The following is a 72089-nucleotide window of genomic DNA, read 5'->3' as shown; positions in this document are numbered from 1 at the left end:
TTTTAAGGGTCATGGTTAGTTGGATATACTAATGTTTTTTAAGACTTAGTTGTTGTCAAGATTTTAATTAAAAAGTAGTAACTAACGTGAACTACCGTATTTTTCGGAGTATAAGTCGCACCGGAGTATAAGTCGCACCTGCCGAAAATGCATAATAAAAAAGAAAAAAAACATATATAAGTCGCACTGGAGCCCGGCCAAACTATGAAAAAAAATGCGACTTATAGTCCGAAAAATGCGGTAAATGAATTATTAATTGCAATAGCAAAATAACCTGCCAACAAGAGCTGACATTTTAGATTATTTCAAGAAGTATATCTCAGATTTTAGTACATAATATTTATGTTAAGCTATAAAGAATAAATATACATATAAACGTGTGTGTGTGTGTGTGTGTGTGTGTGTGTGTGTGTGTGTGTGTGTGTGTGTGTGTGTGTATTCATTGATGTGTGTGTATATATATACAGTATATGATGTGTGTGTATATATATATATATATATATATTTTTTTTTTTCATTGCATATAAATATATACTAAAATATATATATATATATATATTGATATTTACTTTGCAGTTGTGTCGACTTTACAGGTCAAACATAATAAAAAAGATGGATTTGCACCTAAATTCAAATGGTATTTTATTCCATATCATTCCTCCACTTTTTTACCTGCAGACTAATAATAATAAAAAAAAGTGGTTAATTGTTAAATCAATGAACTACTACATTCAAACATATGCATTGACTCTGGCAGTGAATATCTCTCACTTTGGTGTGATGGTATTTATACTGTATATATATATATACGTATATATATATATATATATATACACAGTATATATATATATATATATATATATATATATATATATATATATATATATACATATTTATATATATATATATATATATATATATATACACAGTATATATATATACGTATATATGGCTTTTTATTGTGGTTTTAACTCAGGGTCAACATACTCAGGATTGAAGCTAAGTTATATCAGCTGTTTTGGAACCCAGCACTCAGTTTTCCATCTTTGGGTAAATCAACTCAAACTTCAGGTATAAACTCAGTTTGTTGAACCTCCTACCTGGAATACGCCTTGGATTGTAGATGATAGTACCGCAGTCTTTCTGTCCAGATACTATGTACTTAGACAGCAAATCTGCGCCAGCGTTAAAGTTGACTGAGTAGTAAATAATACACTGTATAAACTGTGCATGTGGAAAATCTGAATACATGTTGTTCAAGACCTCAAATAAATCACCATAAAATGTTGACCATATACATCTGCTTGTCTGTGAGTATTCTCATTCATTCATGTGTGTGTGTGTGTGTGTGTTTTTATATACATCATTTTTTTTATATAGATATACGGTATATATTTTTAATATGTAATATATGTTTGTATGTACCGGTATATACATTATGTGTATATATGATATACATAATTTAATATATAATGTATGTATATATACACGTGTGTGTGTGTGTGTGTGTGTGTGTGTGTGTGTGTGTATGTATGTATGTATGTATGTATGTGTTTCTGTGTATTTATGTTTATATATATCTATACATATGTATAGACATGTGTTTGTGTGTATTTATATGTTTATATGTATATAGATATATACATAGCTTCTATCACTAAGAAGGCTCAGCAGCAGCAAAAGTCCTCGAGAAGTACAACCTGGACTCCAACCTGCTGCTGACCTTCTACCGCTCATCCATTGAGAGCCTGCTGACATACCGCATCACAGCGTGGTACGGCAGCTGCACCGCTGCAGACAGGGAGAGGCTCCAGAGAGTGGTAAAGGCAGCACAGCGGATCATCGGCTGCCCTCTCCCCTCCCTGACAGACATTTACACCTCCTGCTGCCTCAGCAGAGCTACCAACATCATCAAGGACAGCTCCCACCCTGGCTTTGACCTGTTTGACCTGCTGCCCTCAGGAAGGCGCTACAGGGTCATCAGGTCTAAGACAAACAGACTCAAGAACAGTTTTTTCCCTAAACCATAACCACGGTGAACTCTCATAGGCATTGATTTTATAGTTTAGCACCTCTCTGTGTGCATTTTTTACTTTCCACCCACAATCTGAATGCTTCCGTATACAGTATAATATTCATTTCCTGTAAACAACACATTGAACATAAATCGTTCTCAGGACTGGACTGCACCTTACCTCCTTTTGCATTAGTTTTCTTTTTCTTTTCTTCCTATGTTTTGCATATTTTGTAGACTGTCGCACTAATACTAGAGTTGCTTTATTCTCATTGTACCTGTGTATAGTGACAATAAAAGGCATTCTATTCTATTCTATATTTATACATATATGAATGAAGGTGTGTATATATACATATTTGTGAATATGTATACATATACACACACATATATATATATATATATACATCCTATATGTATGTATATATATGATTTATGTTTTAGTATTGTGAAATGAAATATATACAGGAAACAGACTAAATGACTTGCATGTATAATTTAAATTAAATTAACTTTAAAAAAGACCCACATATTTGGATACAAATGCAATTTTGTTGTCATGTCATCCCTGAACATTTTGTAAATATTTTACTTGAATGCACGTCAATTATTTGCTCAAAACTTAGTCACAGTTTTATAAAAGGTCCCATCAGGGTGTCTTTTGAAATTTGCCAGCGGGCCCAATAGTCTGTCTCCTCACTCATCTTTGCATTGCTGTATGCATTGACCTGATCACTGGCCGTATAACAATCTCCGACGTCTTTCCGCGGTTAATCAGAATGTGAGGTCAAAATAAATTGTGTGATTAATCTGTCGATTTACATGATTTATGCAATATTTTTTGTGAATAATCACATGAGTCAACTTGATATTTTTGACAATCCTATATATGTGTGTGTATATATATATATATATATGCATATATATATATCTAAATTAGCCCTAGTGTGTGAATGTGAGTGTTGGCCCTGCGATGAGGTGGTGACTTGTCCAGGGTGTACACCGCCTTCCGCCCGAATGCAGCTGAGATAGGCTCCAGCACCCCCCGCGACCCCGAAAGGGACAAGCGGTAGAAAATGGATGGATGGATGGATGGATGGATATATATATGTATATATGTGCATATATATATATATACAGTATAAATATATGCATATATATATATATATATATATGCAGATATATATATACCCATATGAATATATACACATATATATAAAGAAAAATAACCACCTTTGCCAGAAATACTATTATGTTTATTTATATATTGATATATATACTTATATAATATATAAATATATGTAAAGTTAAAGTACCACTGATAGTCACACACACACTAGGTGTGGTGAAATTACCCTCTGCATTTGACCCATCCCCGTGTTCCACCCCCTGGGAGGTGAGGGGAGCAGTGAGCAGCAGCGGTGGCCACGCTTGGGAATCATTTTGGTGAATTAACCCCCAATTCCAACCCTTGATGCTGAGTGCATCAATACCTCCAAGCAGGGAGGTAATGGGTCCCATTTTTTTATAGTCTTTGGTATGACTCGGGGTTTGAGCTCACGACTTACCGATCTCAGGGCGGACACTCTAACCACAAGGCCACTGAGCAGGTTCTCTGTACACATATAATATAAATATATACATATATGTATACACATACAGTATATATGTGTATATATATATATATATATATATATATATATGTGCATAATTATATGCATATATATGTATGTATTAATCACAAGAAAGGTTGATGATGAGCCAAAACAAGGAAGCAAGTGTTGTTTTGGCGGGCTCTTCATAAGCCAGTGTTTATTACAGGGGCTATTGACGCAAGAGTGAGAGTTAGGTGGCCGACGTGAAAACTCTCACTGTGTCATTGCTTGATCTATTGCATAATTCACCTCAAGCAACAAGTCAAAGTGTGTCACATAAAAAAGCAGGTTAACTGTCTTTTTAAGGAGGGGGTAACCAACTTTGTGCTCGTGACAGCCATCCTGCTCTCGTTCATGCCTTGTTATTGAGACTGGGACCATCTGCGACCTTTGTAACGTGACCCTGGCCAAGAGCATCTGAATGCAGGCACATGACCACAAACGGGAGCGGGGTTGCCTGGCGAAAGGGGTCATCACACACCAGTATGATGCCTCCACCTCGACATGCCACTATAAATATTTAACTGTTTTTTGCTTAAGTGGCCATGTTTACCTGCAGGGTTTTAAGACTGCTGTTTCTTTTACTGGAGTAGAAAGCGAAGATGTCTAATGGCAGCAGATTTATGATAGCAGAAGGCAAAAGTCAAGCGCAGGAATGCATCGCATCGCAGGCCTGCTCATCTCCACTTTGCACCAAATAAAAAGTTCATGCATGAACAATTTACAATTGACTCACTGATGTTTAAAATAGGTTGAAAAACATCGATGGTAATAATTGTAGTATGCTTGAAATCTATATCGCTCACTTATCATAAAATATTTTGCATTCTCTTCTGTACACTTTGCAGTCAAATATTTCCACCCAGCAGGTTCAGTGTGTACTTTTTTTTAATTCTCTCTCTTCCTTAAAATGGCTTGTTATGATTTTATGAGCAGGTCTACCTAAAATAGGTCAGTGTGTGAGCTTGTATAACCAGCAAGCAGTGGCCTTACATACTGTAAATCATGCTGACACGGCTATTTCAGAAGAATTCACAAGCACTGCAAAGACAGCGATACTCAGATATTAGAGCTACTGCACGTGAACTTTTTTTCTAGTTGTTTGCAGGCGATTGTGGGAATAAATCACATCAGTTGATGGGGGTCTTAAAGTCCTGGCAGAGAACAACTGTCGCACCTGCCAAATGTGCACGTGCAGGGATGGTAAGTCGAGATGTGTTGGCTCAGTGAAGATCTTCAAGGGGAAGAGGACAAGTATTTTACATTGATTGACTAGCTTATACAGTACTTACATTTTGTTATAACAAATAATAATAATAGTAAATGGACACACCTTCTCATTCAATGTGTTTTCTTTATTTTCATTGTAGATTGTCACTGAAGGCATCAAAACTATGAATGAACACGTGGAGTTATGTACATCACAAAAAAAAGGTGAAATAACTGAAAACATGTTTTATCTTCTAGTTTCTTCCAAATAGCCACCCTTTGCTCTGATTACTGCTTTGCACACTCCTGGCATTCTCTCGATGAGCTTCAAGCACACCTGTGAAGTGAACACCATTTCAGGTGACTACCTCTTGAAGCTCATCGAGAGAATGCCAAGAGTGTGCAAAGCCGTAATCAGAGCAAAAGGTGACTATTTAAAAACAAAACAAAATATAAAACATGTTTTCAGTTATTTCACCTTTTTTTGTTAAGTACATAACTCCACATGTGTTCATTCATAGTTTTGATGCCTTCAGTGACGATCTACAATGTAAATAGTCATGAAAATAAAGAAAATCCTTTGAATGATAAGGTGTGTCCAAACGTGTGCACCGTTATGTGTGTAAAAAAAAAATTTATATATATATATATATATATATATATATATATATGTATGTAGATATATATATATATATATACATATATATGTATGTATGTATATATATATATATATATATATATATATATATATATATATATATGCATATTTATATATACTTATATGTATGTATATATATATGCATATATATATATATATATATATATATATATATATATATACAAACCCCGTTTCCACATGAGTTGGGAAATTGTGTTAGATGTAAATATAAACGGAATACGCAAATCCTTTTCAACCCATATTCAGTTGAATATGCTACAAAGACAACATATTTGATGTTCAAACTGATAAACATTTTTTTTTTTGCAAAAAATCATTAACTTTAAAATTTGATGCCAGCAACACGTGACAAAGAAGTTGGGAAAGGTGGCAATAAATACTGATAAAGTTGAGGAATGCTCATCAAACACTTATTTGGAACATCCCACAGGTGAACAGGCAAATTGGGAACAGTTGGGTGCCATGATTGGGTATAAAAGTAGATTCCATGAAATGCTCAGTCATTCACAAACAAGGATGGGGCGAGGGTCACCACTTTGTCAACAAATGCGTGAGCAAATTGTTGAACAGTTTAAGAAAAACCTTTCTCAACCAGCTATTGCAAGGAATTTAGGGATTTCATCATCAAAGGGTTCAGAGAATCTGGAGAAATCACTGCACGTAAGCAGCTAAGCCCGTGACCTTCGATCCCTCAGGCTGTACTGCATCAACAAGCGACATCAGTGTGTAAAGGATATCACCACATGGGCTCAGGAACATTTCAGAAACCCACTGTCAGTAACTACAGTTGGTCGCTAAATATGTAAGTGCAAGTTAAAACTCTCCTATGCAAGGCGAAAACCATTTATCAACAACACCCAGAAACGCCGTCGGCTTCGCTGGGCCTGAGCTCGTCTAAGATGGACTGATACCAAGTGGAAAGGTGTTCTGTGGTCTGACGAGTCCACATTTCAAATAGTTTTTGGAAACTGTGGACGTCGTGTCCTCCGGACCAAAGAGAAAAAGAACCATCCGGATTGTTATCGGCGCAAAGTTGAAAAGCCAGCATCTGTGATGGTATGGGGGTGTATTAGTGCCCAAGACATGGGTAACTTACACATCTGGGAAGGTGCCATTAATTCTGAAAGGTTCATACAGGTTTTGGAGCAACATATGTTGCCATCCAAGCAACGTTACCAGAGACGCCCCTGCTTATTTCAGCAAAACAATGCCAAGCCACGTGTTACATCAACGTGGCTTCATAGTAAAAGAGTGCGGGTACTAGACTGGCCTGCCTGTAGTCCAGACCTGTCTCCCATTGCAAATGTATGGCGCATTATGAAGCCTAAAATACCAAAACAGAGACCCCCGGACTGTTGAACAACTTAAGCTGTACATCAAGCAAGAATGGGAAAGAATTCCACCTGAGAAGCTTAAAAAATGTGTCTCCTCAGTTATCAAATGTTTACTGAGTGTTGTTAAAAGGAAAGGCCATGTAACACAGTGGTGAACATGCCCTTTCCCAACTACTTTGTCACGTGTTGCAGCCATGAAATTATTTGCAAACATTTTTTTTTATGAGTTCGAACATCAAGTATCTTGTCTTTGTAGTGCATTCAATTGAATATGGGTTGAAAAGGACTGGCAAATCATTGTATTCCGTTTTTATTTACATCTAACACAATTTCCCAACTCATATGGAAACAGGGTTTGTACATACATATATATATACACACACACACATACACATACACATACAGATATACACACAGATATACATATATATACTATATATATATATATATATATATATATATATATATATATATATATATATATATATATATATATATATATATATATATATATATATATACTATATATATATATACTATATACATATATATACTACTAAACATAATAGTATTTCAGGTAAAGTTAGTTATTTTTGTTTATCAAGGTCGATAATCCAACTTGTTTAGTGACATATTGTGCCAAAGCAACCAAACTACATATTGGCCATTCAAAATCTTTATTGACCAGCCAACTAGGTAGGCCAATAGAGGCTCGCTCTGATTGGTCAGGAGCCTGTGTCAGCTGACCTGGCTGAAGGTATAAATAATCCCGGAGTGGCTGATTGTTGACAGTGTGCGTGTGGCGTTGAACTATTATGGAAGTGCTCACACGTTAAAGGCGAGTTTGCGACTTAACTTATAAAAAAAACAAGCTAAATTATTTTTTCGCACTAAATAATATATATATATATAAGGTGAGTCTTACTATTTTGGACGTTCCGAGGAGGTGTAAAGGTTAATTAGCCGATTGAGCTGACACCTGTGTGTGCTTTCAGCAGCAGTCCTCCGAAGTGAAGCCGACATGGTGGCTACGAGCACTCCGAAGCCCAAAGGCGGCGAGTGTGTCTCAGAGGGCGGAGAGCGGAGATACGACCAGGCGTGCCTCGAAAAGGGTGAGTTTTTTGGGGGTTTGTTTATGCTAAATGAGCTGCTACCTGCTGGAAGTTAGCATCACTGCAGTCAAATGTGGGCGGTATAGCTCGGTTGGTAGAGCGGCCGTGCCAACAACTTGAGGGTTGCAGGTTCGATCCCCGCTTCTGCCATCCTAGTCACTGCCGTTGTGTCCTTGGGCAAGACACTTTACCCACCTGCTCCCAGTGCCACCCACACTGGTTTAAATGTAACTTAGATATTGGGTTTCACTATGAAAAACGCTTTGAGTCATTAGAGAAAAAGCGCTATATAAATATAATTCACTTGACTTCACTTCAAATTGTGTTGAATTACTTTTCTAATATATTGGCTTATAATTTGCAGCGAACATTTCCCAAACTTTTTTTATTTATTTTTTTTATCAATTTTGAATTGCTTTTTTACTAGTGGTTAGAGCAGGCCTGGGCAATTATTTTGACTATTTAGAGAAAAAAATGTCTGGGGGCCGGTGTATTTATTTTTAAGAACACTAATACAAAACCTCACAATAATGTCTAATTGAATGCTAAAAACAGACTGCCTTAAAAAACGTAATGGAATTTTGCATTTTTCTATGAACGATAAAACACTGAATATGGACAAAATATGAATGTCACACCCCCTTTCGATCGACATATTTTACAATCAAGTGAAACACAACAAAAATGCAACAAACAGTGAAATATGAACGCAAAGGGTACTAAATAAGCCCACCTGCAATCTGATGTATGTGATATATCTCTAAGCATTAGAACTTTGTTGTCAAAATCTCCTACCACGTCTGTGGAAACGCTTCCCGCCCACACTGCTTGGTGCCTCGTCTGAGCTGCTGTGACGTAGATTACCATAGCAACTAATTAGATTACCATAGTAACTAATTAGGTTACCATAGTAACTGGTATATCATCCCAAAGCGCAGATTCTAACCATTGAAATACTTTGTATAGTTGAAGACTTACAGTCATTAGAAAACATGACTGCACATCATAATGGTAGCTACACTTTCCATTTTAACGAAATAAAACAATTATTTGGGAATGTCCGGCGGGCTAGATTGAAAAGCTTCACGGGCCGCGTGTGGCCCCCGGGCCTTAAATTTGCCCAGGTCTGGGTTAGAGTGTCCGCCCTGAGATCGGTAGGTTGTGACTGAGTTCGAACCCCGGCCGAATCATACCAAAGACTATAAAAATGGGACCCATTGCCTCCCTGCTTGGCACTCAGCATCAAGGGTTGGAATTGGGGGTTAAATCACCAAAAATGATTCCCGGGCGCAGCCACCACTGCTGCTCACTGCTCCCCTCACCTCCCAAGAGGTGAACAAGGGGATGGGTCAAATGCAGAGGACAAATTTCACCACACCTAGCGTGTGTGTGACAATCATTGGTACTTTACCTTTAACTTTAACTTAACTTAACAGGAAATGTAAGCCACGCGCGAAAGGGGGCCCTATTCTGCAAAACCAACTTTCCTTGACTATTTGGGATCTGCACAAATTCCGAAAATCATTCCGTCGATATTTATGAAACAATCTTGCCTTCCTTCCTCCAAACGAGCTGTTTGGAATTTGCACAATTAGTGACCTCACAATTGGGGAAACAGTCAGCAGATTGTCCATATATGGTGTAAATGTACCCAGAGTGCCTTGCGTGCATCCGCCATTGTAGTCTAGCGCTGTAGTCCATAAACTCATTATTTTTCGCAGACTGGCTAGTACATGCACATGCATCCTCCGCTGTTGCCATTTCTAATATAAAGTAGCGTATAGGTTTAACTTACCGTATATTTTGGACTATAATTTGCACTTAAATCTTTTTTTTTTGTGCGCCTTATAACCCGGCGCGCCTAATGTATGGAGTAATTCTGGTTTTGCTTACCGACCTCGAAGCAATTTTATTTGGTACATGGTGTAATAAGTGACCAGTAGATGGCAGTCAAACATAAGAGATATGTGTAGACTGCACTATGATGGCAATGTGACTCGCGTAAACGACACCAACATTTTATATGTTCCATTGAAAATATAGAACATTACACACGGCGCTCAAAAATCTATCAAAATGTTTTAGTACGACTTTGGCAAGCTATGAAGCCGCACTGCTTGAAGGATTGTCGGTGAATTAAACATACAAGTATTATGGTGTGTGTATAAGGTAAGACATATTATCTGGCTTGTTTCGCAATCTTATGCAAAAGCATATTTTTTTACCTTCTTGTACTTGCTGATCTGTATTTGGGATCTGCATAAATCCTGAAAAATTGCACGCATCCGCCTTTGTGGTCCTTAGTTGATAGGAGTCTTCTTTTTCTCTATCTTCTTATGTGACATTCATTTGCTGTTGCCATTTCTAATATAAAGTAGTGTAAAGTTCTTACTTATATCTGTCAGTAAACTCGCCATGAAAGCGCTAAAACATACCGGTGTGGTGAGTTTACGTTATTCACCCAAGGAACTTTAGTTATTAAAGTTCCGGTGGGACGGTTTGCTGCGGTACCCATTTCCAGCCTTGTTGTTTCCGGATGAGGAGATGCTGCTCCGTTATTGATTTAAGTAAAGTCTGAATGTCATTAAAACAGTTAGCGCCATCTTTTAACACTTCTTCCACTCCCGTCCTTGCACGCTACAACAAAGATGACGGGGAGAAGACTCTGTCGAAGGTAGATAAGACCGTCCGCAAAACGGCGCATCCGGAAGTGACTGTCAGAAAGCGACTTGAAGATGATCTGTAAAACATAATCTATGCAACAACGCCATTACATGTTATGTAGACCACAAGGAAGTGTTTTCAATTTAGAAAAAAATAATTACATATTTTAATGCGCCCTATAATCAAATATATATGGGAAAAAAATCAAATAGACCATTCATCGGCAGTGCACCTTATAATCCGATGCAATCTATGGTCTGGAAAATACGGTGTATTGCTCAGTAGACTCTCAATGGAAGCTCTAAGAAATACAACATGAATTAATGGGGGAAGACCCAGTTGAAGTGGAGGCACATAAATAAGACCGCCCACAAAATAGCGCATCCTGAAGAGATGCTCAGAAAGCATCTCAAACGGTATGCAAAATTTTAACCAAAGACGCCCCATTGCATGTGACGTAGACCACAAGTAAGTGTTTTAAGTGTAGAAACAAATCATTAAGGTCAAAGTGCAACATGGGCCTGCATAGAGCAAAGAGGCGCTTTAGATTTGTGCTTCATCCTCGAGCCCAAGATGTAATTCAGTTGTTGATTCTCCAAAACTAGATTTTTGGAACCACTGCTTGGCCGGACCCCCAAGGAATACTGAAGACAGAAGCTGCCTCCAGCTGGCAAAGATGTTTGAGAGCTGCCTGTCGAGAGCCAAGAGGTCAACGCTCCACTGCTCCGCCGTGCTGGTCCCAGAGAAGCTGACGCGGAGGATAGCGGGCGAAGTTCTGCGCCTGGCGTCCTGCGAGCCGTGCGGCCTGCGAGGCTGCGTCCTCTACGTGCTCCTGGAGCTGGACAAGGGCTGCCAGCAGCTGGAGCGCATCGTGTGTGACGCCAGCGTTGTGCCCACCTTTGAGCTGACTCTGGTGTTCAAGAAGGATGGCACAGCTTGGCCCAGCCTGCGGGACTTCCTTTTCATGGGCACCTGCTTCGCCCCCAACTTCAGACGCGCACTTAAACTGAGTCCAGGTTTCCGCCTGGTCAAAAAAAAACTGTACTCCTCCTCGGCTGGTACCGTGATCGAGGAGTGTTGAATTGTGAATGTTTATTTGGATAAATGCACTTTTACTATGACACAAATGACCTTGGACTCTCTGGTTTACACTGACTATGTACCAAACAGTTGGACATGTCAGCCAATTATCTGTCATTTTTGTAATGTTTTTTTAATTCTTTCCAGTGATGTTCTGTCCTGCTTCTTAAAGCTAGCATATGAATGCCTACTTTACACTGTAGCCACTTTAATGATGCTTTGAATGTGCCTGGCAACCATAAACATTTGAACTTGAGAGAGCACCTGTCGGTTTTAGCTTGTTCTTGACTGAATGTTTTTTAGTAATGCTGTCACATTGAGGGAACATGGGAGCCTTAAAGCAGGGGGCACAAAAGTGTGGCTTCCAAAATATTCATATCGACCTCTTTCAAGCTCATACAATCCATGTAGCCATCTATTTATTGAACATGACCTCCACTGCCGTATGGTGCTGCTGTATGCTTAAACTGGCTCTTTGGCCCTTGCAGGCAAAAAGTTAGGGCGCTCCTGCCTTAAAGCGTGCATCTCCATGTTGGTCTGTCCTGATGCAGATTCAAGTAACTATGAAATCTTGTTACTTGCAAGCTGCAACAGGAGGCACAAAGAAACCTGCTTTTTTTGTGACCCAGCTGTTTTTAAAGTGTCATTTGAACATGTGACTGAAAGAAGCTTTGACTTGCCTGTCGGACAATAAAATATTTCACCCTCACTTGGTAAAGTTTGAGTTGCGTACAAGCTTAGGGGTAAAATGAGTGTCATGTTTGGTTCCACATTTTTGCTGCAGTCTTATTCCAAAATGGAATGAATTATTTGTTCTCAAAATTCTACACTTAATACCCAATAATGAACTTTTTATTTTATTTTGTAAATTCCATCCATTTTTTACCGCTTGTCCCGTTCGGAGTCGCGGGGGTGCTGGAGCCTACCTCAGCTACAATCGGGTGGAAGGCGGGGTACACCCTAGACCAGGGGTCGGCAACCCGCGGCTCTAGAGCCGCATGCGGCTCTTTAACGCCGCCCTAGTGGCTCTCTGGAGCTTTTTAAAAAATGTATGAAAAATGGAAAAAGATGAGGGGAAAAAAAAATCTATTTTTTTGTTTTAATATGGTTTCTGTAGGAGGACAAACATGACACAAGCCTCCCTAATTGTTACAAAGCACACTGTTTATATTAAACATGCTTCACTGATTCGAGTTGTTGGCGAGCGCCATTTTGTCCTAATTTTGACGGTCCTTGAACTCACCGTAATTTGTTTACATGTATAACTTTCTCCGACTTTCTAGGACGTGTTTTATGCCACTTTTACTGTCTCATTTTGTCCACCAAACTTTTAACGTTGTGCATGAAAGGTGAGTTTTGTTGATGTTATTGACATGTGTGGAGTGCTAATCAGACATATTTGGTCACTGCATGACTGCAAGCTAATCGATGCTAACATGCTATTTAGGCTAGCTATATGTACATATTGCATCATTATGCCTCATTTGTAGGTATATTTGAGCTCACTTAGTTTCCTTTAAGTCCTCTTAATTCAATTTATATCTCATGACACACTATCTGTATGTAATATGGCTTTTAATTTTTTGCGGCTCCAGACAGGTTTGTTTTTGTATTTTTGGTCCAATATGGCTCAACATTTTGGGTTGCCGACCCCTGCCCTAGACAAGTCACCACCTCATCACAGAGCCAACACAGATAGACTGGCAACATTCACACTCACATTCACACACTAAATGTATTTAGAAATAAATCACATGTACTTAACTATTCACAGCCTTTACTCAATACTTTGATGCACCTTTTGGCAAAAATTACAGCCTCGGGTCTTTTTGAATATGCCACAAGCTTGGCACACCTATCTTTGGGCAGTTTTGTCCATTCCTCTTAGGTACACCTGCAGTCTGCAGGTGTACCTTATGTTGTGGCCCTGCAGTCATTCACAACTCCTCCAACACAAACATTGTTTTTGCACTTTTTGGCTTCTTATGAAATAACTTTTTTAAATAGATTCAATCTTGCACGTGGAGAGTTTAAGTGTGGGCTTTAGTTGATATAACACTCCCGTCAGGGGTTGCCGTGCATTCTACGGCGGGGGTGCAGGAGGCGGGATTACTGGAGCCTCAGCCAGTGCGTCTTTTGCAGCCGTTTTATGATCGCTCAGCACAAGAAATACGTTACACACATACAGTTGTTGACAAAATACACTGTACATTATATACCTCAGCTAACTAAACTATGGAAATGTATAACATAATTCATATAGCAATACGGTCTCACTGCACAGCAGGCCAGCAGTTAGCCGAGTCCGCAATCCATGGTGAGGCACAACTGAGTGACGTGCCTCAACTGGCTGCTGTTCACCGCACCGTCTCTTCTCAGTATTTGAACGGCAAATGTGAAAATTCAGCGATTTTAAATAAAAATAATCTAAAACGGGTGAAGTTAAATGGAAAATAACGTTATAGTATAATCACTGGATACATATAACAATTTAATAAAAAATGTTTCTTTTTACATTTTTTTTCTTTCCATGATGGCAGGTGAGGCCCAGCCTCACCTGCCTCTAGTGACTGCACGTCACTGATTGGTATGTCATACTTAGCCTTGTCTTGGTTTAACTCCTATCTTACTGACAGATGCAGTGCGTCTCCCATAACAATGTGACCTCGGAGTATGTTAAGGTAACGTGCGGCGTTGCACAGGGTTCGGTTCTTGGCCCTGCACTCTGCTAGGTGACATCATACGCAAATACAATGTTAGCTTTCACCTAACTCTACATGCCCCTAAAGCTGACCAACACGCCGGATTGTAGTCAACTGGAGGCGTGTCTTAATGAAATTAAACAATGGATGTCCGCTAACTTTTTGCAACTCAACGCTAAAAAAACGGAAGTGCTGATTATCGGTCCTGATAAACACCGACACCTATTTTATAATACCACCTTAACATTTGACAACCACACAATTACACAAAGCGACTCGGTAAAAAATCTGGGTATTAACTTCGACCCAACTCTCGTGTTTGAGTCACACATTAAGAGTGTTACTAAAACGGCCTTCTTTCATCCCCGTAATATCGCTAAAATTTGTTCCATTTTGTCCACTAGTGACGCTGAGATCATTATTCATGCGTTCGTGTCGTCTCGTCTCGATTACTGTAACAATATTTTCGGGTCTCCCTATGTCTAGCATTAAAAGATTACAGTTGGTACAAAATGCGGCTGCTATAATTTTGACAAGAAAGTTTGATCATATTACGCCTATACTGTATATACCTATATACATATATACCTACATATATACCTATACTGGCTCACCTGCACTGGCTTCCTGTGCACTTAAGATGCGACTTTAAGGTTTTACTACTTAGATATAAAATACTACACGTACCATATGTCCCGGCAAGAAATCTGCGTTCAAAGAACTCTGGCTTATTAGTGATTCCCAGAGCCCCAAAAAAGTCTGCGGGCTATAGAGCGTTTTCTATCTATACTATGGAATGCCCTCCCGGTAACAGTTAGAGATGCTACCTTGGTAGAAGCATTTAAGTCCCATCTTAAAACTCATTTGTATACTCTAGCCTTTAAATAGACCCCCCTTTTAGACCAGTTGATCTGCCATCTCTTTTCTGCACTTACAGATGTAGCTACGAACTGTATTTAGTGACAGTGGTTTTCTGAAGTGTTCCTGAGCCCATGTGGTGATATCCTTTAGAGATTGATGTTGGTTTTTGATACAGTGCCTTCTGAGGGATCGAAGGTCACGGTCATTCAATGTTGGTTTCCGGCCATGCCGCTTACGTGGAGTGATTTCTCCAGATTCTCTGAACCTTTTGATGATATTATGGACCGTAGATGTTGAAATCCCTAAATTTATTGCAATTGCACTTTGAGAAACGTTGTTCTTAAACTGTTTGACTATTTGCTCACGCAGTTGTGGACAAAGGGGTGTACCTCGCCCCATCCTTTCTTGTGAAAGACTGAGCATTTTTTGGGAAGCTGTTTTTATACCCAATCATGGCACCCACCTGTTCCCAATTAACCTGCACACCTGTGGGATGTTCCAAATAAGTGTTTGATGAGCATTCCTCAACTTTATCAGTATTTATTGCCACCTTTCCCAACTTCTTTGTCACGTGTTGCTGGCATCAAATTCTAAAGTTAATGATTATTTGCAAAAAAAAAAAATGTTTATCAGTTTGAACATCAAATATGTTGTCTTTGTAGCAGATTCAACTGAATAAGGGTTGAAAATGATTTGCAAATCATTGTATTCTGTTTATATTTACATCTAACACAATTTCTCAACTCATATGGAAACGGGGTTTGTATTCAAAAAGACTTGAGGCTGTAATTTCTGCCAAAGGTGCATCAACAAAGTATTGAACAAAGGCTGTGAATATTTATGTGCATGTGATTTTTTTTTTTTAAATACATTTGCAAAATTTAAAAAAATTAATCTTTCACATTGTCATTATTGGGTGCAAGTATAGAATTTTGAGAATGAATATTATTCATTAATTCATTATTCATTCCATTTTGGAATGTGGAAAAAAGTGAAGGGCTGTGAATGGAACTCACTGCAACCATGAAGTCAAGCTTTGTGGACCAGACGTGACACTCATTTTACCGCGAGCGGTCCACCCCGGGTCCCGACTCTGGACAGCCAGCACTTCATCCATGGCCACCAGGCAGAAAAAAAAGAAACGGCAGATCAACTGGTCTAAAAAGGGGGGTCTATTTAAAGGCTAGAGTATACAAATGAGTTTTAAGATGGGACTTAAAAGCTTCTACTGAGGTAGCATCTGTAACTGTTACCGAGAGGGCATTCCATAGTACTGGAGCCCGGAAAGAAAACGCTCTATAGCCCGCAGACTTTTTTTGGGCTCTGGGAATCACTAATAAGCCGGAGTTCTTTGAATTTTAATGACAAAAATAATTTGATTCCATTTTGTAACAAGGCTGTAACGTATAACATAAAAAAGTGAAGCGGAAAGTATGCTTTCCAGATGCACTGTAAGCAGCTAAAGCACACATGCAGATTTTCAAAATACTTTCTCGCATACAAAATGACAATAACAACCTTGTAAAAGTCACATGTCACAAGTTTTTTTCCTAGGATTGAATCTCTTGGTTGTACAGGCTCTTCAATCCATGCTGCAGAATGCGACTCGGAGGTGCATACCAAATGGATACATGATAGATTTTATCACCACCGTGAAACATTTCAGTACTTGGGCCCCGTTGGGGAATTGTATCTGTGTACGCGTGATGTGTCAGGCCAAAGTAGGTCACCGTTATGAGTGCACGCTCCACTTAAGTTTTTTTTCACGGAGTGACAGGTCAGTCGGGGTAATGACACTACTTTGTTTACTTCTTTACTTCTTGATGAAGGCACATGACCCATCTTCAGAAAGACATATTTTGAGATATATGACATATTTATTTATTCACAGATTAGTTTGAAGTGTATGTGCAGGTTCTTTCTTGCCTCCAGTGACCCCAATGTGATGTTGGCTCTGAAACTGTTTGGACCTGGCAGGTCCTCCGTGATCCTACCAGTGTCTTGTGGCAGCTGACAAGTTGGTGTTGTCTCACATTCACACGCTGGAAGTAGGTCATTCAAAACAGACGTAACTCAGGCATTTATTTGAAATGATTCCGCTTCATCGTGCTCTTATTCATCATAAACCTGACATTTGCTGCATGATTTTTTTTTGTTATTAGCTAAAAACATGAATGTTTTTGCCTTTCCAGTGTACACCAACACAATGGATTAGAAATCAATCAATAAATACATACATCAGCAGCATGTGATTAAAGTGTTAAATTTTAACTTGAATTTAAGAGCTGTGACAAAATATGGAATCTACCATTTAGGAATTACAACTGCTGGTACAGCATAGCATTTTAACACTTGGATAAATCATTTGCAGTAAGTGAAGCCCATGGATATAATTAAATCATGAGTCTAAAAAAAAAAGATAATATATATCCAAGTGTGTCAGTTGAACCACTGAAAATGAAATGGATATTACCTACTATGCATTATGTCTCAATAGTTGTAATTCCTAAATAGGAAAATAGCACATTTTTGTCACAGCTGTTAAAGTCAACACCTGAATGCTGATTTATTTATTGTATTTCAAATCTTTATTTAATTTTTTTTAAATAGATATTTTTTTTTTAGCAACGGACGTACAAATTGTGGTTTGTTCGGACACTGACCTGTAATGTGCTGTAAATAAACCTTAAAGGCCTACTGAAACCCACTACTACCGACCCTGCAGTCTGATAGTTTATATATCAATGATGAAATCTTAACATTGCAACACATGCCAATATGGCCGGGTTAACTTATAAAGTGCAATTTTAAATTTCCTGCGAAACTTCCGGTTGAAAACGTCTATGTATGATGACGTATGCGCGTGACGTCGATGGTTGAAACGGAAGTATTGGGACGCCATTGTATCCAATACAAAAAGCTCAGTTTTCATCGCAAAATTCCACAGTATTCTGGACATCTGTGTTGGTGAATCTTTTGCAATTTGTTTAATGAACAATGGAGACTGCAAAGAAGAAAGCTGTAGATGCGATCGGTGTATTAGCGTCTGGCTACAGCAACACAACCAGGAGGACTTTGACTTGGATAGCAGACGCGCTATCTGACGCTAGCCGCCGACCGCATCGATGATCGGGTGAAGTCCTTTGTCGCTCCGTCCATCGCTGGAACGCAGGTGAGCTTCGGTGTTGATGAGCAGATGAGGGTTGGCGTAGGTGGAGAGCTAATGTTTTTATCATAGCTCTGTCGAGGTCTGTAGCTAAGTTCGATTCAATGGCGTCGTTAGCAACAGCATTGTTAAGCTTCGCCAGGCTGGAAAGCATTAACCGTGTAGTTACAGGTCCATGGTTTAATAGTATTGTTGATTTTCTGTCTATCCTTCCAGTCAGGGGTTTATTTCTTTTGTTTCTATCTGCAGTTAAGCCCGATGCTATCACGTTAGCTCCGTAGCTAAAGTGCTTCACCGATGTATTGTCGTGGAGATAAAAGTCAGTGTGAATGTCCATTTCGCGTTCTCGACTCTCATTTTCAAGAGGATATAGTATCCGAGGTGGTTTAAAATACAAATCCGTGATCCACAATAGAAAAAGGAGAGAGTGTGGAATCCAATGAGCCCTTGTACCTAAGTTACGGTCAGAGCGAAAAAAGATGCGTCCTGCACTGCACTCTAGTCCTTCACTCTCACGTTCCTCATCCACGAATCTTTCATCCTCGCTCAAATTAATGGGGTAATCGTCGCTTTCTCGGTCCCAATCGCTCTCGCTGCTGGTGTAAACAATGGGGAAATGGGAGGAGACTTTCAACTTGTGACGTCACGCTACTTCCGGTACAGGCAAGGCTTTTTTTTATCAGCGACCAAAAGTTGCAAACTTTATCATCCTTGTTCTCTACTAAATCCTTTCAGCAAAAATATGGCAATATCGCGAAATGATCAAGTATGACGCATAGAATGGATCTGCTATCCCCGTTTAAATAAAAAAAATTCATTTCAGTAGGCCTTTAAAACATTTTAGTAATATTTATGTATTTATAACATGTAAGGCTCAAACATAAAAAATGATGTTCAATTATTGTTCAATTTTGTAGAAAAAACAGACATGACACAAAGCTGTAGTCATTTCAAATGGCAACTTTCGGATTATGGAAAACACTGAAAAATAACTTTATTAGAAAAAAATAAAAATAAATAAATAAATAAGAGACACCTAGGGCAGGGTCAGTTTGGAAAGGCTAATGTGAAGAGGTGAGTTTTTAGGGTGGCTTTGAAGGTAGGGAGGGAGGGGGCATCTCTGATGTGCCTGGGGAGAGCGTTCCAGAGAGAGGGGGCAGCCACGGAGAAGGCCCTGTCGCCCCAGGTTCGGCGCCTGGTCTTGGGGACCTCAAGGAGGTCACTAGACCTGAAGGAACGGGATGGGACGTGTGGCTGGAGGAGGTTAGAGAGGTAGGGTGGTGCCAGGTTATGGAGTGCCTTGTAGGTGGTGAGGAGTATTTTAAAGGTGATTCTGTATTTGACAGGCAGCCAGTGGAGGTCATGAAGGACAGGTGTGATGTGCTCTCTGGAGCGGGTTCCGGTGAGCAGGCGGGCAGCAGAGTTCTGGACGTATTGCAGTTTGTTGAGGGTTTTGGAGGTGATGCCGTAGAGGATGCTGTTGCAGTAGTCTAGCCGGGATGAGATGAAGGCGTGGATGAGGGTTTCGGCAGCAGAGGATGTGAGGGAGGGCCGGAAACGGGCAATGTTTCTGAGGTGGAAGAATGCAGTTTTGGTGATGTGGTTTACGTGGGGGAGGAGTGAAAGGGTAGGGTCGAAAATTACACCTAGATTGCGGATGTGGGTGGAAGTAGTGACAGTAGGTGGCAGCAGGAAGCTAATTGCTTTGTAGATGTCGGAAACAGCGGGAGGCAGCATGCAGGTAAAAAGGTGTCTAATGCTTAAACCAAAAATAAACAAAAGGTGAGTGCCCCTAAAAAATGCATTGAAGCTTAGGGAAGGCTATGCAGAACTAAACTAAAACTGAACTGGCTACAAAGTAAACAAAAACATAATGCTAGACGACAGCAAAGACTTACTGTGGAGCAAAGACGGCGTCCACAAAGTACATCCGAACATGACATGACAATCAACAATGTCCCCACAAAGGATAAAAACAACTAAAATCTTCTTGATTGCTAAAATAAAGTAGATGCGGGAAACTTCGCTCAAAGGAAGACATGAAACTGCTATAAGAAAATACCAAAAAAGAGAAAAAGCCATTAAAACAGGAGCGCAAAACAAGAACTAAAACACTATACACAGGAAAACAGCAAAAAACTCCAGATAAGTCACGGTGTGACGTGACAGGTGGTGACAGTACACCTACTTTGAGACAAGAGCTATATTGATGCATGCTTGGTTATGCTTTAAAGTCATACCCAACAATTGTGACATCGACTTTTTACTGTCAACTGAGTTTCGTTTTTTAATGATGTCTGCTGGTGGTGTGCCTCCGCATTTTTTCAACGCAAAAAATGTGCCTTGGCTCAAAAAAGGTTGAAAAACACTGTGTTATGGAACGTTTTCTCCAATTTCCAATACTTATTTTCAATTGGATTGCGATGCGGACTATTTGCAGGCCAAGACATTGACGGATAGGACAAATTTCTATGTAAACATGTTTACCAATAATAGTGCAAATAGCTTAAAATATAGGACAAAACATGGACAAGTAACATACATCTCTCGGAGCCAAGAAGACTGTGCCACATGTAACGCAGGTTGTTTTGCGGAGACTATTATGCTCTTGCTCTCTATTACACTTTATTGCATATTGTGAGTATGTTGATTTATATTGTACAATATTGAGGAAAAAATAGAACCTGTTCTGAATATTTATAGTGGATTTATAATGCAATTAGTTTGATTGATTTATTTTCTTTCTTTAGTTTATTTCGAACATGAACACACTTACAGCATAATACATCACACACTTTCATATCATTTCACTTTACATCATATCCGAAAAGGAGTAGGAAGAAGCAAAGCTTATTTAATCCTACCCCCTTCCCACTTCAGAGCGTTTAGAAATATATACATTCAATTACTGATAGTAAAATGACATCAGTGAATGAGTAATACAACAGTTTTGTAATATACAATTAAGTCAGTCATTGTTAACATACTGAGATGAAGAATATCTTATTTTCCATAAGGTTGAAAGTATTTCTCATAAATTGGTAGACCTGTCAGCGATCGTGTTCTGTCTCCCTGTAATGTTTGTCTGATCTTGAATGGGATTGTACTGAAAATGTTAATTTCCCCTCGGGGATTAATAAAGTATTTCTGATTCTGATTCTGATTGTACTTTGTAAGCACTATTAATTTGAACAACCTCTTAAACTGGATCATATCTGTACATTGTTTAACTTCTTTACTTAATCCATTCCATAATTTAATTCCACATACTGATACGCTAAAGGTTCTAAGTGTTGCACGTGCAAACAAATGTTTTAAAATAGATTTTCCTCTAAGGTTGTATTTCTCCTCTTTAGTTGAGAAGAATTGTTGTACATTCTTTGGTAGCAGGTTATAGTTTGCTTTGTACATCATTTTAGCTGTTTGCAATTTTACCAAATCATCGAACTTTAATATGTTTGACTCAATAAATAAAGGGTTTGTATGTTCTCTATATCCAACATTATGTGTCGGTCTAATTTATCTTTTTTGTAACACGGTTAACGAATGTAGCGCAAATTTGTAGTTATTTCCCCATATTTCTGCACAATAACTCAGATAGGATAACACTAGCGATCAGTAGAGAATATGAAGTGATTTTTGGCCCATGACCTATTTTGCTTTATTCATTGTTGAAATGTTTTTTGCCACCTTATGTTGTATATTTTGTAAATGAGATTTCCAGTTCATTATATCATGTATTAATATTCCCAAAAATCTGGTTTCTTTTACCCTTTCAATGTCTACTCCGTCTATTTGTATTCTTGTATGTATTTAATGAAGATATTTGATTTGTGTACACATTGATTTACAAGGATGGTCCTGGTTCTTACACAGGTCAGGCTTCTCTTTATGATGGCGAGTAGAGATGCGCGGATAGGCAATTATTTCATCCGCAACCGCGTCAGAAAGTCGTCAACCATCCGCCATCCACCCGATGTAACGTTTGATCAGAACTGCATCCGCCCACCATCCGCCCGTTGTTATATATCTAATATTAATAAAAAAATTAAAAAAAAGGGTGAAAACTACGCGAATTGCACCTTGTGCAGACAAGATTTTTCGATCGGACACAGAGGAATTAGCGATGTAAAAGACCACGTTGGGACAAAACAACACAAGTCTAATGCCGTTGCTAGCGATACAAGTGGAAAACTTTCAACGTTTTTCGTCGCCCAAACAGATTCTTTGGATGTGATAAATGCCGAAGTTTTATTTACGGAGGCAATAATTGAGCATGGACTTCCAATCGCACTGGCTGATCACATGGGACAGTTAATAATGTAATGCAACCTTTAAAAATCATTACGCGGTGATCGCGATCCCAAAAATAAACTTTTCTTGCATGATAATGTCCAGAAAAATTCGCTTTATATTACTATAGAGTCCTTTTAACGAATGAGTTTGATGGTTTATCACAAACCTTAAATGAAAGAAGTCCTTTGTTCTCCTGCACCATGCATGCGCAATCCTGTCGGCTGTATTTCACAGCACGACATACTGTAAAAAGTGTTTATACTGTTTATACTTTCAATTAACAAATTGAAGTCTTGTGAAAGGTTGACAGGATAACTGGCATTAACTGTCAAAATAATTTCAAACTATTGAAGTTAGCTTACAGAATAAACATGTCAATCAACCCATATGATTTTTGCTGTAATATTTTTGTTTTGAAAAGTCACTGTGACTGATAGAAAAGTGATGGTTTTAGCAACATTTTAACCTGTCTGAATGCTAATAGTCATTTTGCGTCGGGGGGCGAAGCCCTGAACCCTCCACCAGGACTTTGTCCTGGACCTACCGGGGCCTGCGGCCCTTGGACCCTGGCTACTAGGTTTTTCTGATTTAAAAGTTGGCAGGTATGGTGAGGTTATAAAGCTTTTGCCTGTTAAAGAAAGGAGACTGATCCAATGCACAGACATTCGCGTGCCACGCTGTCACGACCCAGACGCACACCAGTGCGCAATCATATGGGAGCCGCGCTGAGCGCACCTCCAAGCGCGTCTCGCTGCCGGCGACGGCCAGGTATATGGGCCCACGCTCCAGCGCCATCCATTTTCAGGGCTAGTTGATTCGGCAGGTGGGTTGTTACACACTCCTTAGCGGGTTCCAACTTCCATGGCCACCGTCCTGCTGTCTATATCAACCAGGGTGAGCCCCACCCCTTTCATGAGCGCACTACGCGCGGAGTGACCCCTGTTACGCGCCCCCTGTTACGCGCCCCCGGCAACAGGGGTGGCAAGCAGGTAAGCTGCGCGGGCGGAGCGCGCGGAGTGACCCCTGTTACGAGCCCCCGGCCACGGGGGTGGCGGGCAGGTAAGCTGCTTACCTGCTGCGCGTGACGCCGGCCGCGGCGAAAGCGGACGAGGCGGGGTGTCGGTGCGGTGGCCGCGGTAGTGACCCTGGACGTGCGTCGGGCCCTTCTCGCGGATCGCCTCAGCTACGGCTCCCGGTGGGGCCCTCTCGGGGGAAGGGGCCTCGGGTCCCGGACCCCGGCGAGGCGTCCCTTCTCCGCTCCGTAAAAGTGTCCATCTCTTCTTTTTTTTTCTTCTGTTGTGGCATATGCAGCAGGTGCCTGCTCGTTTTTCGTATGTGGGTAACAACATTTAACTATGTATATATATTTCCGAATTGGTTTAACTGCCACCCGCAAAAAAAAAAAAAAAAAAAAAAAAATTGATCCGCCCGACCCGACCCGCGAGCGGATAAAATCTTAGTTTTTTAATTTCATCCGCCCGATCCGCGGATAATCCGCGGACTCCGCGGTTGTGTCCGCAAACCGCGCATCTCTAATGGCGAGCTAAGGAAAAAAAGCATCTAGTGACTAGATGCTTTTTCTAGATTCTAGTCCAAAGACCGTTCTTGGGAGATTCCAGCCAGGAACCCCACCACCTGTTCCGTCTGGGCTGGTAGGAGGCTCTCGAGGCACCCTCTACACATTTTCACCCTTAACCGCAGCACATGGACTGTACTGCTACACTCTCTCCAAAACCTTTCTCCAAGAACTTTATTATCTGAGCTGAGGTTTAAACAAGATCCAGAGACGCTGAAGCATTGAATTGAAATTGTATATATGTATATAGTAACTGTTTTCCTTCAAATTGCTCTCACGTTGAATGGCCATTCAACTCATTGTTGTGTATACATCTGTTGTTGTCCATCACTAATTATTTTATACAAAGAGCCAACCAAACTCCAATTCAGGCTCTGCCTTCTCTCTCCGAGTCAAAACTGTAGTCTTCTGTTCCTAGCCCACAACACCCCATATAGTTTATATTGATTTATAGCACGTATAGGTTACACACACATATGGTCAAAAGTTAGGCACACATCAGTCAAGTCTGGCAACCACCTGTTCCCACAGTGACTGCAGTACAAGGTTTCCTAAAACAGACAGTAATGTATATCCTGCCTTGTCTGTCTTACCATGTCGTATTTGCAATGTATCTTTGTTCAATGACTCTGTGAAGGCAGGATTGATCCAAGCTCGATATAAATCATACGGTAACTCCCCCATATTGTAGTCTGCTTCCTTATTTGTGTCGTAGTATTATTACCCACTATCATTGACCTAATGTATCTTTCTTCAAGGAACGTTTTTACAGTGTTGCTCTATGGCAAGATGCGCTATCGTCTTGAAAAGTATGCAATCATCCTCAAAATATCTATTTCGATTGATGCACTAAGAAAGGTGTCCAAAATATCAATGAAAACTTGTGCATTTATTGAAGATGTAATCTCCCCAGTGTCATTACCTGACATGCAGCTCTTTATCATCAATGACTGTGGAAATGTTCATGTTTTCTTCAGGCAGTCGTCTTTATAAATCTCATTGAGTCTAAAAACAAAGATGGTGAACTATGCCTGGGCAGGGCGAAGCCTGAGGAAACTCTGGTGGACGTGCAAATCGGTCGTATGACCTGGGTATAGGGGCGAAAGACTAATCGAACCATCTAGCCTGAGGAAACTCTGGTGGACGTGCAAATCGGTCGTATGACCTGGGTATCGGAGCAAAAGACTAATCGAACCATCTAGTAGCCATCTGAAATCTTTTTTAACTGTGAACCAGCGTACATTGGCATGGCATTTTCCTTAATCATGACCTAAATGACAACTAAACCAATACTGGGTCTTCACGAATTACCCAGTTTGACCAGGTCTTTGCGCAAGCAGGCAAGTTTGAAGGTCTTTCCACGAAGACCTCAAAGCAGCCAAATCAATTGAACTATTGTCAGTGTCAGTCATTGAGTCTCATCGTTACCTGTAAAACGGTCCAACTTTGCATCGGTGTGTTGCACTGAAGTCGGAAGAAAAGTTTAACAACCAAAACATTTTCACTCACTTTCGGCCAAGGACAAGGCCAAACATGTTTTTCGGAGGAGTAATCACACTTTTGCAACTGACGACTCCTCGCACACGTGGAGTTACAAAGTCTTGTGTGCTTTCCAGACTATTTAATTTTTCATCCCATCCTCTTACAAGCCAGAGGCTGTTCACCTTGTAGACCTGCTGCGGATATGGGTACAAAAAGTTCCAGCATCATCACCTTGCCCTATAAAATTCACAATTGATCACTGAATATGACTTTCATCCAGTCATCCATAGTCCACCATTGCTTTTCCTGAATCCACCTTGTATCTTGTGACGGCTTTTCGTTTTCTTTTCTGTATTAAAATCCCATTTTCTTTATGCAGGTTCTTCCAGTTCGGTCACATTTGTTTTGTTGTGCATTTTCTGTTTTCAAGACAAATTGCTTTAAGTTTTCTGTCTTGACGCTTTGACGTTTCCCTCGGTCAACCAATATGTTTGCCTTTTACAACCTTCCCATGTTGTTTGTACACTGTAAAAAAAGAATTCTGTAAAAAAACGGTCATCTACTGGCAGCTATGGCTGCCAAACGAAAACCATAAAATTAAAGTAAAACATTGTAAACCAAATACTGATCAAAAACATTATATTTACAGACATTTTCATGAAACGCTTTGCGGAAAAATATCGTAATTTTACAGATTTTTACTAAATTAACCACCTTTAATAAAGTGACGATGCAAACAGTTCTGCAGAAAAATACCTTTATTCTACAGATTTTTTTCCAAATTATTACGATCAAATACCTTTAATAAAGTGATGATGCAAACAGTTCTGCAGAAAAATACCTTTATTCTAGTTAGATTGTTAGTATGGACATAGACTTTTATATAACAAGATACATATTTAATGAATGATAATTACTGTAATTTTACATAAATTTGAAAGTAATTTAAGAAAACAGAAAATGCTATGTCCTCACCTATGGTCATGAGCTTTGGGTTATGACCGAAAGGACAAGATCACGGGTACAAGCGGCCGAAATGAGTTTCCTCCGCCAGGTGGCGGGGCTCTCCCTTAGAGATAGGGTGAGAAGCTCTGTCATCCGGGGGGAGCTCAAAGTAAAGCCGCTGCTCCTCCGCATCGAGAGGAGCCAGATGAGGTGGTTCGGTCATCTGGTCAGGATGCCACCTGAGCGCCTCCCTAAGGAGGTGTTTAGGGCATGTCCGACCGGTAGGAGGCCACGAGGAAGACCCAGGACACGTTGGGAAGACTATGTCTCCCGGCTGGCCTGGGAACGCCTCGGGATCCCCCGGGAGGAGCTGGACGAAGTGGCTGGGGAGAGGGAAGTCTGGGCTTCCCTGCTTAGGCTGCTGCCCCCGCGACCCGACCTCGGATAAGCGGAAGAAGATGGATGGATGGATGGAAAATGCTATGTATAATTAATTTGGTATTTTTCTGTAAACAAAATAGAAATGTACACAGTTTGTCATTACTAGCATATTACTTAAAATAACAGGCAGATTGTTTATTTACAGATAATGTCTTCAATTCTACAGTTTTATAAACTATTTAAAAAAAATAGAAAAATTACAGTAGAAATTTAGAGTAAATTAACCATAAAAATAGGATTTTTTTTTACAGTGTACTTGGTCCAGATTTTAGACACAACTGACTGAACAATCAACATCTTTTGCAACACTGCGTGATGGTTTACCTTCTTGAAGAAGTTTGATAATCCTCTCATTTGTTTCAATTGACAACTCTCGTGTTGGAGCCACGATTCATGATAATCCACCTGGTGCAACAGCTCTCCAGGGTGTGAACACTCCTTTTTAACTGCAGACTAGTGACACGTTTAATCTGATGCAGGTCTTAGTTTTGGGAATTAAAATCTACAGGGTGATTCCCGTAATTTTATTCCAAAAAATTGAGTGTTTTAACATTTTTCACTCGCTTGATCTAAAAGCATACTTGCCAACCCTCCCGAATTTTCCGGGAGTCTCCCGAAATTCAGCGCCTCTCCCGAAAACCTCCCGGGACAAATATTCTCCCGAAAATCGCCCGATTTTCAGCCGGAGCTGGAGGCCACGCTCCATGTGGACCTGAGTGAGGACAGCCTTTTTTTACGTCCGCTTTCCCACGATATAAACAGCGTGCCTGCCCAATCACGTTATTCCATACGAGGCGTCCGGCATACCGCCGATGAGCATGGTGCAGATGGAGAAGATCTTCTCGGCGTCCGTGTTGGCGCACACGTTGCCAAAGCCGAAGCTGGTCAGGCTGCTGAGGGTGAAGTAGAGGGCGGCGATGTACAAGCTGTGCACCGACGGGCCGCCAACCGTGTTGTTGACGTCGTAGGGCATCTGCAGGCGTTTGCCCAGCTCATGGAGCCATCCTGGGGGAAGAGACGGGAGGACAACAGGGTGACAAGAACTAAATCATCCAGACTAGAGATAAATTGTATTATTATGTTTATCTTACCTAAAAATAAATATATTTATTAACTCCTCTCTGAGCTGCCACCTTAACGTGGTAGAGGAGTTTGCGTGTCCCAATGATCCTAGGAGCTATGTTGTCCGGGGGCTTCCATGCCCCCTGGTAGGGTCTCCCAAGACAAACAGGTCCTAGGTGAGGGATCAGACAAAGAGCAGCTCGAAGACTTCTATGGAAATGCAAGAACCGAGACTCAGATTTCCCTCGCCCGGACGCGGGTCACCGGGGCCCCCCTCCGGAGCCAGGCCCGGAGTTGGGGCACGATGGCGGGCACAGCCCGAAGAGGCAACGTGGGTCCCCCCTCCAATGGGCTCACCACCCATAGCAGGGGCCATAGAGGTCGGGTGCAATGTGAGCTGGGCGGTAGCCGAAGGCAGGGCTCTTGACGGTCCGATCCTCGGCTACAGAAGCTAGCTCTTGGGACGTGGAACGTCACCTCGCTGGGGGGGAAGGAGCCTGAGCTAGTGCGCGAGGTAGAGAAGTTCCGGTTGGATATAGTCGGACTCACCTCGACGCACAGCAAGGGCTCTGGAACCAGTTCTCTCGAGAGGGGCTGGACTCTCTTCCACTCTGGCGTTGCCAGCAGTGAGAGGCGACGGGCTGGGGTGGCAATTCTTGTTGCCCCCCGGCTCAGAGCCTGCATGTTGGAGTTCAACCCAGTGGACGAGAAGGTAGCTTCCCTCCGCCTTCGGGTGGGGGGACGGGTCCTGACTGTTGTTTGCGCTTACGCGCCAAACAGCAGCTCAGAGTACCCACCCTTTTTGGATTCACTCGAGGGAGTACTTGAGAGTGCTCCCCCGGGTGATTCCCTCATTCTACTGGGGGACTTCAACGCTCATATTGGCAACGACAGTGAAACCTGGAGAGGCGTGATTGGGAAGAATGGCCGCCCGGATCTGAACCCAAGTGGTGTTTTGTTATTGGACTTTTGTGCCCGTCACGGATTGTCCATAACGAACACCATGTTCAAGCATAAGGGTGTCCATATGTGCACTTGGCACCAGGACACCCTAGGCCGCAGTTCTATGATCGACTTTGTAGTTGTGTCATCGGATTTGCGGCCTCATGTTTTGGACACTCGGGTGAAGAGAGGGGCGGAGCTTTCTACCGATCACCACCTGGTGGTGAGTTGGCTGCGATGGTGGGGGAGGATGCCGGACAGACCTGGCAGGCCCAAACGCATTGTGAGGGTTTGCTGGGAACGTCTGGCAGAGTCTCCTGTCAGAGAGAGTTTCAATTCCCACCTCCGGAAGAACTTTGAACATGTCACGAGGGAGGTGCTGGACATTGAGTCCGAGTGGACCATGTTCCGCACCTCTATTGTCGAGGCGGCTGATTGGAGCTGTGGCCGCAGGGTAGTTGGTGCCTGTCGTGGCGGTAATCCTAGAACCCGTTGGTGGACACCGGCGGTGAGGGATGCCGTCAAGCTGAAGAAGGAGTCCTATCGGGTTCTTTTGGCTCATGGGACTCCTGAGGCAGCGGACAGGTACCGACAGGCCAAGCGGTGTGCGGCTTCAGCGGTCGCGGAGGCAAAAACTCGGACATGGGAGGAGTTCGGAGAAGCCATGGAAAACGACTTCCGGACGGCTTCGAAGCGATTCTGGACCACCATCCGCCGCCTCAGGAAGGGGAAGCAGTGCACTACCAACACCGTGTATGGTGCGGATGGTGTTCTGCTGACCTCGACTGCGGAAGTAGTGGATCGGTGGAGGGAATACTTCGAAGACCTCCTCAATCCCACCAACACGTCTTCCTATGAGGAAGCAGTGCCTGGGGAATCTGTGGTGGGCTCTCCTATTTCTGGGGCTGAGGTTGCTGAGGTAGTTAAAAAGCTCCTCGGTGGCAAGGCCCCGGGGGTGGATGAGATCCGCCCGGAGTTCCTTAGGGCTCTGGATGCTGTAGGGCTGTCTTGGTTGACAAGACTCTGCAGCATCGCGTGGACATCGGGGGCAGCACCTCTGGATTGGCAGACCGGGGTGGTGGTTCCTCTCTTTAAAAAGTGGAACCGGAGGGTGTGTTCTAACTATCGTGGGATCACACTCCTCAGCCTTCCCGGTAAGGTCTATTCAGGTGTACTGGAGAGGAGGCTACGCCGGATAGTCAAACCTCGGATTCAGGAGGAACAGTGTGGTTTTTGTCCTGGTCGTGGAACTGTGGACCAGCTCTATACTCTCGGCAGGGTCCTTGAGGGTGCATGGGAGTTTGCCCAACCAGTCTACATGTGCTTTGTGGACTTGGAGAAGGCATTCGACCGTGTCCCTCGGGAAGTCCTGTGGGGAGTGCTCAGAGAGTATGGGGTTTCGGACTGTCTGATTGTGGCGGTCCGCTTCCTGTATGATCAGTGTCAGAGCTTGGTTCGCATTGCCCGCAGTAAGTCGGACACGTTTCCGGTGAGGGTTGGACTCCGCCAAGGCTGCCCTTTGTCACCGATTCTGTTCATAACTTTTATGGACAGAATTTCTAAGCGCAGTCAAGGCGTTGAGGGGATCCGGTTTGGTGGCTGTAGGATTAGGTCTCTGCTTTTTGCAGATGATTTGGTCCTGATGGCTTCATCTGGCCAGGATCTTCAGCTCTCACTGGATCGGTTCGCAGCTGAGTGTGAAGCGACTGGGATGAGAATCAGCACCTCCAAGTCCGAATCCATGGTTCTCGCCCGGAAAAGGGTGGAGTGCCATCTCCGGGTTGGGGAGGAGATCTTGCCCCAAGTGGAGTAGTTCAAGTACCTCGGAGTCTTGTTCACGAGTGAGGGAAGAGTGGATCGTGAGATCGACAGGCGGATCGGTGCGGCGTCTTCAGTAATGCGGACGCTGTATCGATCCGTTGTGGTGAAGAAGGAGTTGAGCCGGAAAGCAAAGCTCTCAATTTACCGGTCGATCTACGTTCCCATCCTCACCTATGGTCATGAGCTTTGGGTTATGACATAAAGGACAAGATCACGGGTACAAGCGGCCGAAATGAGTGGCGGGGCTCTCCCTTAGAGATAGGGTGAGAAGCTCTGTCATCCGGGGGGAGCTCAAAGTAAAGCCGCTGCTCCTCCACATCGAGAGGAGCCAGATGAGGTGGTTCGGGCATCTGGTCAGGATGCCACCCGAGCGCCTCCCTAAGGAGGTGTTTAGGGCATGTCCGACCGGTAGGAGGCCACGAGGAAGACCCAGGACACGTTGGGAAGACTATGTCTCCCGGCTGGCCTGGGAACGCCTCGGGATCCCCCGGGAGGAGCTGGACGAAGTGGCTGGGGAGAGGGAAGTCTGGGCTTCCCTGCTTAGGCTGCTGCCCCCGCGACCCGACCTCGGATAAGCGGAAGAAGATGGATGGATGGATAATAAAAAAACTTAAATACATTTTTACTATATTTTGCTAAAAACATCCAAATTAATTGTATTTGTATTTGTATTTCTTCTGACTCCTTATTACATCCAGCCATAGAATTATACATTAAAATAAACATATTTGAAATAATTAATTTTAAATTATCATAATAATTCATTTAACATGACCATATTTAATTATTAAAATAATTGCTTGTTTATCAACAACTTTATAATTTTATTCATTACATTTTGAAGCTCTCAGAAGCCAAGTTATGTTATATTCCTTAAGATTTATTTATGCAAGTTTGAAGTATCAATTATCTAAACACAGTTTTGTTTGCATATTTTCAGGATATATATATATATATATATATATATATATATATATATATATATATATATATATATATATATATACATATATATATATATATATATATATATATATATGTATATATATATATATATATATATATATGAAATACTTGACTTGGTGAATTCTAGCTGTAAATATACTCCTCCCCTCTTAACCACGCCCCCAACCACGCCCCCGTCCCCAACCACGCCCTCCCCCACCTCCCGAAATCGGAGGTCTCAAGGTTGGCAAGTATGTCTAAAAGTGATACAGTTACAGTCACAATTTATATATTTTTTTCCTTTCAGTGTTTCTTAGAGCCAGAAAGTTGCCATTACCTTTTTTTCCTCTAAAATTAAACAACTTAATGAACATCCTCTGAGTCTGGTGATCACATTGTTTTCTTCAAGGGTTGTACGAGCCAAGGTTGCTACTGCCATCTAGTGGAATCCTGCAATAACTACAAAGCTCACCAACATGAAACGTCGTTTGCCATACACGTTAATGATATTTCAGTGTGTTAATAGTGCTGTTTTATTTAATGTGGAGAATATTAACAACTCTTATTGAGTAGTTTTTGTAGTAGTGTTGCTTTTACTATGAACGTCCCAGGAAGCGGAAGTAAAGCATTTTGACTTGACAATGGGCGACTTGACAATGGGCGACTTGACAATGGGCGACTTGACAGTTGTGGTCGCCATGGGCAACAAATGCGCGACGAACCTTGCCCATGTTGTTTTGCTCTTTTATTGAAGTTTACTTTGTTTAAATCGATAGCCTCTCTTAAGAAATGGCGCCAAAAAAAGCTAAAAAGGAAAAGGCGAAGAACCCTCCCGCCGCACAAGGTCCGGAAGCCAAGACTTGGGAGAGTGATCTTGCTAACGCACAGTTTGAAGAGGTGAGAATTAGCATCATTAATTAGCATCACGTATGCTAGCTTCGCTTTAATGGTCTGTTCAAAAGAATATTGATATTACTAACATTTGTGCTGATAGTATATGTCTCTGTCACATTGACTTTTATGCAGGGGCGCCGAAAAGGGGGGGGGGGGGGGGTAAAGGAGACGGATTCTAGGGGCCCATGATGGAGGGGGGCCCAGAGAGGCCCCTAATGATGATGAAATTATAATACAGAAAAAATAATGACACTGTGTTGGGGGCCCTGTAAAGATTCTTTTCATGGGGCCCAAAATCCCTAGCGGCGCCCCTGCTTTTATGTATTGTTTCCAAATTGATTTAAAGCACCAACTCTGGCAAATCATTATAAGTACTATTTTATCCATCCATCCATCCATCCGTCTTCTTCTGCTTATCCGAAGTCGGGTCGCGGGGGCGGCAGCCTAAGCAGGGAAGCCCAGACATTCCCAGACCAGCCGGGAGACAAAGTCTTCCCAACGTGTCCTGGGTCTTCCCTGTGGCCTCCTATCTTTCGGACGTGTCCTAAACACCTCCCTCGGGAGGCGTTCCGGTGGCATCCTGACCAGATGCCCGAACCACCTCATTTGGCTCCTCTCGATGTGGAGGAGCAGCGGCTTTAGTTTGAGCTCCTCCGGATGGCAGAGCTTCTCACCCTGTCTCTAAGGGAGAGCTTTGCCACCCGGTGGAGGAAACTACCAACCCCGTTTCCATATGAGTTGGGAAATTGTCCATCCATCCATCCATCTTCTTCCGCTTATCCGAGGTCGGGTCGCGGGGGCAGCAGCCTAAGCAGGGAAGCCCAGACTTCCCTCTCCCCAGCCACTTCGTCCAGCTCTTCCTGTGGGACCCCGAGGCGTTCCCAGGCCAGCCGGGATACATAGTCTTCCCAACGTGTCCTGGGTCTTCCCCGTGGCCTCCTACCGGTTGGACGTGCCCTAAACACCTCCCTAGGGAGGCGTTCGGGTGGCATCCTGACCAGATGCCCGAACCACCTCATCTGGCTCCTCTCGATGTGGAGGAGCAGCGGCTTTACTTTGAGCTCCTCCCGGACGGCAGAGCTTCTCACCCTATCTCTAAGGGAGAGCCCCGCCACCCGGCGGAGGAAACTCATTTCGGCCGCTTGTACCCGTGATCTTGTCCTTTCGGTCATAACCCAAAGCTCATGACCATAGGTGAGGATGGGAACGTAGATCGACCGGTAAATTGAGAGCTTTGCCTTCCGGCTCAGCTCCTTCTTCACCACAACGGATCGATACAGCGTCCGCATTACTGAAGACGCCGCACCGATCCGCCTGTCGATCTCACGATCCACTCTTCCTTCACTCGTGAACAAGACTCCGAGGTACTTGAACTCCTCCACTTGGGGAAAGATCTCCCCCCCAACCCGGAGATGGCACTCCACCCTTTTCCGGGCGAGAACCATGGACTCGGACTTGGAGGTGCTGATTCTCATCCCAGTCGCTTCACACTCAGCTGCGAACCGATCCAGTGAGAGCTGAAGATCCTGGCCAGATGAAGCCATCAGGACCACATCATCTGCAAAAAGCAGAGACCTGATCCTGCAGCCACCAAACCAGATCCCCTCAACGCCTTGACTGCGCCTAGAAATTCTGTCCATAAAAGTTATGAACAGAATGGGTGACAAAGGGCAGCCTTGGCGGAGTCCAACCCTCACTGGAAACGTGTCCGACTTACTGCCGGCAATGCGGACCAAGCTCTGGCACTGATCATCAGGGCCGGCCCGTGGCATAGGCCGTATAGGCAAATGCTAAGGGCGCCGTCCATCAGGGGGCGCCACGCCAGTGCCACAAATGTTGGAGGAAAAAAAAACAAAAAAAACGTTGGTACTATTATTTCTAAATACAAAAAATAATCCCACGTTAATTAAAATGCAAAGTAAAGCCTATTTAATAGAAATATTATTTGTTACAACATTACGGCCCCCCCCCCCTCCCGCGCACGGTGCGCCCCCTCCCTTCCCGTATCATGACTCTTTTTGGACGTCACCACATCAAAAAATCAACACAAGATGTCAAAACGGCCAAAACTGTCAGGTGCCCAAGGAAGAAAAAAAGAGAAAAGAAGAGGAGTAGAAACGAGAAAAGACAGAGGTAGCAGGTAGGTAACGTTAGCCTACATGAAATTATTTGTCTGTTACAGAATGTGATAGTAACCTGGCTTGTTAGCATTAAGCTAATGTTACATGATTCGGCAATTGCTAATCAATAAATAGCTACTTCTGTTTTAACGTCGGGTTAATATTGTGGAGGGGGCTAAATTGTTATGGAAAATAATAATGTAACGTTAGGTAATTACTGTACTCCCACCTTACATTCCTCAGGTATTAGATCTTTTAAGCAGGTGTTTTTTGTTTACATTGTTATTGCCTTCTGGTTAGCTAATGTTTGCCCTGCATGTAATAGTCACTTGTCCACCCCTTTATATATTAGGTATAGTTGTAAGTAAAAAAAAAAAGGTCAAAGATAAAGCTATTCGGTTTCTTGTGAGTATATACACTTCACTGCCGATGTGGGGGGGGGGGGGGGCGCCACCTAAAATCTTGCCTAGGGCGCCAGATTGGTTAGGGCCGGGCCTGCTGATCATACAGGGAAATTGTGTTAGATGTAAATATAAACGGAATACAATGATTTGCAAATCCTTTTCAACCCATATTCCATTGAATGCACTACAAAGACAAGATATTTGACGTTCAAACTCATAAACTTTTTTTTTTTTTTTGCAAATAATAATTAACTTAGAATTTCATGGCTGCAACACGTGCCAAAATAGTTGGGAAAGGGTATGTTCACCACTGTGTTACATGGCCTTTCCTTTTAACAACACTCAGTAAATGTTTGGTGTAACCCATATTTAAAATACCCATTGAAAACATGCATACAGTGCAAAGACTTTTATTGTGGAGGGTTACTTCCTGCCGCTCGCTTCCTTTTAAGGAAGTGCTGCTCACTTCACCACCCCCTCCCGTCTGCTGTGAGACGCGCTTGAGAAGAAACTCGCAAAATCTTCTCATTCTCACACTTTGCAAACTTCTTAAAGAGGTGAGTCTTTTGCCATGGCATAATCAACGGAATTCCAAACCCACAATTATGTGTCATGTCGCCAATATTATGTTAGCATTTGTTTTAGGATAAGCGCTAACCGCTGCCATTCTTCCATAGAGCCGGCATGTTCGATTAATTATCGGGGGCGTGCATGGTATGTTGTAGTGATGGGTTGATGAGGCGTCATGAAGCGTTTCGACACATTGCAAAACTGTATTGATACTGTGTCGATACTGTGTCACTAAATACTGACATCTGCTGGACATTCAAAATCCCTACAGGCAACCTATGGACCGACTCAACTGACACTGATTTTATGACGTAGTACAGTGGTTCTCAAATGGGGATACTTGAAGGTATGCCAAGGGGTATGTGAGATTTTTTTTAAACTATTCTAAAAATAGCAACAATTCAAAAATCCTTTATAAATATATTTATTGAATAATACTTCAACAAAATATAAATGTAAGTTCATAAACTGAACATCAAATCAAGTAGGCTATTCCATTCATTACAATGCAACAATGCAACAATGCAACATTCAGTGTTGACAGCGAGATTTTTTGTGGACATGTTCCATAAATATTGATGTTAAAGATTTCTTTTTTTGTGAAGAAATGTTTAGAATTAAGTTCATGAATCCCCAAAGAGGGCACTTTAAGTTGATGATTACTTCTATGTGTAGAAATATTTATTTATAATTGAATCACTTGTTTATTTTTCAACAAGTTTTTAATTATTTTTATATATATTTTTTCAAATAGTTCAAGAAAGACCACTACAAATGAGCAATATTTTGCACTGTTATACAATTTATTAAATCCGAAACTGATGACAAAGTGCTGTATTTTACTTCTTTATCTCTTTTTTTCAACCAAAAATGCTTTGCTCTGATTAGGGGGTACTTGAATTAAAAACATTTTCACAGGGGGTACATCACTGAAAAAAGGTTGAGAACCACTGACCTAGTATATACAATATTATAAACCAAGTCATTGTATTTCATTTAGGATTATTTCATATCTTCATTTAAATAAAAATATATGTTTATCTTTTTAGATACAGTCAATAAATAATGTGAACATGTATCATAACATGGAAATCTAAGAGAAAAGTGTTGTGAATGAGGATGCTTGTGGACTGGGATTTTTTTTTTTTTTTTTTTTTTTTTTTTTTACACATTTTTATTTAAAAAAAACAGTTTTTCCAACGTATTAAATTTTAGACGATTTCTCTTCTTAGTTATTATTTCTCCGGCTGTAGAAAAGACCCGCTCACAGGGCACAGAGGAGGCGTCAGTGCGACACAGTTCGCGTATCAGTCACGTGACCAAAACAGCTCATAATCGGTCACGTGACTTTCTAAAAGCGGTACGCGCACCGACACAGGGTTTTGCTCTATGAGCTCGACGCATGCGCTGATGCATCGGTGTTGCCGGACCCATCACTAGTATGTTGTTTTGCCCTCGATTACTCAGGTAATTATGTTTTATTTTCTTCTGATCATCCAGCCGATTTATAGGCAACAGTTTAGTCTAGCAAAGTGGCAAAGGGCTTTGCACTGCTCATATGCTTTTGCCACTTTGTGGATGCGAATCAGATGGAACGCAGGTGCGTGTATTTATGTTGTTGCGCAACACTTTAATTGAACTTTGATTGGTTATCAACTTTGAATGCTTGGACAAGTACTTGAATTTGAATTATGATACATTGAGTTTCTAATAATGAGTATTATTATGAAACTAGGTTATATAAGTGCACTTGTAAATGAATTTGTAATTAAATTTGTAATTGATCTATGATTGAGTTTTATCACTTTAGATAAGAAATCATGATCTGTATTATTATAAATGTATTATGAATGTTCATTTTAATTGGACTCATGATTGTATATTAATCAACATGGTTGGTTATGTTATATCAATTGGTTTATTAGTACAACAAATTAGTCATTCCGGACAATTGAATGCTTACATTATGCTTTCAAGTACATATATAATGTACTTTGCTAGTGAAGAGGTAACTAGGTTACTCACTTTGTTTTTTTTTGGACTTTTAGGTCAGGTTTTTTTTTTTACGGGAAGGAATACCCGTTGACCCAAACAACCTGAGCTCCCTATCCACCTTCAAACTCAACTCAACAAATGGCGAGCTAAACAACTACGCGGTAGGACAAGCATTTTTTTTCTCCTCCGCGACGAACCTTTTGGATTACTTTTGTTTTTGAACTGAACTTTTGGACTGACGCAAAAGCGTTTGCGTACCTTTTGAACTGAGCTGTGAACTGGTTCCGAGAAGGCAGAAGGACTGCATCTTGTATTTTTGTTTTGGGCATTATTTAAAAAAAAATTCTATTGTGTCATCTCTGTCATTTATATTCTTGTGTCAATACATTTAATGCAGTCGAAACCAAGATAACTAGTTGTCGTCATCTTTCATACTTCAGGCTCCTAGACGAACCATCTTCTGTTACACGGTTTATACTTTTAAACCGCCTAGCCCATGTAAGTGTTACATTGGGAACAGAGGAGACACATTTTTTAAGCTTCTCAGGTGGAATTCTTTCCCATTCTTGCTTAATGTACAGCTTAAGTTGTTCAACAGTCCGGGGGTCTCCGTTGTGGTATTTTAGGCTTCATAATGCGCCACACATTTTCAATGGGAGACAGGTCTGGACTACAGGCAGGCCAGTCTAGTACCCGCACTCTTTTACTATGAAGCCATGTTGATGTAACATGTGGCTTGGCATTGTCTTGCTGAAATAAGCAGGGGCATCCATGGTAACGTTGCTTGGATGGCAACATATGTTGCTCCAAAACCTGTATGTACCTTTCAGCATTAATGGCGCCTTCACAGATGTGTAGGTTACCCATGTCTTGGGCACTAATACACCCCCATACCATCACAGATGCTGGCTTTTCAACTTTGCGCCTATAACAATCCGGATGGTTTTCTTTTCCTCTTTGGTCCAGAGGACACGACGTTCACAGTTTCCAAAAACAATTTGAAATGTGGACTCGTCAGACCACAGAACACTTTTCCACTTTGTATCAGTCCATCTTAGATGGGCTCAGGCCCAGCGAAGCCGACGGCGTTTCTGGGTGTTGTTGATAAACTGTTTTCGCCTTGCATAGGAGAGTTTTAACTTGCACTTACAGATGTAGCGACCAACTGTAGTTACTGACAGTGGGTTTCTGAAGTGTTCCTGAGCCCATGTGGTGATATCCTTTACACACTGATGTTGCTTGTTGATGCAGTACAGCCTGAGGGATCGAAGGTCACAGGCTTAGCTGCTTACGTGCAGTGATTTCTCCAGATTCTCTGAACCCTTTGATGATATTACGGACCGTAGATGGTGAAATCCCTAAGTTTCTTGCAATAGCTGGTTGAGAAAGGTTTTTCTTAAACTGTTCAACAATTTGCTCACGCATTTGTTGACAAAGTGGTGACCCTCGCCCCATCCTTGTTTGTGAATGACTGAGCATTTCATGGAATCTACTTTTATACCCAAACATGGCACCCACCTGTTCCCAATTTGCCTGTTCACCTGTGGGATGTTCCAAATAAGTGTTCGATGAGCATTCCTCAACTTTATCAGTATTTATTGCCACCTTTCCCAACTTCTTTGTCACGTGTTGCTGGCATCAAACTCTAAAGTTAATGATTTTTTTCCAAAAAAAAAGTTTATCAGTTTGAACATCAAATATGTTGTCTTTGTAGCATATTCAACTGAATATGGGTTGAAAATGATTTGCAAATCATTGTATTCCGTTTATATTTACATCTAACACAATTTCCCAACTCATATGGAAACGGGGTTTGTATTTTACCTGATCCTAATTGTATTTTCCAGGAGAAATGGCGAGCCTGTGTGTGTTTCATGGTCGGAAGAAGTCCACATGACGAGGACCTAATTCCCACTTTGATTCGAGCTGTGCAGCCACCGCAACGCAAACTTTTTAGCGCACTGACATGGGAACACACAGCAGCAAAGGTGGTCCTGAATAATGTGGCCATTTTATGATGGACAGTTTATGATGGTGATGATTTTTTTCTGTTTTTTTTTTTAATACAGATTATAGAATATGGGAATCCCAAAGCTAAGAAACGTGAACATTTCCCTAAATTTTATGAGGTTAGTGTATAAAATTGATAAAAGCCAAGGGGTGTGTTCTAGCTTCAACGCTGTGTAACTTGTTCTGGCAGGTGACCGAGCGTGCAAAGGTGCTGCTCGACGCAAAAGAGGAGATTCCTATACAGCTGATGGCACAAATAGTCAAGTTTATGTTCCTGCAGATCAAAGATAATGACCATCAGAGGAGAAAAGCAAAACAAGTGAGTGGTAGGCTGCGATTGTGTTTGACCTTTTGTTGCTATTTGCTGACAATCAAGTGTGTTTCAATGTTGTATTTGTGCTTGAGGCGGACGAGACGGCTGTGAGCACCAAGGACAAAGCAGGCCCCAAAGGCAAAGGCAAAGGCAAAGACAAAAAGCCAAAGGAGGAGCCACCCCCCAAGGCCCAAACAAAGCTTAAACGGAGGGATGAAGTTGAGCCGCCTAAGTACATAGGTACACAGTATTAGGGCCTGAGCAATAGCACAGGTGTCAAACTCAAGACACGAGGGCCAGATCATGGTCCACCACATTCTTTTAAGTGGCCCACAAAAGCCTGGAAATAAAATGCGTCAGTGAAGTATTTTATCGTGCTGTAGTAAGTCAGACTCGTTTCCAGCGAGGGCTGGACTTCGCCAGGGCTGCCCTTTGTCACCCATTCTGTTCATAACTTTTATGGACGCAATTTGTAGGCGCAGTCAGGGCGTTGAGGGGATCCGGTAAGGTGGCTGCAGGATTAGGTCCCTGCTTTTTGTAGATGATGTGGTCCTGATGGCTTCATCTGGCCAGGATCTTCGGCTTTCAGGGGATCTGTTCGCAGCTGAGTGTGAAACGACTGAAATTAAAATAAGCACCTCCAAGTCCGAGTGCCATCTCCGGGTTGGGGACGAGATCTTTCCCCAAGTGGAAGAGTTTAAGGGCGTCACGGTGTAGTTCACGAGTGAGGGAAGAGTGGATTGTGTGATTGACAGGCGGATCGATGCGGCGTCTGCAGTGTATCGATCTGTTGTGGTGGAGAAAGAGCTGAGCCGTAAGGCAAAGCTCTCAATTTACCGGTCCATCTACATTCTCATCCTCACCTATGGTCATGAGCTTTGGGGTTGTGACCGAAAGGACAAGATCACGGGTACAAGCAGCCGAAATGAATTTCCTCCGCCTGGTGGCGGAGCTCTCCCTTAGAGACAGGGTGAGAAACTCCGTCATCCAGGAGCAGCTCAGAGTAAAGCCGCTGCCCCTCCACGTCGAGGGGAGCCAGATGATGTGGTTCAGGCATCTGGTCAGAACGCCTCCCTGGGGAGGTGTTTAGGGCATGTCTGACCGGTAGGAGGCCACGGGGCAGACCCAGGACATGTCTCACAGCTGGCATGGGAACGCCTCAGGATCGCTCAGGAGGAGCTGGAGGAAGCGGCTGGGGAGAGGAAAGTCTGGGCCTCTCTGCTTAGGCTGCTGCCCCCGCGACCCGTCTTTGGATAAGCGGAAGAAGATGGATGGATGGATTTTTCATACTAAATGTTTTTGTTCTTTCAATTTTGACAGAAAAAAATGCATGCACTACATGCAAATACATATTTCAAACTTTAATGTTACCTATTAATGCAAACACATATTTTATTAATCATATTTTTCAAAGGTTTTTGTTCAAATAGAAATAAAACTTACAATTTAAAAGCAAGTTATCCATCAAATTGTACATAAAGAAACATGTTAATCAAATACATAAGCTGTTGTGTAATAATATCATGAGGCAACTACACATTTATAGTCATATATATTCACAGTTACACGCAGCTCTGAGTGGGCAACCATTACTGTGAAGTGGCCCTCAATGAAAACGAGTTTGACAATCCTGCCCTTTTGTCTGAGCGAGGAAACAAATGAATTTAACAGTAAAAACTTCTCACACAATTCTTGACGTACTTTGGCGCATGTTTTTTATGTAATGCGTAAAGACGACGAGCCAGTCGACGGCCCTCAACACTACATCCTGCTGCTTGGCTTTCACCAGCCTCAATTGGTGGGGGCGCTTGACGCTGCGGGCGTGCGCGTGTCCAACGTCATCAGTTTGAGTTCCCCGCACCCACCGCAGCAGCAGGAGGAGGATGAGGAAGAGGAGGAGGATGAGAACTCTAAGGCCAATGCCAAATGTGAGCGAGCATCTTTAATAATTACTTTTAATGTCAAAGGTCAAATGTTTGCTATCTTCAATCAGTTGATGAAACTGCTGCTAAAGAGAAGTGGGATGCTCAGGCCAAGGTGCTTGACCACTTCTGGTCTGGTTTGAGACAAGTGTTAGACAACGCCGCAGGCAACTCTCAACTGCACAACGTGGCTCAGCTGGATTATAAGGTCCCGGATGTCCTGATAACAATTGATCCGGAGGATCCCGAAGCTGTGGTATGTGTTTGTTGATTACTTCCCATGTATCTCTTTGTCACTCACATCTGCCACGTGCTTGCAGATGGGCACGGCGACCCAAATGTTTGAGGGCGTGGCCAACTTAATCTACGACTGTCTGGACTGGCGCAGGCAGCACCAGCACTACATAGACACCACCCACTTCTTAGCTGTGCCCACTGTAGTCACGGTGGACCGCTCTCTACCTCCAGAGGTATGCACATACGTGCACACAAACCCTAATTAGCCTGAGAACCGAGATAGGGTTGTGTTTCAATTTTGTGCACTCACACTTTGCATTCTGAGTGCATTCCAACTATAAGTACAGCAAAATGTACTAACCCTAAACCACTGTCAGTACCTAGATGTTGTACTCAACACATCTCAAATGGTGAGTGTGCAGCGAAGGAGCCTAACCACCCTCAGTCATCATCATCTCTCATAAAGAGAGGGACTAATTTGAGTGGTTGCGTTTTACAATTAAAAAGGAGAGACAAGGAAGCGGATAAATATTGCGATTATCAGTGTGCAATGACAGTAATCAATTTGACAGCGTACACTGTCAATATCAGCGCCCTCAGAAACGTACATAATACAGAATACATGTAGTAATGTACAAACCCCGTTTCCATATGAGTTGGGAAATTGTGTTAGATGTAAATATAAACGGAATACAATTATTTGCAAATCATTTTCAACCCATATTCAGTTGAATATGCTACAAAGACAACATATTTGATGTTCAAACTGATAAACATTTTTTTTTGCAAATCATTAACTTTAGAATTTGATGCCAGCAACACGTGACAAAGAAGTTGGGAAAGGTGGCAATAAATACTGATAAAGTTGAGGAATGCTCATCAAACATTTATTTGAAACACCCCACAGGTAAACAGGCAAATTGGGAACAGGTGGGTGCCATGTTTGGGTATAAAAGTATATTCCATGAAATGCTCAGTCATTCACAAACAAGGATGGGTCGAGGGTCACCACTTTGTCAACAAATGCGTGAGCAAATTGTTGAACAGTTTAAGCAAAACCTTTCTCAACCTCTATTGCAAGGAATTTAGGGATTTCACCATCTACGGTCCGTAATGTCATCAAAGGGTTCAGAGAATCTGGAGAAATCACTGCACGTAAGCAGCTAAGCCCGTGACCTTTGATCCCTCAGGCTGTACTGCATCAACACGCGACATCAGTGTGTAAAGGATATCACCACATGGGCTCAGGAACATTTCAGAAACCCACTGTCAGTAACTACAGTTGGTCGCTACATCTGTAAGTGCAAGTTAAAACTCTCCTATGCAAGGCGAAAACCGTTAATCAACAACACCCATAAACGCCGTCGGCTTTGCTGGGCCAGAGCTCATCTAAGATGGACTGATACAAAGTGGAAAAGTGTTCTGTGGTCTGACAAGTCCACATTTCAAATTGTTTTTGGAAACTGTGAACGTTGTGTCCTCCGGATCAAAGAGGAAAAGAACCATCCGGATTGTTATAGGCGCAAAGTTGAAAAGCCAGCATCTGTGATGGTATGGGGGTGTATTAGTGCCCAAGACATGGGTAACTTACACATCTGTGAAGGCGCCATTAATGCTGAAAGGTACATACAGGTTTTGGAGCAACATATGTTGCCATCCAAGCAACGTTACCATGGATGCCCCTGCTTATTTCAGCAAGACAATGCCAAGCCACGTGTTACATCAACGTGCAGGTACTAGACTGGCCTACCTGTAGTCCAGACCTGTCTCCCATTGAAAATGTGTGGCGCATTATGAAGCCTAAAATACCACAACGGAGACCCCCGGACTGTTGAACAACTTAAGCTGTACATCAAGCAAGAATGGGAAAGAATTCCACCTGAGAAGCTTAAAAAATGTGTCTCCTCAGTTCCCAAACGTTTACTGAGTGTTGTTAAAAGGAAAGGCCATCCAACACAGTGGTGAACATGCCCTTTCCCAACTACTTTGGCACGTGTTGCAGCCATGAAATTCTAAGTTAATTATTATTTGCAAAAAAAAAATAAAGTTTATGAGTTTGAACATCAAATATCTTGTCTTTGTAGTGCATTCAATTGAATATGGATTGAAAGGGATTTGCAAATCATTGTATTCCGTTTATATTTACATCTAATACAATTTCCCAACTCATATGGAAACGGGGTTTGTGTATAAGTGCAGAAGTGCGCAAATTGAAGCACTTAGACCCAGACAGATTTTTCCTATGTTTGGTGCTGAGAACCTAATATATGTTTTTGAGCCTATGTTTGAAAAGACACATTATTGTAGCTTAGAACATAACCAAAAAGTCACTTCAGCATTACATGGGACCTTTTAGGTTTTCAATTGTGTTTTCCTGCCAGCCTCCACCAACTCTATCGCCACCGTCCAAGAAATCAGGGCGCCCTCCTCCACCAAGTATGAACCTTCTTCTTTACTTTCAGTTTCATCACAGTCCAGTCCATTCTGTTTGTTGTTTCTGTGCACAGAGAAGGCGACATTGTCTCTCACCACTGATGTGGACATGCATCACTACAGCAGCCTCCTGGACCACGTGCCAGCTGAGGCCTGCTCGGTGCCGCTGATCTTGCACTGCATGCTGGAGCAGGTTTGTGCTTCTTGACAGGATCATGTTGTCCCCAATAATAATAAACTCCCACTATTCGTTTGTGTGTACAGGTTGTGTTGTCGAGTGAGCAGTTTCTTCAGCCACTCGTGTCTGATGAGTCAGGGCCTCAGAATGTCCCCCCTCTGGACCATGAGCTAGTTGGTCAAATGCTCAACACAATCTTGCCTCGGGTCCACGCAGACGAAGAGAGGAAACACTTGCTGCAAAGTTTGTTGACCACAGTAAACAGAGAAGAGGACAAGGAGGTATAAAATAATCATGAATTGCAGTTTATTACGCTGTGCACTGGTTATTTAGAGGTGCACATGTGGTAATGTTCAAGATTTTCTGTGTTAGATCATTAAGGAGAAGTTTGACAAAGAAGAGACTCCCAAGAAGCCTGAGCAACCTGTGATCATTAGACACCATGATGAAAGAACACTGCGCCTATTTGGTGTAAATGTAAGTAGCATTTTTGTTACTCAAAAAGGTTCATTATGTCTTTTTATTCATATACTTTTCAAATTTTCTTGTAATCAGACAATATTTTTGGTATATTAGATGGAATTTTTACCTGACATGTTTCGACTGTTATCAGCAGTCTTCTTCAAAAGGGTCACCTGACCACTGTGGCGTGTTGCCTATCAGCTGTTCTTATAGGTGTGGCAAACCAGGCAGACCTGTCAAGTCTAGCCTGCCGCTTGATGGTTAATGGAGGAGGGAGTCCCAGGTATGCAAGTGCATGAATGCTCCCTCATCCCGATGGATGGTTTCCTTGGGCCGCTTCCTTAGTTCAATCGCCTCCTTAATCCATCGTCTGAATTTGTTACTTTCTGAAGATAGAAAGATAGAAAAAAAGAAGAAAAATGCACTCAAGAACTGCCAATATCCAACCTGGGCCATCAAAAAAGGGGAACAACAAGTAAAAACCAAGGAAAAGAGAACTAAGAAGAAACCCACAGAAAAACCTGAAATAAAGAACAAAGACCTCATAACCTTAACATACATTAGGGGGAAAACTGAACCAATACAGCGAGTCATGAAAAAACACAAAATAAACAACAGTCAAACTTCACACAAAAACAAGACAGTTACTTGTACATCCAAAAGACAAAATAGACCAAGTAGACTTGACAGGTCTGCCTGGTTGGCCACGCCTATAAGAACAGCTGATAGGCTGTGGTCAGGTGACCCTTCTGAAGAAGACTGCAGATGACAGTCGAAACATGTCAGGCAAAAATTCCATCTAATATACCAAAAATATTGTCTGATGACAAGAACATTTGAAAAGCATTTTTGTTGTATCACTTATGTTACCATTAAAACTAAATGAAGTTCTTGTCCTTCCAGGGGGTTCAGGGTTTTGATCCACCCCAGGTGGAGGCATCCATGATGAGGTGGTCACCAGTATGGGAGCTAATCGATTCTGTGGCTCATAGACAAAAAAGCTCCTGCTGGAGGGCCATTAAGCAACAACTTCAGCACCAATGCACTGACGGTATAAGAAATATAGAAGAACCTTTTTTTCTCTCTTAGTTTACAAATTATGTTTCATCATAACCATGCTCTGCAGAGGAAGTGTCATGGCCACAAGTGGAGTGCTTTTTTCACCAAAGTGTGTTTGAGAGCATGTGGCTGACTGGGCTGGATGAAAACGGTGTCCTGAGAAAAGATTCTGGAGCTCTGAGCATGTTCGACACAGTACAAAACCACCCCCTAAACCCATGGGACAACCCCCTGTCTTTTGCCAAGAAAACTCTGCGCCAGAAATGTGAGTTGGGGCTTACGGTAATTAATTCAGTAACATACATTTACACAAGTAGTTGAAGGCTGAAATGATTTATTCTCTGTTGTAGGTCCAAAGTTTGTACACGAAGACTATGCTACCACAAAGGTGTTTATATTGTATATGTTTTTCTCTCAACAGCAGTGGTTTTCAAACTTTTTTCACCAAGTACCAACTTGTCTCTCCAAGTACAACCCTAATGACCAACATTACAATACAGTAGCATAGTAGGTCCAAGTATTCATTTAAAAAAACAAGACAAAGGTTTTTTGCTCGAGTATATTTAATATTTTGGACAACTGTAACATTACACACAGTTGAAATAGTAACACTGTGTTTGAAAATACAAAAATAAAAAACTGTCGTTTAATCGTGATTCTTTGTCATACCACTAGATAAAGCCCGCAAACAACTAGTGGTACACGTACCACAGTTTGAGAATCACCGCTCTACAGCAGGTCTATTCAACTGGCGGCCCACGGGCCACATCCAGCTCGCTAAAGCTTTTCTTTTGGCCTGCCCAAATAGGCTTCATGAAACCATTCAAACGTGGGTTGCTCATGTATGCAGTACTCCCACCACCCCGCAAGGGGAAACAGCGAGGCATGTGTCACAATGAAGCAGCAGTGGGGTGAAAAAATCGACCGAGAAAAAAATCAAAATAAATCGCGAATATCTAAAATATTGTGCATTAAGATATTTAGTTTGTTTTGTATTCAACTGTATTGGTGGTCGTAACTCTCTGGCTATCGAAGTTTGTTTAATACATATAGCACTAAATTTGACCAGTAATGCTACCCCTTAGATTTAATTGTGTTGAGCCACATTCATTGTGTGTAGTGTTTGCTGTGGATTTTGTTTAATTTCTATCTGCGTAAACATCTGTTGTTTATTGTGTGAATGTATTTATGTAAAATACACAATGGATGGTGTAGTTTTGTTATGTTTATTGTGTGGTTATATTTTAAGTCCTATAAATCTAAATGAAGAAGTGTAGAGAAGTTAACAAAGAAAGGAAAATAATTAAGAAGGAACATCAATCCTCAACAAAAGCTTTTGTTTCTTTATGCTGTTAACTATCTGTCGAGCTGCACATGTTGGATTCGAGTAGCGTAGGCAGAATAAAGAATTTATTGACAGTGCTGTGTGAAAGCCGATGTGTTTATTCAACAAAGGAATAAAACCTGCGGAGGCACTTTCTGAGGAAACATCCAAATTTTGATTTGAATCCTTTGGGCTCTTGAAACTGTGGCTCTCTCCGTGATGTAGTTGAGTAGCCATGATCTACAGTTACCATGCAATAATTACATTAGGTACACCTGCACATTCTAATGAAATCCAATGCTGCCTTACAAAGAAAACACATGTGCATATAAAGTGCACACCTCTGCCAAGACAGAATACTAAGGAAAAGTCTTGCATATGAAATACTTGAATATTGTAATGCTCCCTTACAGGCTGCAGGGTGGCCAGTAGTTTACATTTCAGAGTGATTAATAAGTGCCGAACAGCTAAAGGAGAACAGCATTTAAAACAAAATTGAATGAGCAGTATAACATGTAATGGTTTATTCATCGGTTATTGTAAGAAACTGTGCTTATTTAATTGTGGTTGTAGTTGTCATTGGTGTAGAACTATGCTGCACAGTACTGAGTTATTGACAGTGGCTGTAGTAAATGTTTTGATAAAGCCATTAGACTTGAGCAGGTGTTCCTAATGAACTGATATTAGCGGCCATTTTGAATGTTTTGTTACCCTCCATTAGGTCAGCGAGCGACCAGAAAGTCAGCTGTCCCTAGCAGATATTCAGAGTTGTCGACTAAGGTCTCTCTTGGACTGGCACTATGTGGAACACTACGATGCTGCCATCTTACTACAGGTAAGATCTTCATGAAATGTTTTTGTTTTCAACATTGTTTTTACTCTAAATTGGGTGGCATCTAATGCAACTGTAAATGATATTGTTCCACCATAGGTGCTTCAGTCAGCTTCTCAGCAATATCGCTGTGTGGACACTCTCAGAGGAAGTCATAATAATGTCATGTACATCTTTTGCCACAATCCCATAAGTCCTAATCGCATGTGCACAGAATTCTGGAATGTAGACCTGCACACGGATGTCAAGTTCAGGTAAACGGCACACATTTTGAGTACTTGCAAAATTGTGTCAAAGTTGGCAGATCTGTTTAAATCTTGCAGTATGTAAAAGCTGCTATTACACTACTGTTTAACAGGATATACTTGGAGCATGTAGCAGACACCATCACAGAGTGGAATGAGAAAGAGGAGCTGAAGAGACATCAGATGAAGATCAACAGAGTTAGCACTACAGAGAGTTCAGGAGGTACAACTTCCTGTCAACATGTTTATCGTTCATTATTGTTAGTATTGTTATTCATATATTGAGATGAATATTATTATCCAGCGCTGTCTTAATCATATGTTCCTGTTCTTGTGCTTCACAACACTGTAGACTCAGCAGAAGATGAAGCGGAATCAAAGGAAACGTTCATCACAAAAGACTCCATCAAGGTTTGTCATTAAAGCACTTGGACTACACAAAAGATAATGACGGATAATAAGAAACATTTACAGGCTTCCTTGTTGGAGGAGGAGAAGCAAAAAGAAGAGGAAACCAAGAAAGGTAAGAAGCCAGGGAAAGCAGCGCCAGCCAAGGGCAAGAAGCAGACGGATGAAGTGAAGTCTAAAGATTCCAAGAAAAGTGACAAATCTGCGGCGACTGCTAAGAAAAGCAAAGCCGAAAAGGACAGTATCTCAGCATTGACTTCAGACCCGTCCCTTTCCAGTAGACCTGATCTCAAAGACGAGCCCAGCACTGTAAGAACGCAGACAAGCAGATACACACCTGTACTAAAAGCTGCTAAAGATAGTCTGAGAGCACTATGAACTATATCTGTTAATACAGTATTTAAAAATGATTATAGGTGCAACCTATCATCTAAACTTGCCTGTGTGGTACTTATAGGGATTCACAGGCTTCCATATGGATGGGATGTTGATCCATTTGTTGGGTCAACTCCAGTACCTCTTTCCATCAGATGGGGGTCACATCACTGTGGAGACCATCAACTACGTGGAAGGTAAAGTGAGCATTCACACATTGCATTTTTAGTATTTTTCCAGCATATGTTGTGATTTGATGTCTGTGCTCGTGCAAAAAAAACAACTAACTCCAGGTTCTAGCATGTTGAAAGTGGCTGTGAGGAAGGATGATCATCATTTCTACACGCATATCAGCCATGTTGTCCAAACAGCCAAAAGTGATGTCAAAGGTAAACAAGCTGATCCACCAAACACTGTTCAGAGAGAAATTGGAGCGCTCCCTATTGAGTAATGCTCATGACAAACAGACGCCACACCAACAGAACATCCTGTGAAGATGACCGCAGTGAAGCGGCGCTCCTTCTCGGCCCTGCTGGATAACGGTGTCCATCTCTCCTATAGTTTCTATGGGCCAACGGGAGAATACAAAGGTGTGAGCTCTTGCAATGAACATTTCATATTTTTAATATAAGATAAGTGTTGATACTAAATTAACCTCTAAACTGGATCAATAAATCAAAAGCTTTAGTGATGTATTGTAAAATTCCACTTACAGCCACTAGGAGGCACACATGTATTGTCTATCTCAGCTGTGGTCTATCTGTAGCTAGTCATTGCTATAATCTACCACCATTATAGTTTTCAATTTTCTTGTGTTTCTTTTTGTGTTTTTGTCAGAGAGTCACAAGGAAACTGAAATAAAGCCACAAAAGGCCATGGAACCAGTGCAAGACCTGAATCCCTCTGTGGCAGAAACCCCAAACATTGACAACGACCCTTCAGAGGTGCAGTTTGACACAAATAGAAACATCAATATTTGCTGTGATTGTGTCAGCTTCATGTTTTGTTTGAAGGTGTGTGAAGGCCAATCACAAGAGTCCTTAATTCCATTCAAGAGCCTCAACTTGTCCCTCCCATGCGGCCTACTGTTGCAGTTTCTGCGTGACGAAGGTGAACTACTCCCTCAAGGCTTGTGTGCAGAAAATGGCCTGCATACTTACACCAAAATGTGTGTGTCATCAGAGGATCCGAGTATGCTTGTGCGGCTGAGTTTTCACACCCCGGGCCATCAGGACCCCTCCCTTGCCAAAGAGGCGTCTCGCATTGTTACCAGCCATGGAGCCGTGATCCGATACATGAAGGACGGCTCCTCAGAGGTGAACATACTTGCAGTCTTAAATTTGGTGACTAATTATTTTTGTCATAGTTTTTGTGAACTACCTTTTTCCCCTTTTATATAAAGTGAGATGACAATTGAAAATGAAATCCAATTTTAATATCTAATTTGGTTTTGTAGACGGTAGGGACAAGTTAAGATGTATTCAATCACAGCTATTTTAGCTATTTTATTGAATCATGAAAAGGTCTGGAGAGGTAAACAAAAGGGGCAGAAGACTGCAAGATATTACAAAACAACGGTGAAAAATGTAGGATGCGTTTCCAGTCCAAGGAAGCAGAGTCAAATAATGCACAGGTTTGCAGTGATCACTTTGTTAAATGTTTGTTTGATATACTTTTAAGGGTTATTTCACATTTAAGTATCATCTTGATACTATTTGTGTTTCTTAAAACATATTTTTGCTACGAATGTTTTAAAAATCACCAAATCAGCAAGTCTAAATGAAAGAAAGCAAATGTGAGTGAAACCTCAGAGTTTAGCTTTTACCAAAGGCAGCATTCATAAATGAAGCACATACACACGGTTGACATCTATAGTTGTATTTTTATAAAGACGGGAAAAACATGTGTACTCGTAAACAGCGCGTGCGACAGCAACAAAGAACGCTGTAGACCCAAAATGAAATTCAGCTTTACCGGAGCAAAAATGATGCGTTTTTATCCGAGATAGTCTTGATACCAATTTCCTTGACCCAGCCACACACAAAGAAGTTGTACACCTTCATGCTTTTCCAAGTTTTCATCTATTTTGTCATGTAGAATGATGTCTGGAGCACAATATATACATACATGTGTAGGATCGCTACTGATGGATCATTATTGATACCACTCAACAAATAATTTTTTGATAAAGTATAGGGATCTATTCCATTGCACACGGATTTTATTTTTTGCTCCTATCTACTTTTTGCAGGATGATATAGGCCTCTTGCATACTCAGATAGTTTGTGTGCCGCTTGCTGTACAGCAGCTTCTTGACTTGGTTAACCACCACTGTTTTTCACTTTCGGGAAGAAGTCGTGTCACGGAATAGTATCAATACTCTTGCACTTTCCCCCATTAGCTTAGGCTCGCCGTAGACACGCAGCTCCCCTTGTAACATAAGTTATTGGCTGCAATATGTCTACGCCTAGCAGAAAGAGAAGAGTAGATGGACACATTTCACGTTTAATGTAACTGAGAACAAGACAAACAGTTGTGGTCAAAAGTTGACATATACTTGTAAAGAACATAATGTCATGGCTCTCTTGAGTTTCCAATAATTTCTACAACTCTTATTTTTGGTGATAGAGTGATTGGCGCACATACTTGTTTGTCACAAAAAACATTCATGAAGTTTGGTTGTTTTATGAATTTATTACGGGTCTACTGAAAATGTGTGGACAATGCTGAAGAAACAAGTTCATGTCAGAAAACCAAAAAATTTAGCTGAACTGCACCAATTTTGTCAAGAGGAGTGGTCAAAAAGTCAACCAGAAGCTTTCCAGAAGCTTGTGGATGGCTACCAAAAGCGCCTTATTGCAGTGAAACTTGCCAAGGGACATGTAACCAAATATTAACATTGCTTTTTGTATACTTTTGACCCAGCAGATTTGGTCACATTTTCAGTATACCCATAATAAATTCATAAAAGAACCAAACTTCATGAATGTTTTTTATGACAAACAAGATGATGATTAGATTTATAAAGCGCTTTTCTAAACACTCAAAGCGCTTCACAGAGAACTGAGAACCCATCATTCCTTCACACCTGGTGGTGGTAAGCTTCTTTTATAGCCACAGCTGCCCTAGGGTAGACTGACGGAAGCGTGGCTGCCAGTTTGCGCCTACGGCCCCTCCGACGACCACCAGTGTGAGCAGCACTGGGGGCAAGGGTGAAGTGTCCTGCCCAAGGACACAACGGCAGTGATTTGGATGGTAAGAGGCAGAGTGCGAACCTGCAACCCTCAGGTTTCTGGCACGGCCGCTCTACCCACTACGCCATACCGCCCCAAAACATGTGCTCCAATCACTATCACAAAAAAAATAAGAGTTGTAGAAATTATTGGAAACTTAAGAGAGCCATGACATTATGTTCTTTACAAGTGTATGTAAACTTTTGACCACGACTGTATATGTAAACATACAGTGCAAGCGATTGTCATTGCTAAAATCAAAACAAACTTTTAGCGGCATCTGCAAGAAAGTAATCCTGACAAGTGAAGCGGTTGAGTTAAAATTTGCACAATAATTATTATTCTGATATGTCATTGTATGTTTACTGCATATTTTTAGTTGTACAGTGTCATATTATTCATACAATAGTATTATTCAACATTAGAAACAACATTTTTGTGTTTTTCAATTTAAGGTAAAAAAAAACAAAAAACACTAAGGTGGGTGTTAAATTGATATATCCATTGAAAGCAGATTTACTTTTTGTTATGAATTTCATTGTTGAGATCTTTATATGCTTATTCATGCATATATATCCAGATGACTAAAATTACTATGATTCTAGTTGACTAAAATTACATTTATTAAATTAATTAAAACTAAATGACTAAATTAAGAGTAAAACCAAAAAAACATTTAAATCAGTAGATTATCACTAAAACTGCTATATAAATGAACACTGCATACATGCATATGTTGCTCCTGCTTAGGATCAGTGCCTCATGTTTGTATTGCAGTTGCTATTTGCAGATGGTTCAATCAGTTCCAGCTCGGACTCTGGTCCAGTGTGGGTGCAGGAAATTGACTGCAGCTCCACAGAAGGTAAAGCACCTATATATAAACTTTAAGGACACTTGATTAGCACTTTAATGTTCTTGCTTATGTTTCTGCTGTGTGCTTCTAGAGCAAAATGCAGAGAAGCCGACTCCTCCTCCTCGAGGTTTTTGGACAACAACGACTCCGTCTGGTGCTCGAATCAGTACCATTGGTACCACACAAAAATATAACCCAACTACCCCTCTTCTAACATACAATAAATCAGACCCGGTGACTCAAGAGGTGAGAGAGTTCTGCTGCATGTGAGCTTGTAGCCACATGTGCGCTACAGTTTATTTTGGTTTCCCTAGATGATGCTGAGCCGAGAAGATCTAGTGGTCTTAGTGCAGAAACCAGACGGATCTTTGACTGTTGAACATGCAGATGGAACCAGGATCACCACGCTCTACCATGACAGGCCACCGAACATGTGTGATGACAGGGGGCCTGCTGGGGAGACTGAGGAAGGAAGCACTGACTCACATTCTTGTGGTAGCATGCCCTTCAAAGAGAAGGTGGTGTTAGTGGAGAACGAGTCTTTCGCCACCGTGGTGATGTACCCAGAACGACACATAGCTGAAATCTGGTTGGCGGATGGGACAATCATCACTGGGAATAACAAGGGAGCCTATCAGGTTGGTGAATGTATATCATCATGTCATTCCTGACCTAACAAAGCAAATCCAACGGTATAATTAAACAACTTGCTCTGATATCCAAGGTGGTCCCATCCAGCATGGGGCTCCTGCAGATCCAAAGTGACGGCAAGTTTGTTTACTCCAGCGGGCCCCCTCAGAGTGCCCACTCCTCTTTCATAATGAGCCACACAGACCATGTGGCCTGTGACTTAACAGACCTCCATGGAAACCACTTCCAGGTTAGTTGCACACTCTGAAGTGGGACATTTTGTTATCCATCTTTATTGTCCGATTAGAGGCATGTTTTTAAACCTATTCTTACCATAAACACAAACCCAAAACCAGTGAAGTTGGCACGTTGTGTAAATCGTAAATAAAAACAGAATACAATGATTTGCAAATCCTTTTCAACTTATATTCAAATGAATACACTGCAAAGACAAGATATTTAATGTTGGAAATGAGAAACTACTTTTTTTTTTGGTAAATAATCATTAACTTAGTATTTAATGGCAGCAACACATTGCAAAAAAGTTGGCACAGGGGCATTTTTACAAATGTTTTACATGGCCTTTGCTTTGAACAACACATTTGGGAACTGAGGAGACCAATTTTTGAAGCTTTTCAGGTGGAATTCTTTCCCATTCTTGCTTGATGTACAGCTTAAGTTGTTCAACAGTCCGGGTTCTCCGTTGTCGTATTTTAGGCTTCATAATGCGCCACACATTTTCAATGGGAGACAGGTCTGGACTACAGGCAGGTCAGTCTCTTTTACTAAGAAGCCACGCTGTTGTAACACATGCAGAATGTGGCTTGGCATTGTCTTGCTGAAATAAGCAGGGGCGTCCTTGAAAAAGATGTTGCTTGGATGGCAACATATGTTGCTCCAAAACCTGTATAATAATAATAATAATTATAGATTTTATTTGTAAAAAGCACTTTATATTGAGCAAACAACCTCAAAGTGCTACAGTGTATTAAACAAAAAAGAAAATTAAAAATGAATAAATAAAAACATAATAAAAAAAAAAAAAAACTAGAACAGCCTAATAGCTAGAACTCGTACGCATATATAAAAAAAAAAAGGCTTTTTTAAAAATAAGTGTTTTTAAGACTTTTTAAAAAGCAACCACAGTCTGTGGTGCCCTCAGGTGGTCAGGGAGAGCGTTCCACAGACCGGGAACGGCGGAGCAGAAATTCCGGTCTCACATTGTTCGTAGCTTTGCCCTCGGAGGTTGGAGGAGGTTAACCTGTCAGGAGCAGAGATGTCGTGTGGAGGATTTGGGGGTGAGCAGTTCTTTGAGGTAGAGTGGGGAATTTTCATGGAGGCACTGGTGGGTTAGTAGGGAGACTTTGTATTCAATCCTGAGTGGAACAGGAAGCCAGCGAAGGGATTTGAGAACTGGTGTGATATGGTCGTATTTCCGCACTCTCATCAGGATCCTAGCAGCACTATTCTGTAAGTACTGCAGTTTCTGGATGTTCTTGCTGGGTATCCCGACAAGAAGTGAGTTGCAGTAGTCTAGCCTGGAGGAGACAAAGGCGTGGACGAGCCTCTCGGCATCAGAGAGAGTGAGTGAGGGGCGGAGTTTTGCAATGTTCCTGAGGTGGTAGAAGGAGGTCTCGCACAGTTGTTTTATTTGAGCCTCAAAAGTCAGGTGAGGGTCCATTCTAACACCCAGATTAGTGACTGAGGATGAGAGGTGAATGTCAGACTGGGTCTGATGTGGGGTGCTGACTAGGATGGCTTCGGTTTTGGAGCTGTTCAGTTGAAGAAAATTGTGTTTCATCCACGCCTTTATCTCCTCCTGGCAGTTGGTAAGTGTGGATGATGGCAGGGCTGCAGAGGGGGTTGGGTTTGTTTTCAGGTAGAGTTGGGTGTCATCAGCACATATATATGTATGTACCTTTCAGCATAAATAGTGTCTTAACAGATGTGTAAGTTACCCATGCCTTGGGCACTAACACACCCCCATACCATCACAGATACTGCCTTTTCAACTTTGCGCCTATAACATTTCGGATGGTTCTTTTCCTCTTTGGTCCGGAGGACACAACATCCACATTTTCCAAAAATAATTGAAATGTGGACTCGTCAGACCACGAACACTTTTCCACTTTGCATCAGTCCAGCACGGTGGAACAGGGATTAGTGCATGTGCATCACAATACGAAGGTCCTGAGTAGTCCTGGGTTCAATCTCCGGCTTCGGGATCTTTCTGTGTGTAGTTTGCATGTTCTCCCCGTGACTGCGTGGGTTCCCTCCGGGTACTCCGGCTTCCTCCCACCGCCAAAAACATGCACCTGGGGATAGGTTGATTGGCAACACTAAATTGGCCCTAGTGTGTGAATGTAAGTGTGAATGTTGTCTGTCTATCTGTGTTGGCCCTGTGATGAGGTGGTGACTTGTCCAGGGTGTACGCCGCCTTCGGCCCGAATGCAGCTGAGATAGGCTCCAGCACCCCCCGCGACCCTGAACGGGACAAGCGGTAGAAAATGGATGCATGGCATCTTAGATTGGCTCGGGCTCCTGGGCGTTGTTGTTGTTTCTGGGTGTTGTTGATAAATGGCTTGCACTTTGCATTGTTGAGTTTTAACTTGCACTTACAGATATAGCGAACAAACTGTAGTTACTGACAGTGGTTTTCTGAAGTGTTCCTGAGCCCATGTGGTGATATCCTTTACACACTGATGTCGGTTTTTGATGCAGCTTCGATCCCTAAGGGATCGAAGGTCACAGGCATTCAATGTTGGTTTTCGTCCTTGCCGTGACTTATCCTGATTCTCTGAACCTTTTGATGATGGGATAGTGAAATCCCTAAATTCCTTGCAATAGCTCGTTGAGGAATGTTGTTCTTAAACTGTTGGACAATTTGCTCACGCATTTGTTCACAAAGTGGTGATCCTTGCTCCATCCTTGTTTGTGAATGACTGAGCATTTCATGGAAGCTGCTTTTATACTCAATCATGGCACCCACCTGTTCACAATTAGCCTGTTCACCTGTGGGATGTTCCAAATAAGTGTTTGATCAGCATTCCTCAACTTTCTCAGTCTTTTGAAACATGTTGCAGGTATCAAATTCCGAATGAGCTAATATTTGCAAAAAATAACAAAGTTTACCAGTTCGAACGTTAAGTATCTTGTCTTTGCAGTCTATTCAGTTGAATGTAGGTTAAAAAGGATTTGTAAATTATTGTATTCTGTTTTTATTTACGATTTACACAACGTGCCAATTTCACTGGTTTTGGGTTTTTGTATAATTACAATTAGTGTGCGTACACAGTGTTGGTTCGTTGTGTCGCCGATGTTGAAGTAATTTCCGCAGGACTAGGACTGCAGTATTCTGCCCCTTATATTATGATTTTGATTATCAACACAGTCCAGGGTCTGTTTTTGATTAAAAAAACATGTTTGGAACTCATACAGCTTGTGTTAATGGGGTTTTAAGCCAATACATTCTACAACTGTGACAATAATATGTGTGTTGCAGGTATTGGATGATGGCCAGGTAACAGTCCATAATGTTGGCCCAGATCCAGGCACGCTGCAAGAAGAAGAGGAAGAGAAAGAGGAGGAGGAGGAGGAGGAGGAAGGGGAGGACACAGAAATATCTATGTGTCATGGGAAGCCCAAAGGACATTATCCCAGGTGACACACATGGTACATGAGTGTGATATTCCACTTATCTATTAGTATTACTATTGTCTTTGACAGGCTCTTCTTGGTGCATGAGGATGGATCCGGTTCTGAACTTCTGAATTCTCAAACTGTGGTGGAACTGCTGGACCAGGCTCACTTAGACCCCACTGTGGCTCTGCTGAAGGATCCACTACCAGACACACAAGGTGAGTGAACTTAAGTCAGATAAAGTCATGACACTTGTTTTGGTATATTTGTGTAGTACAACATTTTGGGACTCTTACAGATGAGTTCGGCATCACCTTCCTGAAGCCCAGCAACGAGAGCGTGCGCTCCAAATGGGTGCAAGAAAAGCAGGACCTTAATGTCATGCTTCAGAACTTTAGGAACCGCAGTTCGCATGAATTTCCCTTTGTCGAGGTACATTAAGTTTTAAAGTACATTCTACATAATGTCTTGTACATACTGTAGTGTGTTATTGCATGCTGTCTTATTCTACATGTATTACATGTCATTCTACATAATGTTTTATTACATACTGTCATTCTACATAATGTCTTATTACATGTAATTCTACATACTGTCGTGTTACATAATGTGTTATTCCATAATGTCCTATTACATAGTATAACATTCTACATAATATCTTATTAAATAGTATAACATTGTACATAATGTCCCATTACATATGCCTTATATCATAATAAGGCAAGAGTCTCGTTACTACTGATGGGTCCGGCAACACCGATGCATCGGCACATGCGTCGAGCTCATAGAGCAAAACCCTGTGTCGGTGCGCGTACCGCTCTTAGAAAGTCACGTGACCGATCATGAGCTGTTTCGGTCACATGACCGATACGCGAACTGTGTCGCACTGACGCCTCCTCTGTGCCCTGTGAGCGGGTCTTTTCTACAGCCGGAGAAATAATAACTAAGAAGAGAAATCGTCTAAAATTTAATACGTTGGAAAAACTGTTTTTTTTAATAAAAATGTGTAAAAAAAAAATAAAATAAAAATTCCCAGTCCACAAGCATCCTCATTCACAACATGTTCTCGTAGACTTCCATGTTATGATACATGCTCACATTATTTATTGACTGTATCTAAAAAAGATAAAAATATATTTTTATTCAAATGAAGATATGAAATACAATGACTTGGTTTATATTATTGTATATACTAGGTCATAAAATCAGTGTCAGTTGAGTCGGTCCATCGGTTGCCTGTAGGGATTTTTAATGTCCAGCAGATGTCAGTATTTAGTGACACAGTATCGACACAGTATCAATACAGTTTTGCAATGTGTCGAAACGCTTCATGACGCCTCATCGACCCATCACTACTCGTTACTCAAAATCATTATCTTTTTAAGCTCATACGTACTCCCCTGGGGAGGGGCCATACAATCTCCAGCGTTCTTTCCTTTCATACTTTGATACGTGCTTTTACAGAATAGAGCAGTCGTGTTCTTTCCTCTCGCGCTTTGGATATGCTCTTTGATAGAATACAACAGGACTTGTTCACACTTCTGTAAAAACCAGCAGGTCATGAGATGTGATGCACAAAACATTTCACTTGATTTATGTGAAGCATTAGTGTTCAAATAAGCATCATCATACAAAAGGTGTTCTAATTTTGTTCTAATCAAATGTTAAACATGAATATTATAAGCATAAGCATAATCTTAATGTGTGAATAGTAAATGAGCTGCTAAAATGGCACAAGCTATTTTAAGAGTATAATGAATCAAAAATGGGGTGAAATGTAACATCAAAAATGGTCCAAATCACAACATTACATAACGTCATTCTAAATATCTTATCTTATCATTCTACATAATATATTATTACATATTATGTCGTTGTACTTAATGTCTTAATACAGAGTGTATAATTATACATAATGTTTTGTTACAGTGTTAATGTCTCTTTGCATAATGTCATTCCACATAGTCTTTACATAATCTCATACATTATTACATAATGGTGCGGATGGTGTTCTGCTGACCTCGACTGCGGATGTTGTGGATCGGTGGAGGGAATACTTCGAAGACCTCCTCAATCCCACCAACACGTCTTCCTATGAGGAAGCAGTGCCTGGGGAATCTGTGATGGGCTCTCCTATTTCTGGGGCTGAGGTTGCTGAGGTAGTTAAAAAGCTCCTCGGTGGCAAGGCCCCGGGAGTGGATGAGATCCGCCCGGAGTTCCTTAAGGCTCTGGATGCTGTGGGGCTGTCTTGGTTGACAAGACTCTGCAGCATCGCGTGGACATCGGGGGCGGTACCTCTGGATTGGCAGACCGGGGTGGTGGTTCCTCTCTTTAAGAAGGGGAACCGGAGGGTGTGTTCTAACTATCGTGGGATCACACTCCTCAGCCTTCCCGGTAAGGTCTATTGAGGTGTACTGGAGAGGAGGCTACGCCGGATAGTCGAACCTCGGATTCAGGAGGAACAGTGTGGTTTTCGTCCTGGTCGTGGAACTGTGGACCAGCTCTATACTCTCGGCAGGGTCCTTGAGGGTGCATGGGAGTTTGCCCAACCAGTCTACATGTGCTTTGTGGACTTGGAAAAGGCATTCGACCGTGTCCCTCGGCAGGTCCTGTGGGGAGTGCTCAGAGAGTATGGGGTATCGGACTGTTTGATTGTGGCTGTCCGCTCCCTGTACGATCAGTGTCAGAGCTTGGTCCGCATTGCCGGCAGTAGGTCGGACACGTTTCCGGTGAGGGTTGGACTCCGCCAAGGCTGCCCTTTGTCACCGATTCATTCCACATGTCTTTATATAATCTAATTCTACATAATATCTTGTTCCTTCTACATACCATGTCATTGTACGTAATGGGGACGGCGTGGCGAAGTTGGTAGAGTGGCCGTGTCAGCAATCGGAGGGTTGCTGGTTACTGGGGTTCAATCCCCACCTTCTACCATCCTAGTCACGTCCGTTGTGTCCTTGGGCAAGACACTTCACCCTTTGCTCCTGATGGCTGCTGGTTAGCGCCTTGCATGGCAGCTCCCGCCATCAGTGTTTAAATGTGTGTGTGAATGAGTAAATGTGGAAATACTGTCAAAGCGCTTTGAGTACCTTGAAGGTAGAAAAGCGCTATACAAGTATAACCCATTCATCATTATTTATTTAATGTGTCTTACACATTTGCACAACAACACCATCTTTGCCCTCTCTCCGTTCCAGAAGAGTTCAAGTCCTTTAGGGACCACCACAGTACGAGGTCTGACCCTGGGAAACTGGGTTGGTCGATCATCAGTAGCCATTGTAGCCATGCAGAGCTGCCCTAAGGTCCTGGAAATTAGGGAAATTTGCCAGCACAGAGCCATCACCAGAAGGTTTAAGAATATTATCGATATGCGACTGAAGGTCAGTAGATTACATCTGAGCTTGTGTGTTATTGTTACACATTTACTTTTTTCAGTGCTTCTCAATTATTTTGTTACACGGCTCCCGAGGAACCCCCCCCCCACACACACACACACACACACACTCCGCCGCAACTATTAAAAGTATAATTTGTCTCTTCTGCATTACATTGTATCCTTATTAACATTAAAGAAAACAAAAAAAGAAAGCAAGTCGTAACTTTACTAACATTGTATTTTGGTCAGTAACAGAAAATATTTAAAGTGCATTAATTTGCATGAAATTAAAACCAAAATGTAATCCTTATTTAAAATTAACAATTTTTTTGACCGACTAAACATTTGATGCTGAAAAATAAAATAAACTCAATAAATAATAAATTCAAGGAGCACATTATAGAAAACACTTTAACCTACAAAACAAAAATAAATATAACAATTTGTGCTGATTTATTATATATGTGTTTAATCAAAATGAGGAAGTTCGGATGAATGGCTACAATAAGCATGTTTTGTTGTCCACGTGCATGTGCATGTGTTGTGCTCATGCTTTATCAGTGTAATTGCCGCCTCGCCATCACAACGCGCCCCTACTATTTGAGAAGAACTGACTTAGTCAACACAACCCCGAGTCATACCAAAGACTATAAAAATGGGACCCATTACCTCCCTGCTTGGCACTCAGCATCAAGGGTTGGAATTGGGGGTTGAATCACCAAAAATTATTCCCGGCGCGGCACCGCTGCTGCCCACTGCTCCCCTCACCTCCCAGGGGGTGATCAAGGGGATGGGTCAAATGCAGAGGACAAATTTCACCACACCTAGCGTGTGTGTGTGTGTGTGTGTGTGTGTGTGTGTGTGTGTGTGTGTGTGTGTGTGTGTGTGTGTGTGTGTGTGTGTGTGTGACAATCATTGGTACTTTAACTTTATATTGTGCTTCTCCTTTCAGGGCTACATTGAGAGTTTGATGGAGAAGGCACAGTGGTCAGCAGATGTGATGCTCAAGGATCCTCGCAGTGAAGAGGAGCGTGTCCATGCAGGTGTTCTGCTTACTCAGGTGCTTCACACACAGCCACACATCAGCACAACTGTACCAAGTGTGCTAACTGGACAATTGTCTCTTGAAGTCTCTTATAGAGATAAAGGATGAACACCCCCTTGAAAACAGGACCCCAGGTAGGGGAATTATTTGTTGTCATTATTCAAAGTATATTCTTGAAAATTTGCTGTGCCTTTCACCGCATGGTTGTGTGCCCCCACAGGAGATATTGGCAACCTGTACAGTCAAGCCATGCAAGCGCCAGCTGAGGTGTTGGATGATTCTGAGGATCTCGCTATTGCACCAAGCGCCAGGTAAAACTAATTTACAACAGCGGGATGGATGATGTCACGCCTTCATTTTTGTTGATCTAATCCAGTCACATCCAACCACTGTGCAACCGCATATTAATGTGCTGTGAGAGGGTAATTGTCCAAATGACTTTAGTTGGTACACTTGGGTGGTAATCTATCATGCCAGCGACGCAGCGTGACAGATAGAACAATTACATGCACTTCGGCTATGGAAGAAGGTACATAATTAATAGGGATGTCACTTTTCGAATTAGTCGCAATTCTTATTCGTAACAATTCTTAATCAATAAAAAAAAATCACAAATGTTTTTTTTTTCTTTTTTTAATCTGTCCTGTCCAGCCATTCAGGCAAATCATATTGTTGATATAGATGCACATATCTGAGGGAAAAGCGGTAGAAAATGGATGGATCTGCTGTACAGATTTACTTTAGAAAAGACAAGTGTTGGATACTTCTGTTGTTGCCTTATTTGTATTTCATCCATCCATTTTCTACCGCGGGCAGCATGGTAGAAGATCCTGAGTAGTCCTGGGTTCGATCCTGCGCTCGGGATCTTTCTGTGTGGAGTTTGCATGTTCTCCCCGTGACTGCGTGGGTTCCCTCCGGGTACTCCGGCTTCCTCCCACCTCCACAGACATGCACCTGGGGATAGGTTGATTCCTAGTGTGTGAATGTGAGTGTGAATGTTGTCTGTCTATCTGTGTTGACCATGTGATGAGGTGGCGACTTGTCCAGGGTGTACCCTGCCTTCTGCCCGAATGCAGCTGAGATAGGCTCCAGCACCCCCCGGGACCCCAAAAGGGACAAGCGGTAGAAAACGGATGGATGATGGATTTTCTACCGCTTGTCCCGTACGTATTTGATTTTATTAAATGTTTGGGAAGTATTTTAATAAACAAAACCTGTTTTCTTTTAAGTAATATAGAAATGTATCAAAGCTGTTATTTATTTTATGGAGGAAGTTTATCATAGAACTGGCACCCTATGTTATTAAAAAGTATTGATTTTGAATAAAAAATCGTCTGAATCAAAAAAAAATTCTGAATCGAATCGTTAGCCCCAAGAATCAATATGAATCGTGTGGTTCACAACGATTCACAGCCCTAATAATTAACCTGTACATATACATTTTGCAACATTTTTGCTAGGGGCTGTGCTGTGGGATTTTTCTTTAGAAAATATAATCCCTGACTCAAAAAAGGTAGTTAAAGTATCCTCTTTTCTTGTTGTCCTCTAGCTGTGAGGTCAAAGAGACAAAGTGGACTGACAGACTGGAGCAGCACAGGTAAAAAGAAAAAAGATAGAAGATAAGATTTTTATCATGTGCAACCTTGTACATGTCCTGTGTGCTTCAGACAGGAGCTGTTTGAGGTGAAATATTGCGTCGATGCCCTGAAGAAGAAGCTCATTGTACCATACTTCCACCCAGAAAACGTATCTGTACACCAGGCAAGTGTTGTCCCAAATGCACCTTATCTAATCCCAACCATGTAGCGCTCCAAAAATGCTAGTTTTTCCGATAAAATGGAATGTTTTGAGACAATTACTCCATCAGCCAACCTGTCAAGTGTCCCGAAATGTTTGGCCGGACAGTACATTTGTTAAACTTTGATTTAATGCTGCCATTCTTTTTTTCTCAGAATCTTCTCCACCTTGAAAGTCCAGACATTAGGAGGCCAATCTTTGAAACCTTTCCCAGGCCAGACGATACAGTGGAAGCATTCCACTTTGATGTCCTACAAAACTACAGTAAATTATTAGTCTTTTATTCTTATTTATTGTATATATTGAGCAAAGCAGTTGCAAACTGTGTATTTCTTTACTGTACGAAGCACCACAACCCTCCATCCCAACACCAACTCATTCTGCCAGGTAAGTCACTTGACCCACACAGTTGTATCTTCTATGTAGTTAAACTATCACATTAGTGATGTAGCAAATGAAGACATACAAACTTCTAAAATATGATGACAAGAACTGCTACAAATCAATGTGGCACATGTACACACAACTCACAATATTTAGGTTCTCCTTGGTTATAAAATGTGTAGCAATATGTTGTGCTAAACCAGGGGTGTCAAACTCATTTTAAATCGGGGGCCACATGGAGAAAAATCTACTCCCAAGTGGGCCAGACTGGTAAAATCACGACACGATAACTTAAAAATAAAGACAACTTCAGATTGTTTTCTTTGTTTAAAAATAGAACAAGCACATTCTGAAATTGTACAAATCATAATGTTGTTGTTTAGTTTTTTTTTACAATTAGCTGTTGTGGTTAATAATATATATACTTTATTTGTCGTTATTTATATTTTTTTACTGAATAAATTATATGAGAACGTTTACCAGTCAACTCATTGTTGTTAATTTTCAATCTATCAAGATAAAACAATTATATCACAATCAAATTACAGTATGTTATTTATGTAGTTTGATCATTTTCCTCGAATGATGTACTATCACGTGGTTTATTTTGTACATATGTTGCATCATCTACAAAGATACAAAGAATTGCTATTGCGACATCCAGTGGACACATTTAGAACAACTGTTTCTTTCATTCAAAAATCTCAGGTTACTTTTTATACTTAGCAAACTCATCCCGTGGGCCGGATAAAACCTGTTTGCGGGCCTGATCCGGCCCTCGGGCCGTACGTTTGACACCCCTGTGCTAAACAATACGACACGGATGTCATTAAGTAAAGTTTATTTGACGACAGTCGGGCAGCAGTGAGGAGCAGGACCCCTGCAATGAGACCTCAAACTGCAGGTACAGTCCTCCTTCCTGAGTTCCTGCTGAAACATACACACCAATACAAAGATGTGGACGATGTCTCTCGTGTCCATACCAGGTCACAGCAGTCGGACGGACTACTATAGCCCGCTCAGGTCATCCCAGGTGAATGTGATCGGGGAGCCCAGACGGACGATAGTGAGACTACCGCCAACAATTGTCAGCTCCAAACCCTACAGTGTGCCAAATTATCACGTAAGACAACACACCCGTGCAACAGGAAGAGCTTCTTTTTTTTTGTACTCACCTTTCTCGTCTTCCATAGTTCCACTCTGTGGAGGAGCCGGTGCGGCGCAGGTGTCGTACCATTTCACTAGCTGGTCCGGGTGCTGTCATGAGGGGCTTTGAGCTCCGACCGTCCAGCGTTGACTTTGGGACACAGAAGGAGGGAACATCCTCTGCTATCACCGTGGTGATGAAGAATGTGGGCGTGGACACCTGCAGGTAAGACAACATGGCGTTGAGAGAAGACTGGCTTAAATGGGTCATATTATGTTTTTTTCCTACATTTACAGTAAAACACTTTAATGTGGTCAACATAACATGCATAATAATGGTGGTTCTTTGGTCAAAATTTTGCACAGATTTTGTTTTTTGACTGTCTCTTCTGAATGCACCGGTTTTGTGGGCCGAAGCTCTCCTCCCCCGTCAGCCATATGAAGTTCACTGACAGATATAAATTAGAACTATTCGCTACTTTTTATTAGAAATGGCAACAGCGGAGGATGCATGTGCATGTAGGAGTCAGTCTTTGCCCCCCTCCCTCAACAAAGGATAGAGAAAAGAAGGAACTTATTGACTACGACGTCAAACGACAAAAATGGTGGACTTGTGTAAAGCCATATAAGGAGATACCCGCTGATGTAACTAAGGCACAATACGTCACTGAAGTCTTAAATTCCAAAAGGTTTGGCTGGAGCATGTTTTAAAGTGGGAAAAGAATGTTTTATAAATATCTCGGCCATGTGTCCATGGTTTGATTTCACATTTTCGGGACTTATGCGGATTCCAAATACACTAAAACAGGTGCAATCAGATAAGAAAATATGGTTTTGCATGATGGCACCCCTTTAAAGATGCTGTCACAGGCTAAAGATTACACTTTTTTAAACACAAAACATATTTCATAAAATAACTAACGGCCAGCCGATATTGACCACAGGTATAGGTAGGTCTTTGTTGTCATTGCACAAGTACAACGAAACTTTGTTTTCAGCACAAACCCGTTGAAGATTAGAATAACAAAAACAGTGTACAGGGTTACTGAACAGGAACGCTGATGGGTCGCCACAAGGCGCCCCGTAAAAGATGGGAAAAAGGTAAATGCTGGGGAAGGATGAGTAAAAAAATACAATCTAGACTGGGGAAAAAAACCTCCATAGCAAAACACATATACATATTACAACGTACATCTCGAGATATCTAGCAACAGAGGGGAGGGAGTGGGGGGCCATGGTGGCTGGCTGCAGCTCTTCAGGCCCCAGCTCCATCACCCCTATGGGATTTGCGTCAAGGGCGTTGGCTTGGGTGTGGGGTATGCGTGTGTGGCGTATATTTTTTGAGGATGCGTGTGTGTGTGTGTGTAAGCCTGCCGCGTGTCTCTGTTCCGCGCGGCCTTGATATTGTGCAGCCGATAGTCAGTCCAAAGTCAACAGGTGTATGTCCATGAGAGACAAGAAGGGAGTTTGTTGTGTCTTCGCCGCACTGTCCTTCGGGAGAGTCTCGAAGCCAGGGAAACAATCCAAGTTAGAATGTTTTGTATGCGAGTGAAAATAAAATTGTCTATGACTGATCCTCAAAATTCATCCTGCGGGGCAGACAGTCCGATGTGATCCAAATCACAGTGTCCACAGTTCTTCCTGCATCCTCCAGTCATTTGTGGCAGCTTTGGGGTACTTTGAAGACTGCCAGCAACTTCCAATTTGTTGACAAACCAGAGCAACGCTTACTCCAATCAGCAGATGTCCTGTTGTCATAATTCCAAATAGGTGGATATCTTCATGTCCTCGACTGAAAGGGTCGCCAGGCACGTGGCACTCCTTCTTCTCCCAAGAGTCTGTCGTGTGTCCAGCAGCACCCGCTCCGTCACGACAAGCAGGTTCCCCCGAACCCAAGATCGTGTCAATTTCATTGAGGCCAGTTAAATAATTCCAATGTTTAAATTTGGAGAGCAGTGCAAAAAGAGGCAACAAAAAAGTTAAGACAAGACAAAGAAGCAAGCAGGAGAGATAAGGGAGAGGAAAGGGGAGCGTCCACCCTCGATGAGTGCCAGTGAGAAAAAAACACCATAGTGGTTTAAGCAACAAATAAAATACTATTTGTCCCAATTAGAAGGGAAACATAGCTGTTAAAGGATTTGGCCATTCATTGTTGTCAATCATGGCTGTCTCGTACACGTGTGTATGCTTGTGGCACGTACCCACTCACACGAACAAAAGGATTAAAAAAACGGATACAACAGTCGCCGTGCTGCTGTTAAACAGCTGTGCAATACCATATATATCAGTGGTTCTCAAACTTCTTTCACCAAGTACCACCTCAGAAAAAACTTGTCTCTCCAAGTACCACCATAGACCAACATTAAAATACAGTAGCATAGCAAGCGTAAGTATTCATAAAAAACAAGACAGCTGTTTTATTCAACAAGTATATTTAATATTTTTGAGCACTGTAATATTACACACAGTTTGAAGAGTAACACTGTTTGATTATACGAAAATAAAACATTGTACTTTAATCAAGTGATTCTTTAGCGTACCACTAGATGGAGCCCGCATATCGCTAGTAATACATGCACCACAGTTTGAGATTCACTGCCATATCTCACTCCACACACCACTATTGCGACGGAGACGTGGTGTCCTCATAAGTAGGGTGTATCTTGGATGGTTTGAACCAAGAAGAGGGCAGGTCACATTAATCATGGCTGTTTCGAACGTGAGCGCCCTCAAGGCGTCTACTATCCGTGACTTTAAGTGCTTGTGGTCTGTGTCTCTTCCAGATTCCACATCATACAACCTCCCACCTCTTCAGGCCTGCGTGTCAAGTACCACCCAGGGCCTGTGAGTTCACCAAAACACTAACGACAGCCATGCAGAGCCAACTACAGTGACTCTGAATGTATGTTTAGGTGCCTGCAGGTTTGCACATTGAACTGCAGATTGAGCTGTTTGCCATGTGTCAGGTCCATGAAGGCAACATGGACCCCAGGAAGTACATCTTCCAGGACATTGTCATCCGCACAGAAACTGACATCCTCTATCTGCCTGTCATGGCCAATATCCTTAACACAAAACCTGCCTGCTAGTGTGACACAATAATTCATTACAACAAGTAAGGTAGTTTTTAAAATGTTCTACCATCTAAACTTGCCTCTGGCCGATTTATTTTTTTTGTTGTATTATGTCTTAAATGTTTCAGATCATCAAGTGGACTTAAATTAATTCCTTGTCAAACATAAGTGTGTGAATGTGAGTGGTCTGCGATAAAGTGGCGACTTATCCAGGGTGTAGCCCGCCTTACGCCCGAGTGCAGCTGGTATAGGGTCCAAGCACCCCCCGCGATCCTGAGGGGGACAAGCAGTAGAAAATGGACAAAAACACAAAAGGTAGTTTAGACAGTCAAACTGTCTAAACCTAAATGACCCCTTTTTGAAGTTAATGCTAAATTAAATTTTTTAATAAGCTGAGTTGAGGGTCACTGATCACAAACATTCCACGCTGTTAGGTTGAGTTACTTTTACTTTTTTAATGTGGCACCATTTAGGTTTGCATAAGCTTTTTTTTTTCTTGAATAAATGAAAATAATCACTTAAAAAAAGTTTCTGAGGTTACTTAGCTTAACTGTATAAGTCTGTTTGATGATCTGAAACATCTAAGAGTGAAAATCATGCAAAAATAAGAAACCAGCCGTGCGTTTTTGTTTACAATATAAAAGAAGGAACAATGTACCTGAAGCACTCTGTGTTCAAAGTAGAGAGAAAGAAGCCTTCACTAATGTAACTCATCCTGCCTGAGAGCTTGTATGACATTCGGCTGAAGGATCACTCTAGTCCAAGCAGCAGGAAACACTTCAGGCAGCCCAAACAGTCCTCCAGCCTTCCAGCAGCTCAGGGACTTGGACAGACTTCACCCAGTGCACGAGGGGTGGGCGCTGCAGCACACACAGGTACATTTGCAAAAAAGAATGCATTTAAATGAAGTTCCACTGCTTCATTAATGTGTCGTTTTTTTCCCAGGGCACCATAAATGCAACGCACGTCTGTGATGATCAGTGCAGTCCATTGAAAGATGAGTAAAGAAAAGCTAATAAAGATTTAAACTACTTTTTTTCAATAATCCAAATAATACAAAACAAAATTAACCAGGTTTGAATACAGTATGTCAATAAAACAATGTGGGACTAATGTCAAACATGTCATTTCCTAATGACATAATGTGTTCTATATTATGTCATTACGAAATGACATGTTTTCCCCAGACATTCCCCAGGTATGACCTTTTAGGATTTTCTATGCATCTATGTATTTACACATGTGGGAGAAATTGTTGATACCTTACAAACACATGAGACTAAAAGCGCACCGGATTATAAGGCGCACTGCCGATGAGCGGGTCTAGTCCGGTCTATTTTCATACAAAAGCCGCACTGGATTACAGGGCCCATTAAAGGGATCATTTTTATTTTATTTTTTTCTAAATTGAAAACACTTCCTTGTGGTCCACATTTGGTTCTTTGGTCAAAATGTTGAGTAGGTTATGTTTTACAGATCATCTTCAAGCCGCTTTCTGACAGTCGCTTCAGGATGCGCCATTTTGTGGGCGGTCTTATTTACGTGACTCACCGTCGGCAGCGTCTTTTCTCCGTCATCTTTGTTGTAGCGGTGTAGCGTGCAAGGACGGGAGTGGAAGAAGTGTCAAAAGATGGAGCTAATTGTTTTAAAGACACTCAGACTTTACTTAAATCAATAACGGAGCAGCATCTCCTCATCCGTGGCTCACCGTCCGACCGGAACATTTCACACATTTCTCAACGAGCTATTGTAAGGAAATTAGGGATTTCACGATCCACGGTCCGTAATAGCATCAAAAGGTTCAGAGAATCTGGAGAAATCACGGCACGTAAGCGATGATATCACGGACCTTTGATCCCTCAGGCGGTATTGCATCAAAAAGCGGCATCAGTGTGTAAAGGATATCACCACATGGGCTCAGGAACACTTCAGAAAACCACTGTCAGTAACTACAGTTTGTCGCTACATCTGTAAGTGCAAGTTAAAACTCTACTATGCAAGATGGACTGATGCAAAGTGTAAAAGTGTTCTGTGGTCTGACGAGTCCACATTTCAAATTGTTTTTGGAAACTGTGGACGTCGTGTTCGCCGCAAAAAAGAGGAAAAGAACCATCTGGACTGTTATCGATGCAAAGTTCAAAAGGTTTTGGAGCAATATATGTTGCCATCCAAGCAACGTTATCATGGATGCCCCTGCTTATTTCAGCAAGAAAATGCCAAACCACGTGTTACAACAGCGTGGCTTCATAGTAAAAGAGTGCGGGTACTAGACTGGCCTGCCTGTAGTCCAGACCTGTCTCCCATGGAAAATTTGTGGCGCAATATGAAGCCTAAAATACCACAATGGAGACCGTTGAACAGTTGAACATCTTAAACTGTACATCAAGCAAGAATGGGAAAAAATTCTCCCTGAAAAGCTTCAGAAATTGGTCTCCTCAGTTCCCAAACGTTTAATTGAGTGTTGTTAAAAGGAAAAATGCCCCTGTGCCAACTTTTTTGCAATGTGTTGCTGCCGTTAAATTCTAAGTCAATGATTATTTGTAAAAAAAAATAAATGTTGGTCTTTTCAATTGAATATAAGTTGAAAGGGATTTGCAAATCATTGTATTCCGTGTTTATTTATGAATTACACAATGTGACAACTTTACTGGTTTTTGTATGTCATCTTGATGCCATACAGCCAAATTACTGATTACTTGTATGGGGTACCCCTGTATCAGGAGCCCACAGTATCGATCGTTGAGCTATCCTTGGTCCCTTCAAGGTTTGATCTTCGCTCATATTCAAATGTATTCAGTGAATTATGATAGAGGTGAAACTAAATATTCCACATTATGTATTTAAACCCAGTACTACTGACTGATAGGCAGCAGTCTTAACCATTGAGCTATCATAGGGCTTGTTGCAAGTAGAGTCTGGCTCATGAATAAACTGGCTCCTGTGTACGTGTTTCACAGTTCATCATTCAGTGTACGGTTCTGAGCTGCAGATTTAGGGAAAATTAGTGAAGACAAAGAAAAAAACCTCAGAAGTGGCTATTTTGTTGAAATACCAGAAAACTAAATGTAAGACACCATGCAACGTTCAATGCAATATAAAGCAGTGACAAACATTAGCCCTGTTACAAGTTGAAGTTTGATGATTA

The 72089-nt window shown here is 41.7% G+C and overlaps 3 protein-coding genes across 4 annotated transcripts in view; all 3 read left to right on the top strand.

Moving 5' to 3' along the window:
* The window catches only part of LOC133606757 (uncharacterized), an 11566-nt gene extending 11093 nt beyond the window's left edge, over window positions 1–473 (top strand). The window contains exon 11 of the mRNA XM_061961068.2: window positions 1–473. This exon is cut by the window's left edge and continues 856 nt beyond it. The gene's annotated coding sequence lies outside the window, so the exon portion shown is untranslated.
* A 7191-nt stretch (window positions 474–7664) lies between these two features.
* LOC133605776 (DNA damage-inducible transcript 4-like protein) lies at window positions 7665–12465 on the top strand. 2 transcript variants are annotated; one of them, XM_061959073.1, is made up of 3 exons: window positions 7665–7805; window positions 7887–8003; window positions 11273–12465. In XM_061959073.1, exons 2-3 carry the CDS (start codon window positions 7913–7915, stop codon window positions 11746–11748), a joined length of 567 nt encoding a protein of 188 aa, XP_061815057.1. In that variant the 5' UTR covers window positions 7665–7805; window positions 7887–7912; the 3' UTR covers window positions 11749–12465. The 2 variants fall into 2 exon arrangements, with proteins under 2 accessions (XP_061815057.1, XP_061815055.1); XM_061959071.1 differs by having other exon boundaries at window positions 7688–7805; window positions 7890–8003.
* Window positions 12466–32684: 20219 nt separating this feature from the next.
* On the top strand, window positions 32685–71461 carry spag17 (sperm associated antigen 17). The gene is made up of 48 exons (XM_061959143.1): window positions 32685–32883; window positions 39817–39957; window positions 40039–40098; window positions 40170–40298; window positions 40385–40532; window positions 42026–42220; window positions 42286–42470; window positions 42535–42684; window positions 44833–44887; window positions 44959–45077; window positions 45149–45343; window positions 45435–45539; window positions 46428–46575; window positions 46651–46848; window positions 46934–46971; window positions 48629–48742; window positions 48839–48993; window positions 49098–49207; window positions 49337–49395; window positions 49459–49701; window positions 49850–49964; window positions 50061–50156; window positions 50235–50357; window positions 50605–50711; window positions 50781–50877; window positions 50950–51083; window positions 53778–53862; window positions 53945–54099; window positions 54168–54491; window positions 54578–54733; window positions 57986–58143; window positions 58210–58340; window positions 58421–58554; window positions 61320–61502; window positions 62451–62558; window positions 62629–62677; window positions 62764–62854; window positions 64093–64140; window positions 64211–64304; window positions 64424–64604; window positions 64688–64727; window positions 65579–65628; window positions 65711–65847; window positions 65918–66096; window positions 68654–68714; window positions 68783–68930; window positions 69655–69819; window positions 69890–71461. The coding sequence occupies exons 1-48, from the start codon at window positions 32776–32778 to the stop codon at window positions 69916–69918; spliced, it is 6033 nt and encodes a 2010-aa protein (XP_061815127.1). The 5' UTR covers window positions 32685–32775; the 3' UTR covers window positions 69919–71461.
* Window positions 71462–72089: the final 628 nt, after the last annotated feature.

The sequence above is a fragment of the Nerophis lumbriciformis genome, linkage group LG05 (assembly GCF_033978685.3).
Source record: "Nerophis lumbriciformis linkage group LG05, RoL_Nlum_v2.1, whole genome shotgun sequence".
Classification (NCBI taxonomy): Eukaryota; Metazoa; Chordata; class Actinopteri; order Syngnathiformes; family Syngnathidae; genus Nerophis; species Nerophis lumbriciformis.
Note: the sequence above shows the minus strand (reverse complement) of the source record. Positions and strands in the feature narration are given on the sequence as shown.

What these genes read in the sequence shown, in the direction of transcription:
- LOC133605776 (XM_061959073.1), top strand. Translation starts at nt 7,913, where the DNA reads ATGGTGGCTACGAGCACTCCGAAGCCCAAAGGCGGCGAGTGTGTCTCA. An exon ending in CCAGGCGTGCCTCGAAAAGG is followed by an intron (nt 8,004 to 11,272) that starts GTGAGTTTTTTG and finishes CTCCAAAACTAG; the next exon opens with ATTTTTGGAACCACTGCTTG.
- spag17 (XM_061959143.1), top strand. Translation starts at nt 32,776, where the DNA reads ATGGCGCCAAAAAAAGCTAAAAAGGAAAAGGCGAAGAACCCTCCCGCC. An exon ending in GAAAACTCTGCGCCAGAAAT is followed by an intron (nt 46,849 to 46,933) that starts GTGAGTTGGGGC and finishes TCTCTGTTGTAG; the next exon opens with GTCCAAAGTTTGTACACGAA. An exon ending in AATGAGACCTCAAACTGCAG is followed by an intron (nt 65,629 to 65,710) that starts GTACAGTCCTCC and finishes TGTCCATACCAG; the next exon opens with GTCACAGCAGTCGGACGGAC.